Genomic DNA, 71,420 nt, shown 5'->3' with positions numbered 1-71,420 from the left:
GATAGGAAGCCCCAACTGAGTTATAACTGCTACCATGGTAATAAATTCAGTCATCCTATCCCTCCTGGATTACTGCACCAGCCTCCTTGCTGACCTCCCTGCCTCCTGTCTCTCCTCACTCCTGTCCGTACTTCACTCTGCTCCCCAGATCATTTTTCTACAAAAACGTTCAGGCCACATTTCCCCACTCCTCAAGAAACTCCAGTGGTTGTCCATCCACCTCCGCATCAAACAAAAACTCCTCATCATTGGCTTTAAAGCACTCGGTTACCTTGCCCCCTCCTACATCATGTGGCTACTCTCCTACTACAACCCAGCCCCAACCTTGCTCCTCTAATGCTAACCTCCTCACTGTACCTCTATCTCATCTAACTCTCCGCTAACCCCTTGACCAGGCCCTGCCTCTCCTATCTCTCTGCCAACTTCTCGCCCCCCTGTCCTGCCTCTGGTCTGGACTGCCCTCCCTCCTCAAATCCGACAGACAATTACTCTTCCCACCTTCAAAGTCTTATTAAAGACACATCTCTGCCAAGAGGCCTTCCCAGACTAAGCCCTCCTTTCCTCTTCTCCCATTCCCTTTTGCATTGCCCTGCCTTGCTCCCTTTGTTCTCCCCGCTTCCCAGCCCCACAACGCTTAGTACACATCTGTAATTTATTTATTTATATTAATGTCTGTCTCCCCCCTTCTAGACTGTAAGCTCATTGTGGGCAGGGAATGTGTCTGTTTATTGTTATATTGTACTCTCCCAAGCGCTTAGTTCCGTGCTTAGTAAGTGCTCGACAAATACGATTGAGTGAATGAATGAGGTGGACGTGGGGGGCTCCAGACTTGAGGAAGGGGCTGCCATGGTCCCTCACCCTCCTTGCCCCTCCTCTTCAGCAGCCCACCCTCTCCCCAGCCCCTGGCCATCTGGGGTCAGGAGCAGCGGGGCCCAGCAAGGTGGGGTAGGGGACTCCCCCTAGGCACAGTCCAACTCTAGGGAGGCCCTTGCTGAAATTCAGCACCTACTTGGGGGGTCAGGGAGCAGAATTCCTAGCCCCAGAACACTCAGACACACACACTGTCCAAACTCCCCAGACCTCCCCACTCCCCCACCACAGATACATACCCTCCAATGCATACACTCCCAGACGCAGGCCCCCCAGACATATTCCTCCCAATACACACACTCCCCAGACACAAGTTCCCAAACACACGCTCCCAGACACATGCTCCCCAGACATACGTTCCCCAGCCACACGCTCCAAGGCACATGCGCCCCAGATACACACACTCCCTGACACACACTCCCCAGATATATGCTCCCAGATACACGCTCTCCAGACACCTCCCAATACACACTCCCAGACACCTATACCCCAAACACACGCTCCCCAAACATACGCTCCACAGACACACACACATTCCCACCCCAACCCCAGATAAATGCCTCCTAGACACACACTCCACAGACACAAGTTCCACAGACGTGTGTTCCCAGAAACACATTTCACAGACACACGCTCCCCAGACACCCACTTTCCAGACCCACACTCCCCAGACTCTCCCTCCCCTGCCGAACCCACACGCAGACACACACACTCTCGAAAATCCATGCACATATCTACCTCTTACCCATTCCAACCCGTATCCACTGACACAGGCACAATCACCACCCCACCCACATGTCACTTCCCACTCAGCAATGCCTGTGGCCCAAGCCTTCCTCCCGGAATGAGAAATGGTTCTGACACAGAGTCTGCCCCACTCGTTGGCTCGGCCTCGTGGCCTGTGCCTTGGCTCAGCTTTCCACCCCTGCGGTACAGGCAGTGGGTTGGTCCCCAGTTGCCTCCATCATGGAACTGGGCAGGGACCCCCTGCACCCTATTTATTCAGTGCTCTGCACATAGTAAGCGCTCAATAAATACGATTGATGATGATGATTCAATCATATTTATTGAGCACTTACTGTATGCAGAGCATATTTATGGGAGAGGATGAGAGGATCATCTGAACCGAGATGGTGGTGGTGGAGGGGGATGGTGACACCCAGAGCAGAGAGGCTCAGATAACTGAACATAATTGCTTTTGATTCTTTACAACCAGATTCTTACTTGTTTTTTATCCATGCTTGTTGTCCTGGAGGGGGAAGAGAAATAAGAGTGGTGTAGGTTAGAAAAGGAATTTTCCTAGAATCCGTTTGGACACCAAAGCATTCAGAAAATCGACTCTCAGACAATCTATCCTAGGCTGTATATAAAGCTGGCCCTTGTAGATGGCCATTTGTAAATGTTAGTAAGCAATAGCCTATCAACAGCTTCCTTCTCCTCCATGTCAGGGTGGTAGTGATGATGTCTCTGAAGATGATGCTACTGGGGACTGGAAAAAACAGGGCTGGAAGAATGGGAGGTTGGGAGAAAGGACAAGTCAGGGGACCAATTTTCCATCCATATTCCAATTCTCCCTCTACCACCTGATTTCTTCCAGGCCTGGACTCGTGGGTCAGATGCGTGAGTGCGTTGCCTCATAAAAAGTCTCTATCACTCAGAACCATATTTGGCCCAGGAAAAACTGGACAAGTCATAGAACTTGGAAATGTCAAGGTACAAGGCCCCAGGGCTTCTTTAGCCTGCTAACCAGAAGTCCTTGTGGCAGGAAGAAACTCCTAAGTACCCATCAGTCATGGGGCTCTCTCTCTCTCTTTGTGTGTGTGTGTGTGTGTGTGTGTGTGTGTGTGTGTGTGTGTGTGTGTGTGTGTGTGTGTAAAGGGGAAGGAAGGGAAGAGGGAAAAGCCAGGTTTAAGGTTCCATATGCCCCTGTGACTTACAGTCTTGCAACTTTAGTTGCATATGCATTGGGAGCTTAACTTTCCATTCCAGGGCTCCCAGCCCCACACCCAAAGCCCTGACATTTTGGGAGCTGGGCCAGATCCGTTTTTTCTTTGGGCGGAAAGCAGGGAGGACCATCCCTGCCTTCTTTCCACAGGCTACCCCTCGGGTAGCCTACATCCATTCAGAAGGCTCAAAGCAAAAGGGACGATCCCCGGAGCAAATCTAGCCTCAGCCCTTTCCACTGGAGCAGTTTCACGATGGTGACCGACAGAAGCCTCCATGCTCCCGGCGAAGAGGCAGAGCCCTCCCTGTGACTTACCCCAGCCTGTGGGAACCGGGCATGACTGCTCCTTCAGTCTGTGAAAGGCTCTCTACCCCACAGGAAACCTCACTGTGGCTTGGGGTGTCTTTACACCAAGAGAACAACAAATAGCTGTGGTCAGAAAGCAGATTCACAAGCAGACAGAGAGCCCATGTTGGCTGTGTCCCAAGCAGCGAATTTCATTGAGACACTGAAACCACAGCTTTTCCAAGGGAAACTTCTTTCAAAGAACACACACATATGCTCACATTCTCTCTCTCTCTCTTTCTCTCATGTGTCTGCTAATTCTGTTGTATTGTACTCTCCCAAGAGCTTACCACAGTGCTCTGCACATAGTAAGTGCTCAGTTAGTACCATTGATTGATTGATCTATCCTTCTTTGAGACCAAACCTACATTTGCCAAGTGAATGATCCCAAATAATATAGGCCTCTTGCAACCTCACCAAAATTGAGGTGAAGGTAGCACTAATGGTATTTTTAAAGTGCTGACTATGTGTCCCGCTGTTGGCCCAACGGAAACAGCCTGACCTTGGGAATCAGAAGACTTTTCAAGTAGGATAATATCTGCTAGGTTATTAGTGGCATTAAAGACTTACTGAGTGTCAAATTAAGCACTGTAGTAGATACAGATATTCACATTGGACTCCGTCCCTGTCCCACAAAGGGCTCAAAATCTAAGTGAGGGGAGGAGATAGCTAAGTCCCATTGTACCCATGTGGAAACTGGCTCAGAGCAACAAAATTACTTGCCCAAAGTCACACACCAGGTGCGTGGCTGAGCTGGGTTTAGGACCAGTTGCCCTCTCAGTGCTGAATTCTTTCCATAAGGACATTCTTTTTTATAGTATCTGTTAAGTGCTTACTATCTGCCAAGCACTGTACTACGTGCTGGGGTCGAAACAAGCTAACCAGGTTGGACACAGTCTCTGTCCTACATGGGGCTCACAGTCTCAATCCCCATTTTATAGATGAGGTAACTGAGGCACGGAGAAGTGGAGTGACTTGGTCCAGTTCACACAGCAGACAAGTGGTGGAGCCAGATTTAGAACTCAGATCCTTTGATTCCCAATCAATCAATCAATCAATAGTATTTATTGAGCACTTACTGTGTGCAGAGCACTGTACTAAGCACTTGGGAAGTACAAGTTGGCAACATATAGAGACAGTCCCTACCCAACAGTGGGCTCACAGTCTGAAAGGGGGAGACAGAGAACAAAACCAAACATACTAACAAAATAAAATAAATAGAATAGATATGTACAACTAAAATAAATAAATAAATAAATAAATAAATAAATAAATAAATAGAGTAATAAATATGTACAAACATATATACATATATACAGGAGCTGTGGGGAAGGGAAGGAGTTAAGATGAGGGGGATGGAGAGGGGGACAAGGGGGAGAGGAAGGAAGGGGCTCAGTCTGGGAAGGCCTCCTGGAGGAGGTGAGCTCTCAGTAGGGCCTTGAAAGGAGGAACAGAGCTAGCTTGGCAGATGGGCAGAGGGAGGGCATTCCAGGCCTGGGGGATGACGTGGGCCAGGGGTCGATGGAGGGACAGGCGAGAACGAGGCACGGTGAGGAGATTAGCGGCAGAGAAGCGGAGGGTGCGGGCTGGGCTGGAGAAGGAGAGAAGGGAGGTGAGGTAGGAGGGGGCGAGGGGATGGACAGCCTTGAAGCCCAGGGTCAGGAGTTTCTGCCTGATGCACAGATTGATTGGTAGCCACTGGAGATTCCCAGTTCACTGCTCTATCTGTTAGGCCACCCTGCTTCTCAATACCATCTTTCTACCGGGAGTGAAGGTTTTTGAACCAAAGATCCACCTAGGCTGTCCATTCTCGATGAGAGACTCCATCATCAAGCTGGGCAAAGCACTGGGGTTTCTCTTCCACGTGGGGCTCACAATTTTAAGGGTTTTCTAGATGCAAAGAGAGTTAGAGGAGGAGGGGCAGGAGGGAGTGGCCAATTACCCAGGTAATCCTCTCAGTTCCCCACTTCCATTTGTCAGGGCAGACTAGATTTAAGAGACATTTAAAGAGAAATCCTTCACTTTCAAGGAAGGAAGAATCCTTTTAGACGTACCCATCCCCACTCTGCCACGGATGCATGCCCGTTCAAACACCGGTGCCAAATAATTCTCCTCTATAACATCCCTCCTCTTCTGCAGCAGATCTGAGACTTTCAGACTGAGGACAGACACGGGGATCTGAACAACTCTCAGGATGGCAGCAAACTGCTCCTCTCTTCTCTTTTCTGTGGCTTGATCTCAAAAGGAGGCCTCCCGGAGCCTTTCCGGGAAAAACATTTGAAGCCTCTTGACATCTAGCAAGCACCTAAACAAATGTTATCCCAAGAAGCACCAAGGCTGCAGTCAGTGCTACCATCTTAAAAGTGTTGGAAAAAAACCCAACTAATCAGATGCTTCCTTGACCAGAGTCACATTATCTCCTTTTTGTGGACTTTCAATGATAATAATAATAATGGTACTTGTTATGTGCTTACTATGTGCCAAGCACTGTTCTAAATTAATCAGGTTGGACCCAGCCCCTGTCCCACATGGGGCTCACAGTCTTATTGTACTGTGTTCGTCAGTGTTTGCAGGTAGCCATCCGGCAGTTAGCAGCAGACGGCAGGAGAAACAATTGGTTTGATTGAATGACTCATGTGCCATTGCAACTGAAGGGCTTGGGGTGATTGGGCAGACTAGCTGGGGGCTTCTGAGGGCAAATATGTCCTTAAATTTATCAGGAGGCCGGGTTTCAATTGTTCGGAAAGAACCAATCAATCAATCAATGTCATATATTCTTATAATAATATATTACTATTACTATTAATAGTACTAGTGGCATTTATTAAGCCCTTACTATGTGCCAGGCATTGTTCTAATAATAATAACAATAATAATAATAATAATAATAATGGCATTTATTAAGCGCTTACTATGTGCAAAGCACTGTTTTAAGTGCTGGGGAGGTTACAAGGTGATCAGGTTATCCCACGGGGTGGGGGGGGGCTCACAGTCTTAATCCCCATTTTTTACAGATGAGGGAACTGAGGCCCAGAGAAATTAAGTGACTTGCCCAAAGTCACACAGCTGACAATTGGCAGAGCCGGGATTTGAACCCATGATGACGATGATGATGATGATGATGGCATTTATTAAGCGCTTACTATGTGCAAAGCACTGTTCTAAGCACTGGGGAGGTTACAAGGTGATGAGGTTGTCCCACAGGGGGCTAACAGTCAATCCCCATTTTACAGATGAGGTAACTGAGGCACAGAGAAGTTAAGTGACTTGCCCAAAGTCACACAGCTGACAATTGGCAGAGCGGGGATTTGAACCCATGACCACTGACTCCAAAGCCTGTGCTCTTTCTACTGAGCCACGCTGCTTACTCCAAAGCCCGTGCTCCTCCCACTGAGCCACGCTGCTTCTATGTTTTGAGACTTCACGACCACAAAAATGACTTACTAACTAATGACTTACTTCTGAGCCGAGGACCGGATACAAGCAAATCAGTTTGGACATAGTCCCTGTCCCACTTGAGGTTCAGGGTCTCAATCCCCATTTTACCGATGAGGGAATTGAGTGAGGTCCTGAAAAGTGAAGTGGCATGCTCAAGGTCACACAGCAGAGAAGTGGCAGTCAGGATTAGAACCCATGACCTTCTGACTTCCAAGCCCATGCTCTATCCACTACGCCATGCTGTTTACTGAGCTCTTACTATGTGCAGAACACTGTACTAAGCATTTGGGAGAGTACAACACAACAGAATTAGCAGACAGTTTCCTTGCCCATAACGAGCTTACAGTACCAAGGAAAGGCACTATCCAAATGGGCTAAGGACTGAAATCCTTGGACAAGGAAGGGCAGTTTAGAGAGCTGCTTCTTCCTGGGCTTTGAGTCGGTGATTTCTGAATCGCTTGGATTTGGGGTGAAATGCCATCGCTTTGGCATTTCAACAGTTAATTTTCTTTTCCTCTTACACACCAAATTTGTATCTCAGAGTTTGGGCTTAAAGGAGCTTCATTAGTAACCGGATAATTCAACGAGAGCGCCCCAGGAGCGGTTCCGCCGTGCAGTAATTCTAGGAAGGTAACGTGAGCTGATCAAGGCTGCGGACAGATCCTCACATTTATTCACTTTGACAGCTAAATTGGTAAGCAAGGAGGAAATCAGATGAAAGCCATTTCAGAATAAATACAAAACACTAAATTTAGACATCCAGGTTGAGTCAGAAATGAGGGACAAACCAGGCAGAATGCAAACTTTAGCCCAAGACGGCAGCCCTACCTCAGTCAGATACCCACATTCCCTCCCCTCCTGCCTTCACTCCCCTCTCCTCCCTCAGCCTCCTTGCCACCCGCCAGAGTGAAGTGGGAGATCGAGGGATTGGGAAGAGGTGGCAGGGTGGTGGGAAGGACGTCAGCAGGAACAGAGACAAGTGCAAGGTGGCACACGTTGGAAGGAACAATTAAAACCACTCGGGCATGCTGATGAGTTCTGAACAAATGACTGCCTCTCCAGCAAAAGACCGAGGCTGCATTCTGGCCAGCTCACAGAATAATACTAATAATGATGGCATTTATTCAGCACTTACTATGTGCAAAGCACTGTTCTAAGCGCTGGGGGGGTTACAAGGTGATCAGGTTGTCCCACAGGAGGCTCGCAGTCTTAATCCCCATTTTACAGATGAGGGAACTGAGGTACAGAGAAGTTAAGTGACTTGCCCAAGGTCACACAGCTGACAATTGGCAGAGCCGGGGTTTGAACTCATGACCTCTGACTCCAAAGCCCGGGCTCTTTCCACTGAGCCACGCTGCTGAGGCAGCCGCTCCCTGTCCGGTCCAGCAAAAAGGCTAGGAAACCTACCACCCCCCAAAGCCGGTGTCTGACGGGCTCCTAAATCTCTTCTCAAAAAGGCCAGAGAAGCAGCATGGCCTACGGGGAGTCAGAAGGACCTGGGTTCTAATTCTGGCTCTGCCAATTGCTTGTTACGTGACCTCAGACAAGTCGCAATTTCTCTGTGTCTCAGTTTCCTCAACTGCAAAAAGCAGACTAAATACCTGTTCTCCCTCCTATTTAAGGCTGTAAATCCCTGGCAGGACAGGGACTGTGTTCGACCTAATAAACTTTTACCTACCCCAGTGCTTAGTGGTTTTTGAGGGGATTTTTATGGTGCTTGCTAAGTGCTTACTATGTGCCAGGCACTGTACTAGCAAATCAGGTTGGACACATGGGGCTCACAGTCTTAATCTCTATTTTACAGGTGAGATAACCGAGGCATAGAGCAGTTAAGTGACTTGCCCAAGGTCACACAGTAGACAATAATAATAATAATAATGATGGAATTTGTTGAGCACTTACTATGTACCAAGCACTGTTCTAAGTACTGGGGTAGATACAAGGTAATCAAGGTAATACATGGGTCTCACATTCTTAATTCCCACTTTGCAGGTAAGGGAACTGATGCACAGAGAAATAATAATTATTATTATTATTATTATGGTATTTGTTAAGTGCTTACGTTGTGCTGAGCTCTATTCTAAGCGCTGGGGTAGATACAAGGTAATCAGGTGGGGCTCACAGTCTTAATTAATCCCCATTTTACAACTGAGGTAACAGGCACAGAGAATAATAATAGTAATAATGGCATTTATTAAGTGCTTACTATGTGCAAAGCACTGTTCTAAGCGTTGGGGAGGTTACAAGGCAATCAGGTTGTCCCACGGGGGGCTCACAGTCTTAATCTCCGTTTTACAGATGAGGGAACTGAGGCACAGAGAAGTTAAGTGACTTGCCCAAAGTCACACAGCTAAGTGGCAGGGGCAGAATTAGAACTCATGACCTCTGACTCCCGAGCCCATGCTCTTTCCATTAAGCCATGCTGCTTCTCAGTGAAGCGACTTGCCCGAAGCCCCACGGCTGACAAGTGGCGGAGTCGGGATTAGAACCCACATCCTCTGACTCCCAAGCCCGTCCTCTTTCCCCTAGGCCACGCGGAGCAAGTGCTCAGCAATTACCATAGAAGGGGAGGTGGAGGCCACAACTCTAGAAGCAGCTAGGAGAGAATGTGGCGGAGAGATAGAAAATTTCCCACCCTTAGACTGCCTTGAGTTTTCCTCCTCCGTCCAGACATCGGAGAGCCCTTTCTGCCTATAAAACTCAGCCGGTGAGACCGGAGCTATTGCTTAGCCTGGTCGGTTTTCCCTCTTAACAATACTGAAGTAATCCTGCCACTAAGAGGGCTTTGAAAGTCTTGTAATCCCTTTTCCATATTCTCCAAATACTCATCGGGGTCAACATGGAAGCCGCAGAACGGTCACCAACTTTTGGGTGGGAATGCAGAAAGCACTCTGGATTTCCTCCAGCGCGTTCGGCTTGGTTTCAGGGGCACTGCAATTGCCTTCTTGCTTCCTGAACTAAATTACTCCAAGCCAGTGCTGCAGCCTGACCTTTGTGTGTCTTAATCCCTTCCCAATCTCCCCCTGCTCTCCTACCTCCGAGAAAAGGGACCTTTGAGCCCAGGAAAATACTTTTGACCTCCTATCCACTGCTACTGTCTGGGTTTTGTATTCCAGGGCCTGAAGTGTTTGGAGACAGGAGAGTGCCCCCGACTACTTAGTAGAATTTAGGAAGAAACAGCGTGGCCCAACGGAAAGAGCCTGGGTTTCGGAGTCAGAGGTCATGGGTTCAAATCCCAGCTGCGCCAACTGTCAGCTGTGTGACTTTGGGAAAGTCACTTCACTTCTCTGTGCCTCAGTTACCTCATCTGTAAAATGGGGATTAAGACTGGGAGCTCCCCGTGGGACAACCTGATCACCTGATCACTTAGAACAGTGCTTTGCACATAGTGTTTAATAAATGCCATTATTATTATTATTATTATAGAATTTAGGGGCTCCATCAGGGAGGAATGAGGGCATCACCCACAAGGCTGGTCCTTGTCTGGAGAAACTTCTGAGGGGAAGGCAACTGAAGCCATTACTTTTCAAGCAGGTAGCTATTGTGAAAGATTCCTGCTGCCTGATGCACCGTTGTTGGGTAGGGACCGTCTCTATATCAATCAATCAATCAATCGTATTTATTGAGTGCTTACTGTGTGCAGAGCACTGTACTAATTGCTTTGGAAGTACAAGTTGGCAACATATAGAGACAGTCCCTACCCAACAGTGGGCTCACAGTCTATATGTTGCTGACTTGTACTTCCCAAGCGCTTAGTATAGTGCTCTGCACACAGTAAGCGCTCAATAAATACGATTGAATGAATGAATGCAAATTTCCACAGCAGAAGCTCCAACTTGTCTGTTATTTTGAAGGTGAGGAGAGTGATGCTCTGGCTAAACAAGACGGGGCATATTTGCTTATGTTGTGTTAACCCAACAGCCGGAAGTAAGCTAGATAGTTCATAGCTAGGAACAATAATAATATTGTACTTATGAGCTTACTATGAGCCCAGCATTGTTCTAATCAGGTTGGACACAGACCCCGTCCCACCTGGGGCTCACACTCTTAATCCCCATTTCACAGATGTGGTAACTGGGGTCCCGAAAAGCTAAGTGACTCTCCCAAGGTCACACGGCAGATATGTGGCAGAGCCAGGACTAGAAACCAGGTCCTTCTGACTCGAGGGGGTGTCCAGTGTTGAAATAATTATCCCTAGCAAGAGGATTGAATTTGGGGACTGATAGGTGTTCGCAGTGAACCTGGCAGTTTGTTTAGCATTTCTACATGGTCTTGGGCAAGTCACTTAATTGCTCCGTGTCTCAGTTACCTCATCTGTAAAATAGAGATTAAGAATTGTGAGCCCCATTTGGGACATGGATTGTGTTCAATCTGATTTTCTTGTACCAAGACATGGACCTCTACAGAGTAAAAAAGGTCTCCATCTAAATATCTGCACCCAATAAGACACACTGTAAAGATACAGTATTTGACAATTGTTCCTCCCACAGAAATTGGCTTTTCCCCGCCTCTGTAATCCTTCCCAGTATTCACACACCCCATTTTGAAGTCAAGGTAGGAGCTGAGTAAAAGTAGCTGACTTTCTTCAACTCTTCCTTCCTAGCCTCATCAATCCTTTGCTCTTGTACACTTTAAAATTTCCATTGACCTCATTTGAGTGAAGTGGTAAGCCAAAGAAATAATTGCCCAATTAAAAGGCCCTGAAAAGGAGTTAACCTAGAGACGGATATTTTATAAATCAGTGTCACTAAGATGTTTCCAGCTATATTATGAATCAGTACATACAAGGTCCAGTGCATCTTTCTGAAAAGAGAACTAGTTGTCTGTGAAATCTGAATTTCTCATTTTTTGGAAAAATAGTTTTGAAACTGCAAAAAAAACCCCCAAAACTAGTTTCTCCAATTCTGGCAGGAACAAAAAAAAATACCACCACAAAAAAAAAAATAAAAAAAACCCCAAAACACAACAACAAAAACAACCCCTTTTATATAGCCTTGTAAGAATCCAATGCTGACTCAATAGCTGAATGCTAGCCAGAGTACTGCTCCAGTTCCAAGAACATCAGATGAAGTTCTGGACGGAAAGCAAGCTTGCAAGCATCCTGCAGTCACTATTCCAGAAGACTGGTGGAATAAAGTGAAAAATCTGCTTATTTTCCTGCATTTATTCATCCAGTGGGACAGAATCTCTACAGATCACATCATTATCTTAAGTACAAATAAATAGATCAGATTGCTAAAGGAAAAATCAATGCGGTTCCAAGTTAAATATTTTCTAAATGCCTAATAAAAATAGAAGACTTTTATATTAACTCCCTACTCTATTACAAACTCCCCAAGGACTCCAGCCATAAAATGACACTCGATCGGGTGAAATCTGACAGAGGAAGAGGTGCTGTCTCCTCCGCTCACCCCCTTTCTCTGAACTGTCCACAACCACAAAGGAGGCTTACTTGTACAGACCGAGCGATACAATGAAGTCAATAATCATTATCTACAAGAGTCCCAAAGAAATTTGTCTTTAATAAAAAGTGTTTCCCTTTATTTATCCTATGACTTCTGGATCTTGGCTACACAGAAGTTTATTTTCATTCATTTAACTCAATAATGAACATAGGAAGACTTAAGTTGCTAGAAAAGTGAGACGCATTTGCAGCAAGGAGATGTGGCAGGCGAGATTCACTAACAATGCTAATCGAAGGGGTGAGGGGAGTGAAAGGGTCTATCAAGATGTGGGTCTGGATGACCACTCATTCAAATTCCTGCATTATGCATATTTCCACTGTTCAAAGGGTCAGAGAATATTTACAGGGAAGCAGGCTCCTTGGAAGAAAAACTGTATTATGTCATGCAGAAGCAGCTAATCACAACCAGAGTCATATGACTTCAAAAGGTAAGGTACTCCAAAATCCAGGGGGGTTGATGAAAACTTAGTGCCTGTTTTCACTGGGCTATTCAGGCTTTGCTTCAACCCTACTCTGCACACAATTTGGCCTCTGCTATCCAATCAGATGCAAAGAATTGTTTGGGATGCAATTTGTTTGACAGATGCCTGGGTGGCAACAAATTACCAATGCTTTTGTTTGCAAAAGGAGATTTCACTTTTCTGCCTGTTAGGTATTCTTAAGCTCTAAACAGAATTCTCTCATCTCCGAACTCCTAACATGTTCTACATACAGTTTTAAAAAGTTCCACATTAACATTCCTACAGTTCAGAAGTACGCAATGCAGTTTGATTTGGAATATACAGTTTTTATAAATCCATCAGTTGCCTTTTTATACTTTCTAGAGTAAAATGTTCTGCTCCAATTGCAAGGATTTTTAAAGATTGACATTCTTTTTTGGAAGGTTGGTGGGCAGGGTGTGTTCAGAACCATTAGGAGAATGCTTAAACTATCCCCGATGGTCCCAAAAGTTTTTCTTTCTTTGATGTTGGGGGTTTTTCTATATGATAAACTCAAGGACCCTTTCCCCCCCACCTTGCCATCTTCACCCCCTTTACACACACTCAACATCCCTTTTGTGTTTTGTTTTGTTTTTTTAATAGGACGTTTGAACACTTCTTCTAAGACTTTGATTAATGTACTTCTAGAATTAAAACTCATTTGTTAGCTTTTTTTTGTCTAGCATATGTCTCGTGTTCCCAGTCTTCATGTGTAAATAGACCTAGAGGAACTCCTATTAAAGTCATGACTTTGGATGCAACCCTATTTATTCTGGACAGTGCTCAATTCCACATAGGCTTCAAACAAGGAACAGCTTTAAGAAAATTTAAAAGGCTATGTTACAAAACACTGTGACAGTGTGGCTGTGCTCTGTCGGATAGTACCTTTCAAGTCTACAAAGTACAAAAGCAAAGATTTCAGAGGTGTATAAAGCAGTTTTCTTTTGCTTTCTACAACAGTGACCAACATCATCTTCTAGATTTCCAAGCAGTTCTGGAATAAGGTGTAGTCCTTTTTTTATCTGGAGGCTTGAAGTAGGAATAAACTGGGGCTGCAGGATACTCTGCATCTGGATTCTCAGCCATCATTTTCAGCTTTGCCTCAATTGCTTTGATCTTTGCACTGACGCTGGGGAAATAAAAAGGACAACGTAAGAGTCACAATGTAGAAGTGGACGTCCTCAAGCTAAAGGGTTTACTAAAAACCCCAATACTAAATTTGCTTGTCCCTCTTTTGGGGACTATAATTAGGAGTTAAGGGCCAAATGGTATAAAATACAGGTGTGAAGTAGACTTTATGCAAAACAACGCAAGTGGAGTGATTCATGTTTGTATCCTCTTGAAGGAGAGAAAGTTTTATTGGGACAAAAGCCTGCCAGTTTGCCTAATCTGAAGAGAGAAAAAAACGTCAAAATGGGCTGTACCGAAGCAGCGTGGTCTAGTGGAAAGAGCACGGGCCCGGAGGTCCGAGGACCTGGGTTCTGGTTCCGGTCCACCACTTGTCTGCTGTTGTACCTTGGACAAGTCTCAATTTTTCTGTGCCTCAGTTCCCTCATTTGCAAGATGGGTATTCAATATCTTTTCTCCCTTCTACTTAGACTCTGAGCCCCATGTGATTATCTTATATCTTCCCCAACACTTAGTAAATTGCTTGGCATATAATAACTGCTTAATAAATACCACAATTATTATTACTTGACAGGAAAATAAGTATTTTTCCCTTTGGCGGTGGTTTGACGAGATGTTACGCTGCTCTGGAGAACCAGAGGACCATTCCGGACATGTTCCAGGTACTGCCTCCTTTCCCGCCACCTGCTCTTTACCTTCCGCTCACCCGTGCTGGGCAGCAGCGGCACAAGAGAGAGTCGAGGGCGGAGACACAAGGTTTCTGCGCGGAAGGAGGCAATGGTAAACCACTTCTGTATTTTCACCAAGAAAACTCTCTGGATACACTACCAGAACGATTGCAGATGGAGGTGGGGCGTTCTGGGAGAGATGTGTCCGTGGAGTCGCTATGTTTCGGAGACGACTCGACAGCATAAGACAAGGCAAGGAGATGACAAGGGGACCACCAACTTGTGGAGGTTTGAAGCCCATTTCCCTGCAGTTCAGGCCCAAAGCAGTGGGGCCCCTGAAGGCTAATGCTTTTGCTCCATCTCTCCCTGGGAACAGACTGGAGAGAGAGGGTACCTGATGCTTCTTCAGACTGGCAAAACAGGAATCTCATGGGGGGAAAAAAATGCAGTCACAAAGATCCACTTTGCAGGATAGGAAAGAGAAGCAGTGTCACTTAGGGGAAAGATCACGGGACTGGGAGTCAGAAGGACCTGGGTTCTAATCCCTGCTCTGCCACTTGTCTACTGTGTAATTTTGGACAAGTCACTTCACTTCTCTGCCAGTTGCCTCATCTGTAAAATGGGAATTAAGACTGAGCTTAGTACAGTACTTGTCACATAGTAAGTGCTTAAATACGAAGGAGAGAGAGGGAGAAGGAGAGAGATGCATCTGCGCAGAATCAAAGAGGAATGGGTAGGAAATAACTCTCTATTCCTGTGTCTTGACTTTAATGAGTCTAGTGTACAGAAAGCACAAAGAAAACACCATATTGTTGTGTAAATAAGTGGAATGAACTGGTAACACAAAGGGATTCTTTATTTACCTGCAGATATATGAAAGAACCAAGGTCCAAATTAAGCATGGCTGCTCTTATTTTTCCAAGGTAAATTATATCACAGGAGAGTGAGATGCCCAGAGAGCGATACAATGTGCCAAGAAATGTACTTCTCAAAGGACCAAGTTGGACAAGAGCAGGCAGGTCATCGTTCACCTTTCTGCTCCCTTCCAAAGAATTACTCTTACCTTAAGTTGGACTGAGTTGGTTCAGTGCTTGATGAAGGCTCAAGACTAATTGGCAGGATTTTATCATTCTTGTTATGGTCGTATCTCTGATGGCAGGAAAAAAGGGAGATTAGTTCACTTTGGCAGAAACTGGACTTTAACGCAAAGCATAAGGCTCAGAAGCTCACAGCCCTCTACCATACCGACAGCTGGACTTCCAGCCTAGATTATTACTGTTTCCCATTTGGAGAGCTTGCAAACCCAAGAGCTTGAGCGTGAGCCTTTGCCAAAAACCTCTAAGTTGAGAAATAAGTTGAGGGGAGGTTTCTGATTTGGGGATTAGTTCTTATTCCTGGGGTAGAAAGTTTCAGTTTGGAATTCACAGATGGTGGAATACAATCAGCGCCGACTTCTCTAATGATTTGTGATTTATCATTTTCAACTTTAATCCTTAGCACTACTTTTCCTCACCTCCCTCCACATTCATTTACGGCAGACTCACCTTCACGTCTCCTATTTCGTCTAGGTCCACTGAATCTAACTCCGAATTGGTTTGGAGAGTTTGGAAAGCAGAGAAGGTGTGCTTCACAGCAGTTCAGACTGGCTAATACTATTGCCCCGAGTTGACACACTGACGAATTCCAATCGCCAACCTTGCTTAAAATTGAAATCGGCTTGAGCATTGAAGAGCCTCATTAGGGTTGAAGTAATGGCCATTGGTTAAGGTGACAATGGATATGTCCAAAGTAATCTTTAGGTGCTTGTTTTTCAACAATTCGTTATACGGCTAAAGTTTTTACTGACGACGTTGATGGTTTTCAATCCAACTCTGCAAACACAAACTCCCTCTACCGGCTTCACGGCACTCAATCAGCTCTCCCCCTCCTACAACCCAATCCGCACCCTTTGCTCCTTTAACGCCAACCTACTCTCTGTAACTCATTCTTGTCTATGCCGCCACATTGCTCGTGTCCACGTCCACCCTCTGGCCTGGAACTCCCTCCCCGCTTCATATACTACAGTCCGCCACTCTCCCCACCTTCAAAGCTCTCCTAAAAATCACATCTCCATGAGGCCTTCCCTAAGCCCTCATTTCCCCTCCCCACCCTTTCCTCTGTATTGCCTAGGTACTCAGATCCGCAGCCCTAAAGCACTTGATACTCACCCCACCCTCAGCCCCAGAGCACTTATGTACATAAGCTTACACTCTGCCACTTCCCCTCTCTGTAATTTATTTTCTTTTCTATCTGTGGCCTGTAAGCTCACTCTGGGCAGGAATCGTGTCTACCGACTCTATTGTATTGTACTTTCACAGGGGCTTAGTACAGTGCTTTGCACACAGTAAACATTCATTCAATACTACTGACTAACCAAGAGTAAGTGCATGACAAAGCAAAAGGGATATCAAACATGCATCGGTTTAAAAGCATTCACATGAACACACATGCCATCACAGAGTCAAAGATAGTGTCCCATCCCTAAACCACCAAGATGGAGGGTCAGCGGCAGCAACCATCACGCTGTTGCACTAATAACAACATCTGTTAAGGGTATACTATGTGTCAAGAACTGGGGTAGATACAAGTTAATCAGGTCAAAGTTCCTCATCACATGGGGCTCACGGTTTAAGTAGGAGGGAGAACAGGTACTTTTTGGTGCCACTCTCTGCAGCCTAGCATTTCCTCCTTCAAAACATCTCTACTTGGATGTCCTGCAGTCACCTAAACATGTCCAAAACAAAACTCATCTTCCCACTCAAATCTTGTCCACCCTGACTATACCATCACTGTAGACAGCACCACCTCCCTTCCTGTCTTACAAGCCTATAACCTTGGCATTTTCCTTGATTCATCTCTCTTTCAACCCACATCCTCAATTTATTGCTAAAAGCTGTCAGTTCCACCTTCACCTTTCAAATGAAAGGTGCCAATGGAAGCTGACCTTCCCTGGCATGCCATCTCCAAGAGGACATAAAATTGGGATAGTACCTTCTCTTGAATAATAATGGTGGCATTTGTTATCAGTGGCATCTACTGAGTGTTTACTATGTGCAGAACACTATACTAAACATTTGGGAGAGTATAACAGAATTAGCAGACATGTTCCCAGCACCGAACGCACTTACTATGTGCCAAGCACTGGAACAGATACAAGATAATCAGGAGAGACACTACTGAGTAGTAGTTCATCCAGCCATTTCTCCCTACCCATACTCAGAGGACACTTTCATTATTAAAGTATAATAAACTATACATATCACGATATTGTAGTATTTCTATTAGCAACATAACAGTACCAGTTCCTTACTCAAAGGTTTGAAATATTCCTAAATGCAGCCTCACCGCTGACTCCTCCCTCTGGCCTGCATCTCCCTCCCCTTCCATATATGCCAGACCACCATTCTTCCCACCATCAAAGCCTTATTAAGGTGACACCACCTCCAAGAGGCTCTCCCAGATGAAGCCCTCTTTTCCCTGACTCCATCGTGGCTTAGTGGAAAGAGCATGGGCTTGGGAGTCAGAGGTCGTGGGTTCTAATCCCGGCTCCGCCACTTGTCCGCTGTGTGACCTTGGGCAAGTCACTTAACTTCTGTGGGCCTCAGTTACCTCATCTGTAAAATGAGGATTAAGATTGTGAGCCCCACTTGGGACAACCTTATCTTGTATCTACCCCAGCGCTTAGAACAGTGCTTGACACATAGTAAGTGCTTAACAAATACCACTATTATTATTATTATCTCCCATCAGCATCACCTCCACACTTGGATCTGTCCCCTTTGAGCACCTGATATTCACCCCACCTTCAGCTCCACAGTCCTTACATACATATCTGTAACATCTATATTAATGTCTGTCTCTCCCTCTAGACTATAAGCTCCTTAAGGGCGGAGAACGGGTCTACCAACTCTGTTGTACTGTACTCTCCCAAGCGCTTAATACAGTGCTCTGAAGGCACTCAGTAAATTCCGTTGATTGACTGCCTGTGATTACTTCCTCATATTTTAGTGCCTGTCTCCCCCTCTAGATTGTAAATCCCTTAAGGGCAGGGAGCCTAATTCTATTGTACGATAGATTTTAGTCCAGTGCCCTGCAAACAGTAGGCACTCGACAATGGCTACCGATTGATTGTCGAGCTCATTTTTCAGCAGAAACCTTCAATTTGTCACCAGGTTCATCCCTACGGCCGTGGGCCATTTACCTGGATGCCTCGTCGTCTGAGGAGGAGGCCATGTGAAAAACAGATAAGGGTGTGCCCAAATCTAACAGCCCGGCGGGAAACTTCCAGCTGAAACCCCGAACCCGCCAGCAAGTTTATGGCCCAGAAGCCCCCACTGAGTGAAACCATGCCCCGGGTTTGCTCCGAACAGGAGTCCTGGCTGCTTCCAGGGAAATGTGTGCCGGAACAGCTGTTACTCCTCTTCACGACCAGAGTATTCCTGTGGCACCCGTACGCTCCCGAGCGCACAGCGTCCCCAAAGCCCAGGGCCCGAGCCAAGAGTCTGCCACTGCTCACGGCTCCCGGACATCAAAAAGAGAGTCAGCCCTACACTTGTACATGCTACCTGCTCTGAGAGACTCTGGGGCAGACCCGTTTCTTTGCTTAACCTGTTTACGGATTATTTCCAATGTTTCTCGTTCAAATACTCCCTGCCAAGAGGCAGGAAGAATGTAACGAGGCTTAAAACAACATCTGGTTCCCAAAAATCCAAGTTTGGGACGGGGGGGGAAAAGAATCCTAAAAAGGAGGGCGGCTTGAATGCAGACCCAATGGCGTGGAAAATTCACCCAAAAAGAGAAGTCCAGGGACAAGTGCAGAAAGCACCAGTTTCAGGATTCGACTGTAATAAATGCTTCTTGAAATGCTTCTGGAAGTCCAATTTGGCAACCCTCCCAGCACAGCCCAGTCAAAACTAAAAGCACAGCGTGGCCTAGTGGAAAAAGCTTCAGTCTGGAAGTCAGAGCACCTGGGTTCTAATCCCGGCTCTGACACTTGCCCGCTCGATGACCTTGGGCAAGTCCCTTCATTTCTCTGTGCCTCGGTTGTAGAGGCGGGGATGGGAGACCTGCTTTCCCTCCTACTTAGAATGTGAGCTCGATGAAAGAGCGAGGCAGCGCCCAACCTGATTATCTTGGCACACAGGAAGTGCTTAACAAATACCATAACAACAATCATCCACTCCAGCGCTTAATACAGTGTTTGACATATAGTAAATAAATACCACAATTGTTATGCAAAGACTCTAGCGTGCTCATGTGGATGAGGGCAAACTATTTATGTGCCGCACCCTAATCCACACAACTTCATCAGCTTCACAACACGTTCAGAAGGGTGACTCAGGGGAATTCTCCATACAGGAGCCCATCACCTCCACCTCCCCACTAGAGATACTGGTTGATGTGATTCAGATTAAGAAGTGGAATCACTGCCCCAGGGCTACCAGAGTGACAGCCCTGAACTGACCGATCTGACCCGGGCATCCTAACACACAGGATTTCTGATTCTACTCGGTCCATCGTATTCACTGAGCGCTTACTGTATGCTGAGCACTGTACTAAGTGCTTGTTAGAGTGCAACCTAATATAGACACTTACCCTGCCCATGATGAGCTTACAGTCTGGAGGAACATTTTTTTCTGGGAACAGAGAGATTTACCTTTATTTGAGCATGAGCCCACCGAACCACCAGTTTCTTGGATAGGGCCAGCTTGCCGTTGAGACATTGGATTGCTTGTTCTGCTTCCTGCACGGGAAGGGGGGCAAATGTCGAGAAAAAGATTAGCAGATGATGTCAGCCAGGTCTGGGACCTAGAACGACAGTTTAAGAACGTGCTGCCCTCCGGTAAAATTGTCTCAGATATCTTCCTGGGCATCAGCAGCTACATCATCTACTTACCATCGGCCTTAGCGCATGCAATCAGCTCACCCCCTACTACATCACCTTGCCGATTCCTTAGTACAACCCAGTCTGCACACTACGCTCCTCTAATGCCAACTTATTCACTGTACCCCGATCTCCTTGCCGACCCCTCGCCCACTTTCTCCCTCTGGCCTGGAACGTGCTCCCCGTTGTATCCAACAGACCATCACAGACCCACTTCAAAACCCTCCTAAAAAAAAAAATCTGCTTTCTCCCCCTTCTGCATTGCCTATGTACTTGGATCTGTACCTGATATTCGACCTCATAACACTTATGCATATATCCAAAATTCATTCATTTTAATACCCGTCTCCCCTCTACACTGTGAGCTCCTTATGGTCACGGAGTGTGTCTAGCAACTCTGTTGTACCGTCTTCTCCCAGTCGCTTAGTACGGTGCTCTGTACAGAGTGAGTGCTCAGTAAATACCCTCGACTGATGAGGAGCAGTACCCACGGCCATCTCTTACTAGGCCCTACACAGCATACAGACTTGTGCAGCCTACAAAGCGTGCTTCCAAAGGAGTTGTCCGCTCTCCAGATAAGAAGCATTGGCTTCAAGTCACACAGGGGGCAAAGGAAACCCTGGCCAGGAAAGAGCAGGAGTGAGTCAAGGAACTCAGGAGCAGGGGGTGAGTCAGTTTGTGCACCTGGTTTTCAGGACAAAATGTTTTCCCGTCCTCCGTCTCCCTTAACTACCCTTCCTTTCCGAGAAATGTCGAGGTAGAGAGGACTTCCTGAACCTAGATGTTAGCAGGGCCACAGTATGCCCTAACAAACCTGCCTGTGCCTTCAGACCTTGCCAAAGTTCGCCTCTTGACCTGTGCCAGCCTGAGGGTGAGACTGACTGGAGTGGGAAGGGGAAAACTACACAGGAGTCGGGTGAGGGGGGAGAAAAAAAAATCAAGGGCTTCATGGATGTTGATCCCACCCCATCCCAGGTGGTGCATGAGCCCACTGGCACTTTCCATGAGCCCCTCCTCTATTCCATCCCAGCAGGGAGAAGCAGCAGGACCTCAGGAGACCGTCCCGACCTTCAGAAAGTTGGAAAGGCTGTGGCCGGAGCTGCGGCCAGGGTGACTGTTGGAATGAGCCGAGAGGAGCTGGGATTTCTGCTCGTTTAGCCACTGTGCCCTCCTGTCCGTTTTCTATTTATTGCTGTCTGTCCTGGTCTCTTGTCCTTTTTGTGTTGGTTTTATCTTTCCTTCTGTGTCTGTCCAGGCTCTCTGCCATTCTCCCCCCACCCCACCCTTAGGTTGCAGGCTCCTTGCGGGGCAGGACTGTTCTCCCCAGCTCTTAATAAGTACGACAACTACTACTACCACGATGACTCTTCGAGATGCCGGGGCCGGGGGGAGGGGGGAGAACGCGCTATGGGAAATTGGGCCATCAGCGCTGGTGAGGAGCAGTGCACGTCTAGAAACTCGGCTTGCTCAGCTCCTTTGAGAAGAGGGGGAATCATCGTTCTCCTTTATTCAGAACCAGGCAGTCCCCCCCACAGGACTAACATTTGGGAAAATGGGCCTAGAGAACTGCCCCCGCCCTCTGAAAGACACCTGCTCCAGCGGTACATTTGAAGACCACTCCCGCACAGAGCCGAGGCTTGAACGATGATGGTGCTGGATAGGGCTGGGGCAGGGTTTCCAGCTTTAATTCCGGCCCCATTCCTATTCTTGAAGAAAGCAAACAAAATGTACACTTTTCTTTCCCCATAAAGTCGCGTCTTTTCAAAGGACGAGCATTTTAAATGCAAAGCAGATCTCACCCATCCCCACAAGGCGCTCAGACTCTCCTGCTCCGTTTCTATTAAGGCTTGTGCCTGCACCCAGGCGCTCCGGGGGGGAAGGCACATGCTTACCAAATCAAAATAAAATTGAGTTTGTGAGCGGCTCACCGCAAGAGAGCCATCTGCATCACAGGGTACGAAGACTGAAAGAAATGCCGGCTTTTGTTGGGCAGCCACTGGAGGAATGAACAAGAGCAAATGGCCAGGATGATGAGGCTGCTCCCACTGCAAACCCTCTATGCCATTTAGCTGAGAAAGTAGGTCAGAAGTTTCCAGCCTAGGCCGAGAACCGCGTCCCCGACTATTAACGGCCTGAGAAATGATTCGCCAAGGGGGTGTACCTAGATGACATCCTTCCCCCCACAAAACAAAAAATAAAAATAAAAAGGGCCAGATACCTGTTTGGTTTCAAAGTTGACAAAGCAGTACCCTCGGGGCTGTCCCTCCAAAGCCCCCGACTTGTGGAAGAGGAAGTCGAATTGCTTCACTTTGCCAAACTTCTGAAGGAGTTTGAGGAGGTGGTACCTGGAGGAAGAGAATTTGAGACCCCTGAATGTGCCAGACCCCTTCCTCACCCCACCCTGCGCTTCAGCTGTCCGTTCTCAACTCAGTGGGGTTGGCCGGAGCTGGAGGAGGAGACCGGCCACCCATCACCCCCACCCCCTCCTCCAAAATGTCCCCATTCAATTGACAAACCCAGTTTTCTTCTCTTTGGAATGAAAAGTTGAACTGCCATGGCTATGTATCTGTTCAATACAAAACTCTAAACAAAAGAACCCCACCTCACCAACAGCTGTCTGGCCGGCAAGCATCATTTGTTTTTCTTTTGGAGAGGCCCCCAGAAATAGTGTCTATTTATTTTTAATGTCTTGGCATCAGAGTGGTATTTGTAAAGAACTAGACCACCACAAAACACCGTCCCTCCGCTCCTGCTTCACCCCAACACCCGGCTCCCCATAACAAAAGCCTGGAGGGTTTCCCTATCAGATATTAGAGCTGATCATTAGCTCCACATGTTGGACAGAGGAAACCCTTTTCAAGTCTCAGACCACAACTAGTGGCACTTTCACAACCCCTGAGGAGTTTTCTGCCCCGAAGTAAATCAACACAAAGACAATGGGGAGCCCACAGACCACAGGGCTGGGGATCCGGGCCAATCCCTCCCAATCCACCATGAGTAATGAACCCACACCGAGTCCCCTTAGCCAGGGATGCTTATGACCTGGGAGCCAGGGTAGGCAAAGAAGAGATCTTACTGCAGACAGAGAAGGGACTCCAAGCTCTTGCCCGCCTCTTAGCCCCTTGTCCCCTCCTCCCTGGATTCCTCAGGGCAGAAACTATTTGGTTTCTATAGAGTTTTTAAGTTATTCAAACAGATGTGGCCCCAACAGGTTGCTGCAGCCAATCTCAATTTCCACTTCCTCTCATGTGACGTGAGGGTGAGACAAACCAACAGCTCTCCCATTTCCTTTTCCCCCGGCCTTCCTCCTGGCACCCTCCGTGCTATTCAAACCCAGAGTCAAGGCTTTCTCTAAACAATGCTGTCCCCGTGATACTAAAAAGGTATCGGGCCACATGCTAAATCGGTTATTACTGGGAATCTGACCCCACGGGGAGCCAGTAAGTTGTTGTTACGGCCACGTTTGTGTTCACATTGTTTTCTAGGCACAACTCATCAAGGTAGGATTCTTAAGCGGGAATCTCCCCAGGGAAGGAGACAGGGATGAAATGGTTTCTGCACTTCGCTACATCTGATACTAATGCACTTCGGCGGGAACGTTACAGTGAGCGCGCTACAGGCACCAAACCCCGAAGTGGAACCAGAAGACATTAGACAGGTCCAGAACCGTGGCAGGACCGCGGCAACCTCACGTTCTGCAGATATTTACTCATCCTCCTCTCGACCTGCGCCAGGAGACGGCGCGATCGTTAACCCCCCGCCGCTCCCCCGCAGTTTTCCAAATATCCAGACTCCCATCAGGAGACCCCACCTGCTAAGGAGGGAATGGGGCAGCTGGGCTCTTGAGAGGAAGGAAAGGCTAAGTATGCAGTTCTGTTTCTCTTTCTCTCTCCTTTCTTAGCCCAGCAACCAAGACCAGAGACCATTACGGGCTCCCAGGTCAGTGGACTACGTAAGGCCCCAAAGGCGTCTTGGTTTACAGCGCGGCATCCCCACATCCCTAATGCTCATACACTCCAATAAATCAGGTTAGACCCATTTTGGAGGAAAAAACAAAACCAAACCACCAACAGATGGCTGGTTTAGAGGGATGCTTTCTCTTTCCTGTCACCCTGCTTGGGGCAGGAAGGTGAGGGCACTAGTAGTGATCCTTAGGGGTTTCCCCTTTATTCTCATCAGAAAAGGCAAGTTATTCTTTGAAACACAAGATTCCCCCGGAAGTGAGACCTCCAGAACCCAGGAACATCTGGCAGAACTAAATCTTGCTTCTTAATAATAATAATAATGGCATTTGTTAAGCGCTTACTATGTGCAAAGCACTGTTCTAAGCGCTGGGGGATACAAGGTGATCAGGTTGTCCCGCGCAGGGCTCACAGTCATCATCCCCATTTTACAGATGAGGTAACTGAGGCTCTGAGAAGTGACTTGCCCAAGGTCACACAGCAGGCATGTGGCGGAGCAAGGATTCGAACCCATGACCTCTGACTCCAAAGCCCGTGCTCTTTCCACTGAGCCACTCCAGAATCCTCTTTTTGGTTTGATCTGTAGCCTCGGTGTAGGCAGGGAACGTGTCTGTTAACTCTGTTGCACTGAACTCTCCCAAGAGCTTAATACACTGCTCTGCACATAGTAAGCTCTCAAATACTACTGATTGATTAAGTCCCAAAATTAATCCAACACCACAACGAATGGAGTTAAATCTCAACCATTTTGCTTCCTGGAGCTGGAAACTGCACACCCTGAGACTGGGCAATTGGAAGACTGATTTTTTGTTTTGGTTTTTTCTATAGTACTTGTCAAGGGCTTCCTACGTGCCAGGCACTGCACTAAGCGTTGGGCTTGATACAAGTTAATCAGGTTGGGCGCAGGGGCTCACAGTCTTAAATTCCCATTTTAGATGAGGTAACTGAGGCACACAGAAGTGAAGCGACTTGCCCAAAATCACGCAGTGGACATACGCTGCTTCTCCCTGCCATATTCCCTCCTACCTGCTGCTATGGTAAAGGTGGCTCCGTTTAATACAGCGTGCGCCATTCGGCATTGGGACTCTGGAATTGACAGCAAACGACAGACCTCTGGCACCTTCTCCAACATTACCTTTGTTCTCTGTCTCCCCCTTTTAGACTGTGAGCCCACTGTTGGGTAGGGCCTGTCTCTATATGTTGCCAACTTGTACTTCCCAAGCGCTTAGTACAGTGCTCTGCACACAGTAAGCGCTCAATACGACACAGTAAGCGCTCAATACGTAGCATCGGAAGGTTACGATCAGATGCAACCATTAGCTCTCCACCTTACTCTTCGGACAGAGCCCCGTATGGGCTGGATTCCTCAACGAAGCTGATAAGCAAAGGGAGCAGCGTGGCTCAGGGGAAAGAGCACAGGCTTTGGAGTCAGAGGTCACGGGTTCAAATCCCGGCTCCGCCAACTGTCAGCTGTGTGACTCTGGGCAAGTCACTTAATTGCTCTGTGCCTCAGTTCCCTCATCTGTAAAATGGGGATTAAGACTGTGAGCCCCCCGTGGGACAACCTGATCACCTTGTAACCTCCCCAGCACTTAGAACAGTGCTTTGCACATAGTAAGTGCTTAATAAATGCCACTATTAATTTAAAAGAAAACCACTGCATAATTTATAACAACCAAAAGAGGTATGGGTAAGAGAGAACTGAGACGCAGCCGAATATTTTTTTTTTCCAAAGGTTGAAATTTTCATAATTTTCTTGAGTTTACAAGTCTAGAATGTAAGCTGCCCCCTATCACTCTGCCTTTTAGGATCGCAACCCCACACGGACTTTCCCCTTGAAACCAAATGCTCACCAACCGCCCTGAAACCTGATGCCTCGTTCCAAAGGGCAGTGCAACTAGTTCATCTCATCTCCTCACCCTCTTCCCCCCCTCCTACCGCCACTTCAGCATCAGCCAAGCCCTCCGTTATTCACTCCCACCCCCTCTCCCTACCAGCAGTACTTATAATAATAATAACGGCAGTTATTAAGCTCTTACTATGTGCAAAGCACTGTTCTAAGCACTGGGGAGGTTACAAGGTGATCAGGTTGCCCCACGGGGGGCTCACAGTCTTAATCCCCATTTTACAGGTGAGGTAGCTGAGGCACAGAGAAGTTAAGTGACTTGCCCAAAGTCGCACAGCTGACAAGTGGCGTACTTACCTTTCGGACTGCTTCCCCTATCAATGCATTTTAGTGACTGTCTCCCCAGACGGACTGTAAACTCCATAAGGGCAGGGATTTTGTCTACTATCTCTTGTGTACTTTTTCAAGCGCTCTGACCAGTACTATGCATACAATAAATGCTCAGTAAATACCCCTGATGGATGGAAAGTGACACCATAAGCATCCCCACACTACTCCCTGTCCCATTTTGAAAGGGTCCAGCAGACTGGAGAGGGGATAGGCCTATCTTCTTTGCCTCCTCTGCTGGCCTTAGTGACAATTAGCACTGTCGGCTTAATTAAAGCTGAATTAGGACCCCCTCCAAATTCCTTTCTTGAAGCGGCCTCAACAACTAAAGAGCCAAAGGAGCTCTTGGCCAAGTCTGAATTTGAACTGTCTAAAAGCAATCCTGAGGCGTATAAGATCATCAGAACAGAAAGTTACAGAGAATGGGATTAGACAGCCAACAAAGCAAGATGGCTTGCACCTTCTTTTCGGCAAATTGCAAATCTCCAAAGTCACTGCAAAGGGTATAAAATTTGGGGGTGGAGGTTCATCTAGCCAAGTGAAGATTCACGTCAGAAACACACGCATTATGCCAGGGCGTACAGTACGAATGGTTATTAATGCATGGAGAACCGCAATGGGGACAAGACTGCAGTGGGAGCTCCATTACTATCACTCGCCTGAGGACTTTTTTTTTAGCCCAAGCAAGGTAATTTCGTATTAGAGCAGGGGGAACGTTAAAGAAAATTTAAAAGGGAACCTGTGCTAAGGACTAGTGAAAAGAGACCAAGAAAGGTAAAACAGCAGGAGCCAGCAGTGCCTTGTACTAGTGAAGAAAAAGAGATATGAACATTAGCAAGATTCAATGTGAGGGGCCACAAAAGTAAGCATATTGGCAGTAAAGTTGGGGAAGGGCTATAATAGAAGGAGGCTTTTAGGATGCAATCAAGGAGCCAGACTCTGAAAAATCTGTAAGTGGATAAGCAGTTGAACAGTCATCAGCTCTTGCTTAGTCCGTGAGCCCCGTATGGGACAGGGACTGTGTCTGAACTGATTGTCTTGTATCTACCCCTGCCCTTAGTACCTAGTAAATGCTTAATTGCTGTTGTTATTGTTAACAGCTGAAGAGTAGGTAAGCTTCACTGACAGAGAACCCATATCAGAGGAACTCCACCTCCTGTAAGCCTGCTCCTTTCGTTCTCACCAAAGCAAGGTGCCACCCATCTTCCCTTAATTTGTGAACCGACTTGTGACATTTATATTTAACATGCCCCGTTAAGCAGCAGGGTACCTCTGAAGGGCCATCAGAAATTTCAGAAAAATATAATAAATGCTCTTTCCATTCTTCAGGCTCCTAGCCCAGCGGGTACACTGTGGGGTGGAAATACTGCCTTTGGAACTCAGCACAGGACAGGATGTTACCCCAGAGCATGCGCTGTCCCTGAAAGACCTCGTCTGGTCAGGAGTCTTACATCAAAAAGTCCATTCTGGGTCTTCGCCTCAAATAAACGAGCGAAGGGACACAGGGGAACAAGTGAAGGGTTTCAAACCTACAGCTCAAAAGCCAGTCTCCCGAAACAGCAATTCCTCGGACACGGATTCCCCGGAAATCGTCCCAGCTCTCACGGGGGCCAGAGGTGCCTTGAGAGTCAACTACCTAAATATACCTTTTTTTACTGTAATCACACGATTACTCAACACAGGCCATGAGCGGGATTTAGGAGACTTGATTCCTAAGGTTGCCAGGCATCCCGTACACCCAGCCCTTATTTTATGCCAGCTCAATACGCTCAACATGCCGGCTTACAGAAGCAGCGTGGCTCAGTGGAAAGAGCATGGGCTTTGGAGTCAGAGGTCATGGGTTCAAATCCTGACTCTGCCAGTTGTCAGCTGTGTGACTTTGGGCAAGGCACTTAACATCTCTGGGCCTGAGTTACCACATCTGTAAAATGGGGATTAAAACTGAGAGCCCCCCGTGGGACAACCTGATTACCTTGTATCCCCCCAGTGCTTGGCACATAGAAAGCGCTTAATAATGCCCTGCAGTCCCCAAACTGAAATATGGCAGCCCTCCATCTACTCCACTTGAGAGCAGGAGGTCTTGGAAACGGTTTTCGTGTTCAAGGCTGATATAAGAATGCATTCATCCTTCTCCTAATCACAACAGCAATTAGAACAGAAGTCTTCCTGAGAGGCGGGCAGGGTCGGAGGAGAAAAGATGCCGAAAATGTTCATTAGTGCTAAACCAGCTTGCCACAACTGTAGTCTCCAAAGACAAAGATAGTAAGCTACCGAAGGTTTCAGGTGTTCCCCATCCACTGCAATTAGACAAAGTGAATTTTCCCCTTTGAAACAAAAAAAAAAAAGTAGGCGGTTGAACAAAATTAAGATCATCCAGGGTGTTATTTTATCATTTTGGGGGGAGGGGGAAGGCGAGGTTAGGGACAGAGAAGAGTAGGTTATGTTATTTATTAATTAAGCACTTACTATGCATGTGCCAAGCCTTATATGGATTAATTCAGGGCAGTCCCTTCCCCAGAAGAGCTCACCTTCTAGATGCAGGGAGAGTGGAGACAGATGTCGCATCCCCATGTTTCAGATTAGGAAACTAATGCACACAGAGGTTAAGTGCCTCGCCTGAGGTCGCCCAGCAGATCTGGGAATCCAACCCAAGCCTTCCCATTTCTATCCCACGCTACGGCAGACTTACTCGGTTATCTTGGGGTCCAGGTTGCCGATCCAGAGTCGATGCCCTTCCTGCAGGGAGCCCTCCGAAAGAATCGATGCATTCTCCAGGGGAAGAGTTTTGGTTCCTGCCTCCATCAATCTCTGGGAGAATGTAAATGAAATGGGGGGTTGGGGGGTTAAAAGAAAAAAAGTGTGAGAGGACGTGCTTTCTACGCGTATATGAGGCTTAGTTTGTTCTGGGGAGGGCATGTACCTGCTAATTCTGTCACATTGAACTCTCCCAAGCGCTTAGAACAGTACTCTGCCCAGAGGAAGCGCTCAATAAATACCACTGATTGAGTCGTTCTTCCCAGTCCTTCTGGGAATCGGCCCAGACCAGCTCCTGACCCCTTTCCCAGCCAAAATCCACTCTTCCTCCTCCCCTCCCCTGGCCTCCCGTCCCCCCCGCCACCAGGTGACAGGCCGAGTTCGTCCCCTCTAGATTGGAAACTCGCTGTGGGCAGGGAACTTGTCTACTAACTCTGCTAGATTCACGCTCTCATTCGATTGTATTTATATGCCGGGTAGGGACTGTCTCTATATGTTGCCAATTTGTCCTTCCCAAGCGCTTAGTACAGTGCTCTGCACAAAGTAAGCGCTCAATAAATACGATTGATGATGATGATGATCAAGCGCTTACTGTGAGCGGAGCACCGTGCTAGGCACTTGGGAAAGTACAATACAGCAATAAATAATGATACTCCCTGTCCACAACAGGTTCACAGTCTAGAGGTGGGGAGACAGACAGCAATATAGATAAATTAAATGACCTATAAGTACACAAGTGCTGTGGGGATGGGACGGGGGAAGAGCAAAGGGAGCAAGTCAGGGTGACGCAGAAGGGAGAGGGAGATGAGGAAAAGTGGGGCTTAGTCTGGGATGGCCTCTCGCAAGTGCTTAGTACAGTGTCAGGCACAGAGCATGCGCTCAGTAAATAGGATGGATTGATTGAAGAGGGTGGGGAGGGATCTTACCTCCTTCCCTTCCCCACAGCACCTGTATACATGGTATATATGTTTGTACATATTTATTACTCTATTTATTTATTTATTTATTTTACTTGTAGATATCTATTCTATTTATTTTATTTTGTTAGTATGTTTGGTTTTGTCTCCCCCTTTTAGACTGTGAGCCCACTGTTGGGTAGGGACTTTCTCTATATGTTGCCAATTTGTACTTCCCAAGCACTTAGTACAGTGCTCTGCACACAGTAAGCGCTCAGTAAATATGATTGATGATGATGATGATGATAAGTAGGTGAAGAAACAGCGTAGAAGCAGCCTGGCTTAGTGGAGAGAACCCGGGCCTGGGAGCCAGAGATCGTGGGTTCAAATCCCAGCTCCGCCACTTATCAGCTGCGTGACTTTGGGCCAGTCATTTAACTTCTCTGGGCCTCAGTGACCTCCTCTGTAAAATGGGGATTAAGACTGTGAGCCCCACGTGGGACAACCTGATCACCTTGTAACCTCCCCAGAGCTTGGCACATAGTGAGCACTTAACAAATACCATTAAAAAAAAAAAACCCAAAGAGAGTCTAAGGAGTTTCATTCATTCATTTAGTTGTATTTACTGAGTGTTTGCTGTGTGCGGAGCACTGTACTAAGCATCATCATCATCATCAATCGTATTTACTGAGCGCTTACTGTGTGCAGAGCACTGTACTAAGCACTTGGGTAGGACAAGTTGGCAACATATAGAGACAGTCCCTACCCAACAGTGGGCTCACAGTCTAAAAGGGGGAGATAGAGAACAAAACCAAACATACTAACAAAATAAAATAAATAGAACAGATATGTACAAGCAAAATAAATTAATAAAGAGTAATAAATATGTACAAACATATATACATATATACAGGCGCAGTGGGGAAGGGAAGGAGGTAAGATGGGGGGATGGAAAGAAAAGTACAATAGTACAGAGAAGCAGCGTGGATTAAATTGTTCTAAACCCGGCTCTGCCACTTATCAGTGGTGCTACTTTGGGCCAGTCTCTTAACTTTACTGTGCCTCAGTTACCTGCTCTGTAAAATGGGGGTGAAGCCTGTGAGCCCCGCGTGAGACAACCTGATGACCTTGTCTCTCCCCTAGTGCTTCTGCCCCGTGGGTAGGGACTGTCTCTAGCTGTTGCCAAATTATAATAATAATTGTGGTATTTGTTAAGCGCTCACTCTGTGCCAAGCACTGCTCTAAGCACTGGATAATAATGATGGTATTTATTTTGCACTCATTATGTGCCAAGCACTGTTCTAAGCGCTGGGGGGGATACACGGTAATAAGGTTGTCCCCTGTGGGGCTCACAGTCTTCCTAATAATAATAATGATGATGGCATTTATTAAGTGCTTACTATGTGCAAACCACTGTTCTAAGCGCTGGGGAGATTACAAAGTGATCAGGTTGTCCCATGGGGGGGCTCACAGTCTTAATCTCCATTTTACAGATGAGGTCACTGAGGCCCAGAGAAGTGAAGTGACTTGCCCAAAGTCACACAGGTGACAACTGGCGGAGCAGGGATTTGAACCCACGACCTCTGACTCCAAAGCTCGTGCTCTTTCCACTGAGCCACGCTGCTTCTCTAAGCGCTCAATAAATATGATTGAATGAATGAATCCCCATTTTACAGATGAGGGAACTGAGGCTGGGAGATGTGAAGCGACTTGCCCAAGGCCAATCAATCAATCAATCAATCAATCAGTCGTATTTATTGAGTGCTTACTGTGTGCACAGCACTGTACTAAGCGCTTGGGAAGTACAAGTTGGCAACATATAGAGACAGTCCCTACCCAACAGTGGGCTCACAGTCTAGAAGGGGGAGACAGAGAACAAAACCAAACATATTAACAAAATAAAATAAATCATCATCATCATCATCATCAATCGTATTTATTGAGCGCTTACTATATGCAGAGCACTGTACTAAGCGCTTGGGAAGTACAAGCTGGCAACACACAGAGACAGTCCCTACCCAACAGTGGGCTCACAGTCTAGAAGGGGGAGACAGAGAACAAAACCAAACATACTAACAAAATAAAATAAATCATCATCATCATCATCAATCGTATTTTTTGAGCGCTTACTGTGTGCAGAGCACTGGACTAAGCGCTTGGGAAGTACAAGCTCGCAACATATAGAGACGGTCCCTACCCAACGGTGGGCTCACAGTCTAAAAGGGGGAGACAGAGAACAAAACCAAACATACTAACAAAATAAAATAAATAGAATAGATAGGTACAAGTAAAATAAATAGAGTAATAAATATGTACAAACATATATACATATATACAAGTGGCATATGTATATACATATACAGTATATACACATATATATGTATACATATATACATATACAGTATATACATATATATGCATACATATATACATATACAGTATATACGTATACATATATATCAATCAATCAATCGTATTTATTGAGCGCTTACTATGTGCAGAGCACTGTACTAAGCGCTTGGGAAGGACAAGCTGGCAACATACAGAGACAGTCCCTACCCAACAGTGGGCTCACAGTCTAAAAGGGGGAGACAGAGAACAAAACCAAACACACTAACAAAATTAAATAAATAGAATAGATAGGTACAAGTAAAATAAATAAATAAATAAATAGAGTAATAAATATGTACAAACATATATACATATATACAAGTGGCATATATGTACATATACAGTATATACACATATATGTATACATATATACATATACAGTATATACATATATATGTATACATATATACATATACAATATATACATATACATATAAATATATAAATATAAATATGTGTGTGTGTGTGTGTGTGTGTGTGTGTGTGTGTGTGTGTGTGTGTATATATATATATATATATATATATATATATATATATATATATATATATACACACATATATAAAGGCCACCCAGCAGACAAGTGGCGGAGCAGGAATTAGAACCCACGACCTCTGACTCCCAAGCCCGGGCTCTTTCCACTGAGCTGTGCGGCTTCTCCAAGCGCTTAGTCCAGTGCTCTGCACACAGTAAGCGCTCAATAAATACGATGGAATGAATGAATGAGACAGAGGAGGAGGAGGAGGAGGAGGAAGAAGAAGAATATGCTGGGGCAGCAGCAGGCCGCCGGCCATGCGTGGGGCGACAGACACTGTGAGCACGTCTTCATTCACTCATTCATTTAATCGTATTTATTGAGCGCTTACTGTGTGCAAAGCACTGTACTAAGCGCCTAGAAAGTACAAATCGGCAATATACAAAGACAATCCCTACCCAACAACGGGCTCACAGTCTAGAAGGGGAAGACAGACAACAAAACATGTAGACAGGTGTCAAAGTCGTCAGAATAAATAGAATTATAGCTATAGACACATCATTATTGGAGAAGCAGCGTAGCTCAGTGGAAACAGCCCGGGCTCTGAAGTTAAAGGTCATGGGTTCAAATCCCGCTCCGCCAATTGTCAGCTGTGCGACTTTGGGCAAGTCACTTCACTTCTCTGTGCCTCAGTGACCTCATCTGTAAAATGGGGATGAAGACTGTGAGCCCCCCGCGGGACAGCCTGATCGCCTTGTAACCTCCCCAGCGCTTAGAACCGTGCTTTGCACATAGTAAGCGCTTAATAAATGCCATCATTATTATTATCATTAATAAAATACAGTAATAAATCCGTACGAATAGAATAGAGTAATAAATCCGTATAAATATATACAAGTGCTGTGGGGAGGGGAAGAGGGTTTTGTTGTTTGTCTCCCCCTTCTAGACTGTGAGCCCGTTGTTGGGTGGGGACCGTCTCTAGATGTTGCCAACTTGGACTTCCCAAGCGCTTAGTACAGTGCTCTGCACATAGTAAGCGCCCAATAAATACGATTAAATGAATGTGTTGCCTTAACTGTCCTTTCCAAGCGGTTAGTCCAGCGCTGCACACGCAGTCAGCGCTCAATAAATACGATAGAATGAACGAGTGAATGAATCTCTTGTACTTCCCAAGCGCTTAGTCAGCGTGGCTCATTGGAAAGAGCACAGGGTTTGGAGTCAGGAGTCCTGGGTTCGAATCCCGGCTCTGCCAATTGCCAGCTGTGTGACTCGGGGCCAGTCACTTCACTTCTCTGCGCCTCAGTTCCCTCATCTGGAAAATGGGGATTAAGACTGTGAGCGCCCCGTGGGACTTCCTGAGCGGCGTGGCTCAGTGGAAAGAGCCCGGGCTTTGGAGTCAGAGGTCACGGGTTCAAATCCCGGCTCCACCACGCGTCTGCTGTGTGACTTTGGGCAAGTCACTTCACTTCTCTGGGCCTCAGTTACCCCATCTGTAAAATGGGGATTAAGACTGTGAGCCCCACGTGGGACAACCTGATCACCTTGTAAATTCCCCAGCGCTTAGAACAGTGCTCTGCACATAGTAAGCGCTTAATAAATGCCATTTTTATTACCACCTTGTAACCTCCCCAGCGCTTAGAACAGTGCACATAGTAAGCACTTAATAAATGCCATCATCATTATTATTATTATTATTATTATTATTATTAGTCCAGTGCTCTGCACACAGTCAGCGCTCAATACGAATGAATGAATGCATGGGGACCGTCTCTCTGTTGCCGACTTGTCCTTCCCAAGCGCTTAGTCCAGCGCTCCGCACATAGTCAGCGCTCAATAAATACGACAGAATGAATGAATGAATCTGCTGCCGACTTGCACTTCCCCAGCGCTTAGTCCAGTGTTCCGCACACAGTAAGCGCTCAATACGATTGAATGAATTAATGCTGCCGACTTGTCCTTCCCAAACCCTCAGTCCAGCGCTCCGCACACAGTCGGCGCTCAATAAATACGACTGAATGAATGAACGTTGCCGACTTGTCCTTCCCAAGCGCTCAGTCCAGCGCTTCGCACACAGTCGGCGCTCAATAAATACGACTGAATGAATGAGTGAATGAATCTGTTGCCACCTCGCACTTCCCAAGCGCTTAGGGAAGCAGCGTGGCTCAGTGGAAAGAGCCCGGGCTTGGGAGTCGGAGGTCACGGGTTCGAATCCCGGCTCCGCCACCTGTCAGCTGGGTGACCTTGGGCAAGCCACTTCACTTCTCTGGGCCTCAGTTCCCTCCTCTGTAAAATGGGGATGAAGACTGTGAGCCCCAAGTGGGACAACCTGATCAGTTTGTATCTACCCCAGCACTTAGAACAGTGCTTTGCACATAGTAAGCGCCTAACAAATACCGTTATTATTATTAGTAGTAGCAGCGCAGTGCTCCGCACACAGTCAGCGCTCAATACGATTGAATGAATGACTGAATCTGTTGCCGACTCGCACTTCCCAAGCGCTTAGAGAAGCAGCGTGGCTCAGTGGAAAGAGCCCAGGCTTGGGAGTTGGAGGTCACAGGTTCAAATCCCTCAGCTGTGTGACTTTGGGCAAGTCACTTCACTTTTCTGGGCCTCAGTTCCCTCATCTGGATAAATGGGGATTCATTCATTCATTCATTTGTATTGATTGAGCGCTTACTGTGTGCAGAGCACTGTACTAAGTGCTTGGGGAGTACAAGTTGGCAACATCTAGAGACGGTCCCTATCCAACAGCGGGCTCACAGTCTAGAGGGGGGACACAGACAACAAAACGAAACATATTAACAAAATAAAATAAATAGAATATGTACAAATAAAATAGAGTAATAAATACGTAAAAACATGTATACGTATATACAGGTGCTGTGGGGAGGGGAAGGAGGGGGAGTAAGCTTAACAAACAAATACCATTATTATTATTAGTCCAGCGCTCCACACAGAGTCAGCGCTCAATCAATACGATGGAATGAATGAATCTGTTGCCGAACTGTACTCTCCCAAGCGCTCAGCCCAGCGCTCCGCACACAGTCAGCGCTCAATCAATACGATGGAATGAATGAATCTGTTGCCGAATTGTCCTCTCCCAAGCACTCAGTCCAGTGCTCTACACACAGTCAGCGCTCAATAAATATGATGGAATGACTGAATCTGTTGCCGAATTGTACTCTCCCAAGTGCTCAGCCCAGCGCTCCGCACACAGTCAGCGCTCAATAAATAAGATTGAATGAATCTGTTGCCGAATTGTACTCTTCCAAGCGCTTAGTCCAGCGCTCCGCACACAGTCCGTGCTCAATAAATACGATTGATTGAGTGAATCTGTTGCCGATGTTTCCTCCCCAAGTGCTCAGTCCAGCGCTCCGCACACAGTGCTCAATAAATATGATTGATTGAATGAATTTGTTGCCGATTTGTCCTCCCCAAGCGCTCAGTCCAGCGCTCCGCACACAGTCAGCGCTCAATCAATACGATGGAATGAATGAATGAATGAATGAATGAATGAGTGAGTGAATGTGGGGGAGGGGTGGCGGCCCTCGGGGTCGGGGAGTGGGGGTCGTTCATTCATTCATTCATATTGATTGAGCGCTTACTGTGTGCAGAGCACTGTACTAAGCACTTGGGAAGGACAAGTCGACAACATGTAGAGACGGTCCCTACCCGACAACTGGCTCACAGTCCCAGTCATTCATTCATTCAGTCGTATTTATTCATTCAATCAGTCGCACTTATTCATTCATTCATTCAATCGTATTGATTGGGCGCTTACTGTGTGCGGAGAACTGTACTAAGCGCTTGGGAAGGACAAGTGGGCAACATACAGAGATGGTCTCTACCCAACAGTGGGATCACAGTCTCAGTCATTCATTCATTCAGTCGTACTTATTCATTCATTCATTCAATCGTATTGATTGAGCGCTTACTGTGTGCAGAGGACTGTACTAAGCGCTTGGGAAGGACAAGTGGGCAACATACAGAGATGGTATCTACCCAACAGTGGGATCACAGTCTCAGTCATTCATTCATTCAGTCGCATTTATTCATTCATTCATTCAATCGTATCGATTGAGCGCTTACTGTGCACAGAGCACTGGACTAAGCGCTTGGGGAGGACAAGTGGGCAACATAGAGAGACGGTCCCTACCCGACAACGGGATCACAGCCCCAGTCATTCATTCATTCAGTCGCATTTATTCATTCATTCATTCATCCAATCGTATTGATTGAGCACTTACTGTGTGCGGAGCACTGCACTAAGCGCTTGGGAAGGACAAGTGGGCAACATACAGAGATGGTCTCTACCCAACAGTGGGATCACAGTCTCAGTCATTCATTCATTCAGTCTCATTTATTCATTCATTCAATCGTATTGATTGAGCGCTTACTGTGCGCAGAGCACTGGACTAAGCGCTTGGGAAGGACAAGTGGGCAACATACAGAGATGGTCTCTACCCAACAGTGGGATCACAGTCTCAGTCATTCATTCACTCAGTCGTACTTATTCATTCATTCATTCATTCAATCGTATTGATTGAGCGCTTCCTGTGTGCAGAACACTGGACTAAGCGCTTGGGAAGGACAAGTGGGCAACATACAGAGATGGTCTCTACCCAACAGTGGGATCACAGTCTCGGTCATTCATTCATTCAGTCGTACTTATTCATTCATTCATTCAATCGTATTGATTGAGCGCTTCCTGTGCGCGGAGCACTGGACTAAGCGCTTGGGAAGGACAAGTGGGCAACATACAGAGATGGTCTCTACCCGACAGTGGGATCACAGTCCCAGTCATTCATTCATTCAGTCGCATTTATTCATTCATTCATTCAATCGTATTGAGCGCTTACTGTGTGCAGAGCACTGCACTAAGCGCTTGGGAAGGGCAAGTGGGCAACGTAGAGAGACGGTCCCTACCCGACAGCGGGCTCACAGTCCCAGTCATTCATTCATTCAGTCGCATTTATTCATTCATTCATTCAATCGTATTGATTGAGCGCTTCCTGTGCGCGGAGCACTGGACTAAGCGCTTGGGAAGGACAAGTGGGCAACATAGAGAGACGGTCCCAACAACAGGATCACAATCCGTCATTCATTCATTCAGTCGTATTCATTCATTCATTCAGTCGTGCTTATTCATTCATTCATTCAATCGTATTGATTGAGCGCTTACTGCGTGCAGAGCACTGCGCTAAGCGCTTGGGAAGGACAAGTGGGCAACATACAGAGATGGTCTCTACCCAACAGTGGGATCACAGTCTCAGTCATTCATTCATTCAGTCGTACTTATTCATTCATTCATTCAATCGTATTGATTGAGCGCTTACTGCGTGCAGAGCACTGGACTAAGCGCTTGGGAAGGACAAGTGGGCAACATAGAGAGACGGTCCCTACCCGACAACGGGATCACAGCCCCAGTCATTCATTCATTCAGTCGCATTTATTCATTCATCCATTCAATCGTATTGATTGAGCGCTTCCTGTGTGCGGAGCACTGGACTAAGCGCTTGGGAAGGACAAATGGGCAACATAGAGAGAGGGTCCCAACAACAGGATCACAATCCATCATTCATTCATTCAGTCGTATTCATTCATTCATTCAGCCGTACTTATTCATTCATTCATTCAATCGTATTGATTGAGCGCTTACTGCGTGCAGAGCACTGCACTAAGCGCTTGGGAAGGACAAGTGGGCAACACAGAGAGACGGTCCCTACCCGACAGCGGGATCACAGTCTCAGTCATTCATTCAGTCAGTCGTATTTATTCATTCATTCAGTCAGTCGTACTTATTCATTCATTCAATCGTATTGATTGAGCGCTTACTGCGTGCGGAGGACTGTACTAAGCGCTTGGGAAGGACAAGTGGGCAACATACAGAGATGGTCTCTACCCAACAGTGGGATCACAGTCTCAGTCATTCATTCATTCAGTCGTACTTATTCATTCATTCATTCAATCGTATTGATTGAGCGCTTACTGCGTGCAGAGCACTGGACTAAGCGCTTGGGAAGGACAAGTGGGCAACATAGAGAGACGGTCCCTACCCGACAACGGGATCACAGCCCCAGTCATTCATTCATTCAGTCGCATTTATTCATTCATCCATTCAATCGTATTGATTGAGCGCTTCCTGTGTGCGGAGCACTGGACTAAGCGCTTGGGAAGGACAAGTGGGCAACATACAGAGATGGTCTCTACCCAATGGTGGGATCACAGTCTCAGTCATTCATTCATTCATTCACATTCATTCATTCATTCATTCATACTTAGTCACTCATTCATTCAATCGTATTTATTGAGCGCTTCCTGTGCGCGGAGCACTGGACTAAGCGCTTGGGAAGGACAAGTGGGCAACATACAGAGAGAGACGGTCCCAACAACAGGATCACAGTCCGTCATTCATTCATTCAGTCGTATTCATTCATTCAGTCGTACTTATTCATTCATTCATTCAATCGTATTGATTGAGCGCTTACTGCGTGCAGAGCACTGCGCTAAGCGCTCGGGAAGGACAAGGGGGCAACGTGTAGAGGCGGTGCCCCCCCGAGGGCGGGCGGGCGGGCTGGCAGTGTAGACGGGGGAGATCGGGGCCCAAACCAAACGGATTCGGCGAATAAAAGGCGGTCCGGACTCACCGTGGGTCCCGGGCGCCCGCGGCCCGGACCATCCCCCAGCCGAGCGGAGCCGAGCGGAGCCGAACCCAGCCGAACCGAGCCGAGTCCAGCCGAGCGGAGCCGAACCCACCCGAGCGACCCCGACCTCGGCCCGCGATGACGCGATCGGCGCGCGCCCGCACCGCGCAGGCGCCTCCCGGGCCCCGGCCGATGACGCACGCGCAGGCGCCCGGCCCGGAGCCCCGCCCCCCAGCGGCCGGGACGGGAAGGACCGGTGAGTGACGACCCCCACGCTCGCGGCGTCCGGCCTCACCTGGAGGACGACGACGGGACGCCCGGCGGGGCCTGGGAGGACGGGGGGGGGGACAGGGCGGGGCTCCGGGGAGGGGGCGGGGCCTGTCTCGTCCAATGAGGGCGGGGCTCCCGGGAGGGGGAGGGGCCTGTCCTGCGCAACGAGGGCGGGGCTCCTGGGAGGGCGGGGCCTGATCCGTCCAATGAGGGCGGGGCTCCTGGGAGGGGGCGGGGCCTGTCCTGCGCATCGAGGGCGTGTCTCCTGGGGGCGGGGCTGTCCCGGCCCATGAGGGCGGGGCTCCTGAGGGGGCGGGCCTGTCCCTCCCACTGAGGGTGTACCTCCTGGGGGCGGGGCCTGCCTCGTCCAATGACGGCTGGGCTCCTGGGGGCGGGGCCTGTCTCGCCAATGAGGGCGTGGATCCTGGGGGCGGGGCCTGTCCTGCGCAGCGGGGACGGGGCTCCTGGGGGCATGGCCTGTCCTGCGCAACGAGGGCGTGGCTCCTGAGGGCGGGGTCTGTCCCGCCCAATGAGGACGTGTCTCCTGGGAGGGCGGGGCCTGTCGCGGCCAATGAGGGCGGGGCTCCTGTGGGCGGGGCCTGCCTCGTCCAATGAGGGCGTGTCTCCTGGAAGGAGGGGTCTGTCCTGTCCAATGAGAGCGTGTCCCCTGGGGGCGGGGTATGTCCCGCCCAATGAGGGCGTGTCTCCTGGAGGGAGGGGCTTGTCCCGTCCAATGAGAGCGTGTTTCCTGGGGGCGGGGCCTGTTCCACCCAATGAGGGCGTGCCTCCTGGGGGCGGGGTCTGTCCCGCCCAATGAGGGCGTGTCTCCTGTGGGGCGGGGCCTGCGCGGTGAGGGCGTGTCTCCTGGAGGGAGGGGCTTGTCCCGTCCAATGAGGGCGTGTCTCCTGGAAGGCGGGGCCTGCCTGTCCAATGAGAGCGTGTCCCCTGGGGACGGGGTATGCCCCGCCCAATGAGGGCGTGTCTCCTGGAAGGAGGGGTCTGTTCTGCCCAATGAGGGCGTGTCTCCTGGAGGGAGGGGCTTGTCCCGTCCAATGAGAGAGTGTTTCCTGGGGGCGGGGCCTGTTCCACCCAATGAGGGCGTGCCTCCTGGGGGCGGGGTCTGTCCCGCCCAATGAGGGCGTGCCTCCTGGGGGGCGGGGTCTGCGCGATGAGGGCGTGTCTCCTGGAGGGAGGGGCTTGTCCCGTCCAATGAGAGCGTGTCTCCGGGGGGGCGGGGCCCGTTCCAACCCGATAAGGGCGTGGCTCCTGGGGGCGGGGCTTGTCCCACCCAATGAGAGCGTGTCTTCTGGGGGGCGGGGCCTGTTCCACCCAATGACGGCGTGCCTCCTGGGGGCGGGGGTCTGTCCCGCCCAATGAGGGCGTGTCTCCTGTGGGCGTGGCCTGCATAATGAGGGCGTGGTTCCTGGGGCGGGGCTTGTCCCGTCCAATGAGAGCGTGTCTCCTGGGGGGGCGGGGCCTGTTCCACCCAATGAGGGCGTGCCTCCTGGGGGGTGGGGCCTCTTTTCGGTGTCTCTGTTGCCCATACGGGTAGAATGTTTCATTCAGCAGTGCTATTTATTGAACGCTTACTATGTGTAGAGCACCGTCCTAAGCGTTTGGGAGAGTCCAGTCAATCATCAGTGGTATTTATCAAGCGCTAACTGTGTGCAGAACACTGGGCTACATGCTTGGGAGAGTAAAATCAATCAATGGTATTTATTGAGCGCTCACAAGAATAATAATGGTATTTGGACTATGTGCCAAGCACTGTTCTAAGCGCTGGGGTAGATACCGGTTAATCCGGTTGTCCCACGTGGGGCTCACAGTCTTTATCCCCATTTTACAGATGATGAGCTGTCTGAGGCCCAGAGAAGTTAAGTGGCTTGCCCAAGGTCACATAGCAGACAGGTGGCAGAGGTGGGATTAGAACCCATAATAATAATAATAATGGTATTTATTAAGCACTTACTCTGTGCCAAGCACTGTTCTAGGCGCTGGGGGAGATGCAAGGTGATCAGGTTGTCCCACGTGGGGCTCACAGTCTTTATCCCCATTTTACGGATGAGATATCTGAGGCCCAGAGAAGTTAAGTGGCTTGCCCAAGGTCACATAGCAGACAAGTGGCAGAGGTGGGATTAGAGCCCATAATAATACTAATAATGGTATTTGTTAAGCACTTACTCTGTGCCAAGCACTGTTCTAGGCGCTGGGGGAGATGCAAGGTGATCAGGTCGTCCCACGTGGGGCTCACAGTCTTTATCCCCATTTTACGGATGAGATATCTGAGGCCCAGAGAAGTTAAGTGGCTTGCCCAAGGTCACATAGCAGACAAGTGGCAGAGGTGGGATTAGAACCCATAATAATACTAATAATACTAATAATGGTATTTGTTAAGCACTTACTCTGTGCCAAGCACTGTTCTAGGCGCTGGGGGAGATGCAAGGTGATCAGGTTGTCCCACGTGGGGCTCACAGTCTTTATCCCCATTTTACAGATGAGATATCTGAGGCCCAGAGAAGTTAAGTGGCTTGCCCAAGGTCACATAGCAGACAAGTGGCAGAGGTGGGATTAGAACCCATAATAATACTAATAATACTAATAATGGTATTTGTTAAGCTCTTACTCTGTGCCAAGCACTGTTCTAGGCTCTGGGGGAGATGCAAGGTGATCAGGTTGTCCCACGTGGGGCTCACAGTCTTTATCCCCATTTTACAGGTGAGATATCTGAGGCCCAGAGAAATTAAGTGGCTTGCCCAAGGTCACATAGCAGACAAGTGGCAGAGGTGGGATTAGAACCCATAATAATACTAATAATGGTATTTGTTAAGCACTTACTCTGTGCCAAGCACTGTCCTAGGCGCTGGGGGTGATGCAAGGTGATCAGGTCGTCCCACGTGGGGCTCACAGTCTTCATCCCCATTTTACAGATGAGGGAACTGAGGTCCAGAGAAGTAAAGTGACTTGCCCAAGGTCACCCAGCTGACAAGTGGCGGAGCCGGGATTCGAACCCATGACCTCTGACTCCCGAGCCCGGGTTCTTGCCACTAAGCCACGCTGGGACACAGCACTGTACTAAGCGCTTGGTACCGTACAGTTGGGAAGCAGCGTGGCTCAGTGGAAAGAGCACGGGCTTGGGAACCAGAGGTTGTGGGTTCAAATCCCGGCTCCTCCGCTTGTCAGCTATGTGACTTTGGGCAAGTCACTTAACTTCTCTGTGCCTCAGTTACCTCATCTGTAAAATGGGGATGACTGTGAGCCCCACTTGGGGCAACCTGATCACCTTGTATTCTTCCTAGCGCTTAGAACAGTGCTTTGCACATAGTAAGCGCTTAACAAATGCCATCATTATTATTACAGTTCTACAGAGTTGGTAGTCACTTCCCCTGCCCACAAGGAGCTTTCAGGCCTTGCGTTAACCATTCCCTTTAGCTTGCCTTCTCCCCTCTGCAACAACTTTTGCTTAGTTCCGTGCTCGTTAGCGCGAGCAACCTAGGAGAGAGAGAGAAAACATAACTGATTAATTTTGTTTAAGCGCTTTGATACCCCAGCCCCATGGCATTTATGAACGCATCCTTAAACTCGACCGTTTCCCCTACCTGTAATTTATTTTAATGTCTGCTTTCTCCTGTGGAATGTAAGATCCTTGTGGGCGGGAATTGCGGTCATCGACTTTATTCCGTTCTACTCCCCCAAGAGCTTAGTACTTAGTGCTCTGTGCACAGTGAGCACCTACTAAGTGCTGTTGATTAATTTATTGATTTGCTACTCATCAGTCTATAGTGAGATTTGGGGTGTCCGTACACTTCACTTACGCATGCTCTCTGTGCCCGTCCCGCCTAGCACCAAAAATCAGGGGTAATGTTCCATTTTTCAAAAAAAGCAGAATAGGAAAACAGTGATATTCCATTTGTTTTTTGGGAGGTGGGGAATGTTGCCATCTACTACTCTGTAGGCCTCATAGTTTGGCTTCTCAAGTATCTTGTTGGGTGTTAAAGGTTAGCATCATAGGTTGTTAAGGAACTATTCTGGATATCTCTAAGTGTGGCTGAGCTAACGTCCCGTTGAAATGCTGGTTTTGAATTTCCTGACTTCTGTGCCGTTAAAACCTCAGCCTTCATACTGAAGCAACGCAGTTTATTTATAGAGGTTGTTTTCCGGTTCATGTGTGCTGGATCTGCTGTTTGGATTCTGCGTTTTCTGTCAAAGGTTGTTTATTTCCAGAAGAATTCCAGTCACTGCTGTGGTACTGTTCTGTATTTTGACCTGGAATGAGAGGACCAGGAAGCGAGCCCGAACTGAACAATCAGATCGAGGCACATAGTGGGTTTTTTTTTTAAAAAAAGCACATAATTAGAAGCCCATGTTTGGGCAAAGGTAAGAGTTAAACAATGACCATAGTTAGTAGAGGCACAAATATCGAAACCCAGTCCAAAGACGGATCTGTACCTACAACTCTGCCAAAGCAAGGGTATTCGCTTTGGTAGCTGTGTTTCTAATCTCTGTACGCATTCTCTCAAACTCTGCTTATTCCAGATTCAATCCTTCTGTCCATGTGTTCCTAGTAACTGTTAGGGAGAAAAATATTAGTCTTGATTAGTTTAATTTTGTATTCTTTCTAAATAAATTGAAATATCAATCCTTCTGTTCATGTGTTCCTAGTAACTATTAGGGAGAAAAACATTAGTCTTGATTAGTTTCATTTTGTGTTCTTTCTAAATACCCTGCAAATTTTTGATTAATAGTAACTTGAGCAGAACTAGTTTGGAGATTTTAATCTTTGAAAGACTCCAAAGTGGACCCAAGTTTTTGAGACAAGGACCATTGGTGAGGATTAAAGTCAGTCGTTGATTCAGAAGCTCATGGTGCAGATTTTCACATTTTTCTCCTTAATTTCACCTAAATTATCCTTTTGACGATTAATTTTTTTTTTCCTGGATTCTCCCGCCCAACCATGATGGGTCAGGTCTGAAACCGTTACATGGCATCGATTTCCTCACACGCCTGTGTTCTATCCCAGAGAAATTTTTGCGAGTGACATTACATAAATAAAACGAGTAATGTGTTAAAACAGAGAAGGGTAGCATCTTCTCGTACTCTTGCTGTGGAACTAGTCCAGTTCCTCAGTCTTGTGTATCTCACCACTTGACCCCTTGCCCGTATTTTCCCTCTGGCCCAAAACTCCCTCCCCCTTCATATCTGACAGTCCACCGCTCTTTCCACTTGGAAAGCAGCGTGGCTCAGTGGAAAGAGCCCGGGCTTTGGAGTCAGAGGCCATGGGTTCAAATCCCGGCTCCGCCAACTGTCAGCTGTGTGACTTTGGGCAAGTCACTTCACTTCTCTGTGCCTCAGTTACTTCATCTGGAAAATGGGGATTAAAACTGTGAGCCCCCCCCCCGTAGGATAACCTGATCATATTGTAACCTCTCCAGCGCTTAGAACAGTGCTTTGCATATAGTAAGTGCTTTACAAATACCATTATTATTATTATTATTATTGGAAAACCCTCCTGAAATCACATGTCCTCCAACAGGCCTTCCCCGATGAAACCCTTATTTCCCCTACTCCCACTCCCTCCCGCATCACCTATTAATTTGGATCTGTATCCTATAGGCCCTTGATATTCACCCTATTCTCAGCCCCTCAGCACTTCTGTGTATATCCGTTATTTATATGTTTATACTGATGTCTGTCTCCCCGTCCAGACTAAGCTCCTTGTGGGCAGGTAACGTGCCTACCAATTCTGTTGTATCCTCCAAAGCGCTTACAACTGTGCTCTGCACACAGATAAATATCATTGACTGATTGATTCCAGTACTGTTTCAGACCTCAGCCGATAACCTGGCTTCATACTCATAGTAAAGAAATAAAAAGTCCATTCCCTTTTAAAATAAGCTTAAAAATGGAACGGGAAAAACTGGATTTGTGCTCGCTGTGTCATTTTCCCCATTATTTTATGCCTGTGTGGGAATGTTTTTGGCATTTGTATTGTCCTCTCCCAAGTGCTTAATTCAGTGTTCTGCACACAGTAAGCGCTCAATAAATGCGATTGATTGATTTAGCTTGAACACCAATCCCCTGTATAATTTATATGTGCAATTTACAGTTGATGGTTAATAGGTTTATGTCTTTTTCCACATAAATTTAATTCCAGCCTATAAGATTCATGTTCCAAACGTGATCTTTTTTTAAAACTTTTTCTGTGACGGCAAAGGATTCTTCTTTACTGAGGCCTCTCGTTTGCCTTTCCTAGGTGATTTTTTTTGCAAGGATCGCCTTTAGCCATGGCCCTGGGACTGAGGTGTTTCCGCGGTGTCCCTTCTGGGTTCTACCATTGCCTTTCAGCTGTGGCCAAGCCACTTCCAGAAGCTCAACTGCGGGCTGTGACTCTCACCCTTACTAACTACAGGGAATGTGTGGCAAATCAACTAATCCAGACGAGACACTTCGCTACCAAGAAAGCTAAAGGTAGAGAAAAAAGCCCTTGTGTTTGCCTGCAGTTGTACTTTGTAATGCCTTCTCTTTTTGGGCAGTATGCCCAAATTGACTGTGACAGTGTGATAATGATCACTTTAACGATTGTGCCTAGCCAGCAGAAAATACTCACTGAACTGTGGAATGGTCTCCTGAATCCACTACCGATCCATCACCCAATCTGGATTATTTGGGCCCAGGTGAATTTTCAAGGCAGCTTTTGGCCGAGTAATAATAATAACAATAATAATAATAATAATAATGGCATTTGTTAAGCGCTTACTATGTGCAGAGCACTGTTCTAAGCGCTGGGGAGGATACAAGATGATCAGGTTGTCCCAAGTGGGGCTCACAGTCTTAATCCCTATTTTCCAGATGAGGTAACTGAGGCCCAGAGAAGTTGTGACTTGCCCAAAGTCACACAGCTAACAATTGGCAGAGCAGGGATTTGAACCCGAGACCTCCGACTCCAAAGCCCGTGCTCTTTCCACTAAGCCATGCTGCTTCTCTTAATGCTTCAGTAATGACCCACGGTCGCCTGTCAGAGTTAAAACCAGATCGAAATGGTCTAGGTAGTTGGTCTGTGTGTTCTACAGCAGTTCACACGCCCGGATCACAAGGCTGGGGACCGAGCCGCCATCCAGATAGATGAAAATTAAAATATTCTCAAGGTAGGGTGCAGCCCGTGTGTCACCGGTGAACTCCCGTGGCTGCTTCTGACAGACACCGTCCCGCTCCCTACCAATTCATGGTACCAGGAGCGCATCCCTGCGATTTTCTTTCCTCCCAGCAAGATGGAAAGGAGAGGAGGTCACACATGCTTCCACTCCCATAATTCTGTGAGTTAGGAGTTGGGAGAGAGGCAAGGATCTGGGGCTGGAGCCCAGAGGTCGGGAACTAAAAGCTGGCCACAGTGTAGTAGAATTTATCTCATTAGGATCCAGGAGCCAAAAAGGATCCAGGTAAATATCATTGCTTGCAATTCCAGAGACCCAAGTAGGTGAGGACTGGATCAGAGAGTTGGGCTGTACTTCTTGCTGTCAACCAACTTGAGTTGCCAGGGGAAAATGTTTTTGTTAGTTCTCGGGACAGAACCTTCTCGCCTGGAAGCAGCGTTGGTTTCGGGAAGAGAGGACTTGGACAAGAACTAGGAAAGCCCAGAAGTCAAACACTGACCTTGTCTCCAAGACCACGAGAGGCCAAGGGTAGACTGTTTTCCCGAAAGCCTCTGGATTGTCCTATAAAATGGCATTCAGTTTTCCAAGGAATTCTGACAATTTCCCTTCGAAATCTGTTTTGTCAAACCCCATACCCTTAACAGAGCCCACATTTGAGCTTGAACCAAGTAATATCAAGCCTCATCTACTAGAGAGTGAAGAGTGCTCATGACTAGTCATCTCATCATTAAGGGTGGATGTCAGCCAACAAATAAGAAAGAAGTGTACTAACTCAATTGGCACAATGTCTTTTAAGCGTCTTGAACGTATTTCGAGGTCTTGGCCTGAATATAAGTGAGCCTTTTAAAAGAAAAGCATCAGAACCACTCTTTCCCGTTTCTTAAATATCGTAATGAAAGACCCTTTTCCCTCCTTGTGCTCATCGAATGTTTGATTCCTAGCCAAAGGTAAAGGACAGGCCCAAGCCAGAGTGAATCTCAATGCTGCTTTGGTTGAAGATATAATCAATCTGGAAGAGGTAAACAGGGACCTGCAGACCGTAATGGAAGCCCTGAAGGAGGATTTCAACAAAAATCTGAACATAAGGACCTCGGCGGGTAAGTGATTTCCTTAAATACTAACGTGTCTGATCTTTTCATTCCTTGACAGTGTAGAGTAAGAACGCTTGAATTTGGGTCTGGGTCTTAAGTTTTCCTACTACTTGGGTTTTTGGTTGTGGGGGAGGAGGAGGTGTGTGTGTGTGTGTGTGTGTGTACTCATTGGGAACTAAATTGCTGCAACCTTGAAATCCCAAACTAAAGAGTTTCTTCACCCTGAGCTTGACCAGGAAGAATCCGCTTTGGCTAATAACTTCCTGAAAATGGCTTTTGTAAGTGGAAAATGTCAGAAATGTCCAGGAGAACTGTTTGCAGATGTGACGAAGAAGCAAGTTGTCAGCTAATGGTGCAGTAAGACAGGAAAAATCCAATTGCCATTAAATTGGCCTTTTGGAAATTGTCATCAGGCTGGCGTCAGGCACACCGCCTTCTCCTCAAGTGTGTAAGCCCAGTCACAACTCCGAGCAGTGGCCCTTTTTCCCTTTCGGGTTGTGATGGACCATAAAGACACTGGAAAATATTTTATTAAGCCGTTCTTAAGAAAACAAAGTGAAAGACATCTGGTTCCATTTGTAAGCACCATCGTACACACACTGAGTTTGCGACAAAACCCAACATTAAGCGGCAACCCCAGTCCAGTCAGCCTTCAGACAAGGACGTTTTTGCCTCTTCTGACAGCAGAAAGTGCCATTCAATCTCTTTTCGCTGTTGATTTTAGCCTCAGTTATTATTTTCGGTATGAAACTGATAAAGTGCTCCTTCTCCCCCGTGTTTTCCGGACCGTTAACATTCTGCAGCAGAAACCAGAGAGCGGACCGGGGGCTGGGGGGTTAGCTCAGGGAGAAATGTAATACTTTAAAATTAACCAGTGAACTCCACCCCCCTTAAACATTAAAGATGATGGACCTAGGGAGAGGCTGGGAGTGTAGTTTGTTAAACGTTCACCTCGGGGGAAACTCGGGGCCGGAAAGAGATGGAGAGAGTCCCGCTGGGGACAGATTGAATAGCGGGGTTTCACAGGGCAGCGCGCGCGGCATTTGGGTAGGTTTGGGAATGGGGAACCACCTGGGGCGCGTCGAAAACAAAGCCGAAGAGGGAATCCGTCTTGTGAGTTTCTCTAGCCGAGTAACTGGTGACAAAGAAGGAAGGTGAAATTGTTTCCTCTGCATTAGGCCTTTCACTGGCGTTTTCCCCTACCCAGCCTTTCACTTTATTGGCTACAAATGGGTAACCCTTTCAGGGAGAACAGAGCTACAGAGGTAGTTTCTGAAACTAGAGAAATTAGAGAAGCAGCGTGACTCAGTGGAAAGAGCACGGGCTTTGGAGTCAGAGGTCATGGGTTCAAATCCCGGCTCTGCCACTTGTCAGCTGTGTGACTTTGGGCAAGTCACTTCACTGCTCTGTGCCTCAGTTACCTCATCTGGAAAATGGGGATTAATACTGTGAGCCCTACGTGGGACAACCTGATCACCTTGTAACTTCCCCAGTGCTTAGAACAGTGCTTTGCACATAGTGAGCGCTTAATAAGTGCCATTATTATAAACTCCCAGGACTCTTCGAACGAAGCAATGTAACCTAGTGGATAGAGCCTGGGCCTAAGAGTCAGAAGGACCTGGGTTCTAGTCCTGACTCCGCCTCTTGTCAGCTTTGAGACCTTAGGCAAGTCGCTTAACTTCTCTGTGCCTCAGATACCTCATCTGTAAAATGGGGTTAAGACTGGGAGCCCCAGGTGGGACATGGACTGTGTCCAACTGATCAGCTTGTATCTACCCCAGTGCTTAGAGCAGTGCCTGGCACATAGTAAGTACTCAACAAATGCCATTTAAAAAAAAAAGTGGGGGCTCCTGTGGGACCAGACGTGATTTTCCTTGTCATTTCAACCGTCCACTCCTGTCCTGGGACAAACTGACCTTCTGATGAGTTATTGAATCCACCCAGTCGCCCTCGCGATTTGAGTAAGCAGTTTCTAGCAGACTCCGCCTCAAGGTGGCCTGCAGTCAAGTGCCTTAGTCCTCATTCTGAGCTCATGGTGTTTTAACTCTGAATGGTGGTAATAATAATAAGAAAAAGAAGAAGAAATGTGGTATTTGTTAAGCGCTTACTATATGCCAAGCACTGTACTAAGCGCTGGGTTGGATACAAGCAAATAGGTTGGACAGAGTCTCTGTCCCACATGGGGCTCGCAGTCTCAATCCCCGTTTTACAAATGGGGTAACTGAGGCACAGAGAAGTGAAGCGACTTGCCCAGCAGACATGTGGAGGAGGTAAAAGTAGAACCCATGACCTTCTGGTTCCCGGGCCCAAGCTCTATCCACTACCCCATGCTGCTTCTCATACACCATGATGCTTCTGGCTGGCACAGTCCCCTATAACTGCTTAAATCACCATTTTTCTGACTTGCTTTTTAAAGTATTTTTGAAGCTCTTACTATGTTTCAAGCACCGTTTTCACTGTGGGCAGGGAACATTCATTCATTCAATCGTATTTATTGAGCGCTTACTGTGTGCAGAGCACTGTGCTAAGCGCTTGGGAAGTACAAGTTGGCAACATAGAGAGGCGGTCCCTACCCAACAGTGGGCTCACAGTCTAGAAGGGGGAGACAGAGAACAAAACAAAACATATTAACAAAATAAAATAAATAGAATAAATATGTACAAATAAAATAGAGTAATAAATACGTAGAAACATATATACATATATACAGGTGCTGCGGGGAGGGGAAGGAGGTAAGGCGGGGGGATGGGGAGGGGGAGGCGGGGGAGAGGAAGGAGGGGGCTCAGTCTGGGAAGGCCTTCTGGAGGAGGTGAGCTCTCAGTAGGGCTTTGAAGGGCTGTCTACCAACATCGCTAAAATCTGCCCTTTTCCTCTCCATCCAAACTGCTACAACATTAATACAATCACTCATTCTATCCCGCCTAGATTACTACATCAGCCTCCTTGCTGACCTCCCAACATCCTGTCTCTCCCCAGTCCAGTCCATATTTCTCGCCGCTTCCTGGATCATCTGTCTATAGAAATGTTCAGGACATTCACCACCCCCTCCTCAAAAATCTCCAGTGGTTGCCTGTCCACCTCCGTATCCCACAAAAACTCCTCATCATTGGCTTTAAAGCACTCCATCACCTTTCCCCCATCCTACTTCACCTTGCTTCTCTCCTTCTACAACCCAGCCTGCATACTTCGCTCCTCTGGTGCTAGCTTTCTCACTATGCCTCAAGCTCTCCTGTCTCGCCGCCGATCCCCGCCTACATCCTGCCTCTGGCCTGGAACGCCCTCCCTCCTCAAATCCGAAAGACGGTGACTCTCCCCACCCTTCAAAATCTTATTGAAGGCACACCTCCAGACTAAGCCCCAATTTTCCTCATTTCCCACTCCTTTCCTAACTTGCTCCCTTTGCTCTTCCCCTCCCCCCAACCCCACAGCACTTAGGTATATAGCCGTAATTTTATTTATTTGTATTGATGTCTGTCTCCCCAGCTCTAAACTGTGAGCTTGTTGTGGGCAGGAATTGTCACTGTTTATTGATGTATTGTTCTTTCCCAAGTGCTTAGTGCAGTGCTCTGCACACAGTAAGTGCATAATATGATTGAATGAATGAATGAACTCTGTTATAGTGTACTCTCCCGAGGGCTTAGTACAGTGCCCTGCATGCAATAAGTACTCAGTAAAACCACTGATTGATTGATTGTTCTAAGCCTTGGGGTAGATATAAGTTAATCAGATCAGACTGTCCCAGTTCCACATGGGGCTCACAGTCTAAGTAGGAAGGAGAACAGGTATTGAATCCCCGTTGTGCAGTTGAGGAAACTGAGGCACAGAGAAGTTAAGTGACTTGCTCGAGGTCACACAGCAGACAACAAGTGGTGGAGCGGGGATTAGAACGCAGGTTCTTCAGACTTTCAGGCCTGTGCTCTTTCCACTAGGCCATGCTGCTGCTTATCTGTAAAGCGAGGATTAAATACCTTATCTCCTTGTCTTTTAGACTGTGAATCTCACAAGGGACAGAGGCTGTGTCTGATCTGCTTATATGGTATCTACCCCTGTGCTTGGCACATAAATGCTTAACAAATACCAGTTTTATTAAAAGTATTATTATTATTGATATTAATATTTATGCAGTCTGTACCCTCCTGCACCTTGAAGAGAGCTGGTTTCTCCTCCTAGTTATATTCTGCATAGGCATTGGCAATAGGCAGATATTTTCATGTTACTCTGGATTTTCTGTCTCCCAGAAAGGAATCACTCTTCAGCCTGCCTGGTACCAAAATGTGGTCTTAATGGTATAGATGAGTAATTTGAATGTGAAACTACATTTTTTTTTTTAATTACAGGGGCCCTCGATCATATAAGTGTGCCAACAGAAGATGGAAAGTTTTCTTTAAACCAACTTGCCCAGATCTCTATGAAATCCCCTCAGCTGGTTTTAGTAAATATGGCCAATTTCCCAGAGGTAAGAGGTGTTCCTGACAGGCTTTCCACAGTTGGGGAGGGGAGAAATGGGAATAGGAGAAGGGGGCTATATCGGTCAAGGAGTAAGAATTGTACTTCTCACTCAACTGAAATAGAAAGCAGGTGAGAATAAGAGAAATCAGAATGAATTGGGTAATTCAGGATTACCATCCTTGCTATTCTTAAATGTCTTTAGCTATAATAATAATAACAGTAAGAACCCCAGCATTCAAATTCCCTCAAAACCAGACTAATGGACATTTGGGGGATGCAGCCTATCCATGTCTGAAAGAGAGGAGCTAGATAGAAGCAACAGGTTTAATTTTTTTTCTTCCCTGAATTCCTGCTTCTACCTAGGCAATCAACACAGCCTGTGTCAGCAATATTTATTCAGTACCTGTGTGCCTAGAGTACTGAACTACGCAAACGCGGAACCTAAGTAAAAGATTCAGCCCTTGGGCCTGCGGCTCTACCCTAATTGACTAAATTGCAATAGCTAAAGAGCAGGAGAATAGATACAAAAAAACAGATATTTTACACAGGTGCCAAGCTGGCCGACCGAGAAGGTGAGGGAATTCATCAGGGAACGAACGCCTCCGCGGGGAGCTAACTTTGCAGGAGGGCTCGGGAGAGCAGGAGCGATGTGGGTTGGTGCCACTGAGGCCAGCTGGCTGTCACAAGCAGGGGAGTGGCACGAGCCGCCGTCAGGCAGTAGAATCGAGAGCAAGGGACGGTATGGAGGTTTTGGGTTACGAGCAAAGAGCGTGAGTCGGGGGAAAGAGGGGAAAGGGAGCAGAAACGTGAGAGGGAACTGGCCAAGGGAGAGCTTTGATGGTAATAGTCAGCCAGCAGTGCTGACTCTCCAAATCCCCAGACCTTTCCACAGGACAAGCAGGATGCCTCCTGTAAGCTTAGGATGTGAGTTCCTGGTGAAGGGCTGAGGTGATGGAGACAGAGAAATTCTCAATGGTAAAAGCCGGGGCGGCAGGCATGTTACCTAGCAATGTGGTGGAGCACCTGTCCTGGGAGAAGGAGCCGGGGGCGAGGGGAAGGGTTCAGTCCCGGGATTGCTGGGATTTTGGAGGGAGAGGTAGCCGTTCAGTACGCTGGGATCTACAGCCAGCCTCTGCATCGTGACCGCTGAGTTTATTTAATACCGTCAGCGCGGCAAAGCCAATTTAGGGAATGGTCTCCTAATTACACAGCTTGAAGACCTCATCAGTCAGATTGCCTTTCAGTGCCAGCCACTTCTGTTATTAGATGGAAAATGGCATTCAGAGTAGTGCAACCTGATTGGCCACCGAAGGGCGATAGGAGGCAGAACCTGCAGAAATTAAAGCCCTTAATTTTTTTTTCCAAAGTCAGAGTGCCTCTGTCTTTCAGCCATCTCACAGGCTCTCTCGTTTTTTCTTCCTGAAGATTCAGTGGGGAAGAAAAACTGAAAGGCGGTTTGCACAGAAGTTCATTACCGGGGATAGGGCGGGGAGGTATGAGGTACTCTTTCCCTTTGAATTCCTTTATCTCATCCAGTGTATGTGGTTCAACGACACAGCTTTAACTAAACATTTCCTTCCTGCAGCTTAGAAACCATCCATACACGACGCAACTTCATAACTCCAAAATGCTGAGCTAATCCTCCATATGTTTACTCGGTTCCTTTATGTTTTAAATTTGGTTAGCTCTCTTTCAAAACCTGCGTGTTTCAGTTTCATGGTGTGTTAACAGGGCACAGATTTACACGTATAATCTGTTGGAATGCTTCGAAGACAGAAAACCGTGTTGCATTTGTTTAACATGTGTCTCGCCTGATAAATGATACACACTGTACTTCAGGCGGTGGAATAGCCTGCAGCTAGAGTTAATGATGGGAAGATGGGAACAGAACCACAACACTGTTGGACAGAACAACTCGAGGGAAAGAAAAGCAAGGTTTGGGTGTGTTTTGTCCGTGCCCTTGCTGAAGAAGGGAATAGTAAGAAGGGCACAAAGTTATAGTAAGGTATAAAGACAACATGAAAGATAAAGGAACCCAAACGGTACAAGCTGGTTAAATCAGGAAATGATGATCTATTTAGAGGAGCCGGAAATAACTTAGGCCCCAGAAATCTTCCATAGCATAAAACAGCTAAGTTTTATTACCTCTGAACAAGTGTAATGACTCTAGGCTCACCCTTTGAAGCCTCAGATGTCCAAATGTTAGAAAGAAGAAGAAAAAAATTTTTTTCCCATTAGAGAATTAAGTCACCATCACAACCCTAAGGGACATTTTTAAAGCATTTGGGCAAACTAAACTTATATTAAGAGATGATTACTTTTTAATGAGAATTGAGATGAAATCAGACAAGAATGAAAGGAGAAATTGGTGGATTTGTGTGTGTGTGTGTGCCCCAGTTTAGAAAGCATAGTTGTGGGCGGGGAGTGTGTCTGTTTGTTGTTGTATTGTACTCTCCCAAACACTTAGTACAGTGCTTTGAACACAGTAAGTGCTCAATAAATACGATTGAATTAATGAATGAATGTGGCGGCCCTAGAAAACGGCTTTATTTCCCATTAGATATTGGCACTTTATCCTTTAATTTAAGCAGGAGATATCCACTGGGAAAATGGAGCCTCAGAGTTGTTCCAGGTAATATGAATCCTGAGGTCTTTATGATGGATTTGGATTGGCTTGGCTGCAAAGAAAACTTCTTTAGAATCCCTCCACCCCCGGTTATCTGTTGTCATTAATTTCATTCAAGAGCATTAATGAAAGTTGCCGTGTGTTAGCAGCATCCCTGTTGCTCGTCAGTATTTTGGGTCAGGTGTCACTCTGGTGCTGCATCGGATAGGCTGTGAGTCTCTTTGGAAAAAACAGCATTCCGGGGTCATCTTAATAGGGGTCCAGGAGAATGTGGCTGTGTTAGACATTTGAATGAGGGGCCAGGTCACCGGCGAACGGGCTAAAAGAAGTTTTTCACTCATCGCTCTTAGTGCATCCACGCAGTACCCGGGAACGTATCCGAGCTGGAATTTCATCACTCTGCCCGAAGAATGAGAGTTAGCACAACCCCATTAGATCAGTGAACACGTTAAATTTATTTAACTTTTCTAAATCGGCACTTTGCGATTTCCAATGTAAAATGTCAACTGGAATTTTTAATGCACAAAATCTTTCATCTGTCCGTGCACCAATTTTTATTTTCACAATCCAGTCCTCTCCCTTGGGGATTTATTGTGATTTTGATCTGCATTGCCTCAAACCGTTGAAATAGTTTCAAAGAAGCAGAGCTGTTTTCTTTATTCTTTTCCCTCCTTATTGCTTTTTTTTTTTCCTCCTGCTGTACCCCGGTACTGGAGTGGACATAGTTTGCAATTCAGTCTGATCAAAGCACTCTGCACCAATGTAACTTCCTGATCTTACTGGTAACAGAACTAAATGTTTCCATGTTCCGCCGAGATAGATTGCCAGCTATCGGCGGAGTACTTGCATCTGGTAATAATTATTTACTAATTCCAATTACCTTTTGATCTGGTTTGCAGTGTACAGCTGCAGCTATCAAGGCCATAAGAGAAAGTGGAATGAATCTGAACCCAGAAGTGGATGGGACGATAATTCGGGTGCCGATCCCCAAGTAAGTAATTTTCATGGCTCAGTTGGAATTCCCAAAGGGAGAGGAATGGAGCTGTTGGTTCTGGTGGTTCCAGGGGGTTCCTCTTATTTCCACACTCCCAGAGGCAAGACCACAGTGGAGATGGGGATGGGATTTTTTGCCCAGAGGCCTACAGTCCAAAGATCCCAGACATTTTCCTCTTCCTTATTTCCTCCTCTTCGTCCTTCTTCCTTTCCTTCTCCTCTTCCTTCTCTTCTTCCTCTTCCTTCTCCTCCTTCTCGCTCTCTTCCTCCTCTTCCTTCTCCTCCTTCTCCTTCTCTACCTACTCATGCTCTTCCCAACCATCTTGTTTCCTGGCTTCTCTCAGAGAGATGAACTTCAATACAGCTTCAGAAATCTGGACCATTTTCCCAAAAGTCTTCTGGGGTTATTTATTCTCTTTAGGGAGGAAAGTTTGCCCAAACCATGTCCTCCACCCCTCCTGCTTCAGTCTTCCGTCGTCACTCACTCTGTGAAGTTATCTAAGCACCCCTCTACCCCCCGCCCGACAAGGGATTTTTGTCTTTGGTTTCACACTTATTTAACAGCTTGGGAGCCAAATCTCGGAGACCAGGATAATATCAGTGTGGGGATTTTCTTTTTTCCTCTGGGACAAAAGATATAAGCTATTGCCCTGAACCCTGACCATTAAGAAAGAATAAATTACCGATGAATCCAGAAAAATAAGAAAAAACAAAAAGAAGTGTCCAGATCTGAAGCGCTTTGCTTCTTTGAGAGTGTAAATCTATCTCTCTGGACGAGCTGCCATGGCCCTCAGTTGACGTGGCGGCCCTCTGAGGCTGTGGGCAGAGAGCTTTGCGATCCTGACACTCCGGGTGGATGACAAAGGACCATCATTTCCGCAGGGGCAGTGGGGGTAGAGGAGGAACGGGAGAGACAGATGAAAGACTGGTTGGGGTTCTCTCTCTGGTTAGCCCTGGCTTTTGTCCAGCCAGTATCCGGAGTCACCATAATTACGAGAATGCTGTACAACTTCAAAAAAAATCACCAACGGGATATTTTTCCCGAATTTCTGTTTTGCTTCAAAGTAAGAAGTCAGTGCTGGGGACTGCAAAGTATTGTTTTATTAAAATTAGGATCTGCATCGAATTGGCTGGCTCTGAAGATGAATTACTTTAATGGGTCATCACACTTAACACCGAGGCCCAGTCCCCAAATATTTTCATTTCAGGACCTAATTGGGACGCTGGGTAGTTTTGCAGCCCTAGAAGAGTTAATGGTTTCTGGTAGCGTAAGCTGCAGACTGCGGACTAAAGCCGAGGGAGTTTAGCTGCGTTTCCAAGGGCACGGAAACCAGTTAAATGATTAAACCCTGTGGAAGGAGCAATCAAAGAGAAAGTTGACAAGCCAGTCCCTTCCACTGCTTCAAGCCTCTTCTCATTTAATCTCTCCTTCCCCTTTGGCTGGGTATTGCCTCGGGGAAACATCAGCAAGTTATACAGCGGGTGGTTTTCCAGTTAAAGAACTGAGCAGCCCTCTCTTCGTTTCGGAATGGGCCTAGGGCGGTAGAGTGGAGAAGGCAACGCAGTCTGTAAACTAGGTTTTGCTTTTGACTCACTGGATGCTTCGCCCAACTGAGGCTTAATCCTTCTACCCTTACTGAAAGAGAGGCGGCCTGCATTGCTACATTTTTTTTGTTTGTTTCCTAGAGAGAGGTGGCAAATGTCAATCTCGGTTTGAAGTTGCACAGAAGTCTAACCTGGTACAAGATTAGTCATCATATGCTGCCTTATCCATGTGACTACTTCCACATCACACCCGTATCCAACTTAATTGCCAATCGATTTAATCAATAGCAAGAGCACTTTGCATTCCATGGGTTTTGCTCATTACTAGAGAAATTGGGGGTTACTTATTTACTCCTCTGAACAAAACCCATGGAATCTCATGTTTTCCCGTTGATTTTCCCTCCCTCGGTTTTGCCTTAAGCATATTTTTTCACGGCTGCTTTTCTCCTTCCCCCATTTTTAGGGGTGGGGGTTTGCCTGTGGTGGGGGGAGATGGAGGAGGAGATGAGGAGGAGGAGTCGAGCCATTATCCTTATAATTACCCGGGAACTCGGGTTGCCGCTCAGTAGTTTGATTGTTAATGAGCACTCCATTTGTTCCTTGAATATGAATTATGGGAGATGAGAAATTCATGAAAGGTAGATCCCAAACACACGCACACACACACACACACACACACACACACACACACACACACTATTGCTAGCAAACGCCAGTACTCTATGATTTTCTTTGTGTTGCAGTGAAGGTGACAGACCTCCATCCTCCTCTTTCGGTCACCTTTGTTACCTTCCCACCCAAGACTGAACCGCTTCTGCCATCATCAGAGCTGGGGGATAATTGCTGCCATTAGGCGCCCTCTCTCATTCTCCGCCCCCCCGGGTGTTTGGGAAGGTGCTGAACCCTCTGCCTGTCTTTTTCCTCCTTACACCTAATTGCTGCCGAGGACCCAGGATGAGGAGGCTGCTAACTGTGAGGTAGCGCTCGCTGCCGTGACCGAGTCCGGACGAAGTAGTTTCCCGACTTGATTTCTCCCAGCAGGTTTCCCCATATTTCTCTTCGTTCGGTTCCTGCTCAGACTTCTCTGCCTTATTGGGAGCCTTGTCCTGCTCCGACTGGGTTGTCTCATTGTGCCTCTTGGATGATTGTTTTTGAAAGGTGTTATAGATGATATATTTTACATTCCTGGAAATATTGGTAATGGCCCCTGGTCGTCCCTATACACACCACTCACGTAAGACACACTTCCAGACGGACTCCGGGCTTTGGTCATCTTTAATGAGAAAAGTTAGTTGCGAATGACTAAAAGGCCTCGTTCCGAATAGAGAGTCCACGGATTTTATTTGAGCAGCCACAGCTGTTTTGAGTCTAAGATTCCACCCCTTTCATTACAGCACAAAAACCAGCAGTTACTACTCAGTTCTTAGTAATTCATTTTGTCTGATGACTTTTGGTATGTAGCTCATTATACAGCAAGTATCTGGTAAGCCTCCATAAATCTACAGGACACTTGCTTTCTTGTGTTTAGCCGTGTCACTCGTGATACCGAATCATTACTTGCAGTAGAAACTTCTCTCGTTTAAACTCTAGAGAGTTTCCCCCCCGGCCATGTCTCCATCGGGTGTGTAATTGCCACACACTCACAGCACACAAGATCTAGTGTTTAGACACCTGGTTGCTGATTGAAAGATACAAAGAAGACCAATCAGACCGACAGACTTGCTTCTGAAGGAATTGAAATTGAAACTTCAACAGGAGAGAAAGTTGTCACCAGTTCTCATGCAAAGCGTTGTATAAACAGGAGGCCGCATCTTTTCTCATTCAATATCTTCTCTCCATCACCTTGTGGGCTAATTTAAATGTAAAGAAAGTCATCAGCACTTTTCTAGGATACACTTGCCTTGTTAATCTGCCACTTATGGGAACACCTTGGGCCTTTGGAACTTAATCGGTGGTATTTATTGAGCGCTTACTATGTTCAGAGTACCTTCAAGGCTGTATGCTCTTTGTGAGGGGGAATGCTATCTGTTTATTCTTGTACTGTACTCTTCCAAGCGCTTAGTACAGTGTTCAGTAAATACCATTTAATCACTTGAATGGTGTTCCATGTTCCCTGGGGGTCTGGGGTCGGGGGGAGTACGATACAAGAGAATTTGCAGATACCATTCCCTGCCCAAAGTGAGCTTACTGTGTAAAGGGGAGATAGGGACAAGAGTGACTAATTACAAACCTATCCAGGCCCCAAACAGTCTGAATGCACCCGGGCAGGAGAATCTTTTTAAACTGGGAGAGCCGCTGACACTTCTGGAGGGCCATGGGTTGCGTGAATTAAGCCAACCGTTGGCCTCGAACCCTAGAAATCTAGACTACCATTTGCTTTGAGCCGAAGAAACATCAGAAAGCCTCCCCGTCCCTCAGATGAGAGAAAATGCTGGCGTTTGTGAGGCAGATGGGGAGGCAACAGAGCAGTGACCCCTCGCCAAGAAGCATAGGAAATCTGGCAGCCCTGCATAAACAAAAACATTTCCTTAAAGGCTATGCAGCCTCAACTCGTTGAGCAATGCCGTCCCTCCACCCACCCCACAAACAATAAAGCGGGCAAGCATGCAAGCGGCAGATTGTAGACCTGATCTCCCACCCCTGGGGAGGTACCCTTCCTTGAGTCCCCACAGAAAAATGGCACGATCTTCTTCCATGATACTGGCGAGTGCAATGCTGGGAGGCAACTTTCCCTAGCCGAAATGCTGGGCCCCGGAGCCCTTTGGTCCTTCTTGCCTGAGGAAGGGTTAGTATCGTAGCCAGTTCTGGCCCCAGGGACTTAAGAAGAGACACCTCTGACAGGCTGTTAACAGGAGAGGAGTCGTCCATTCACCTGGTTTGAATTTGGGTCCATGGGTAATGTCGTTTCCCTCACCACACCCCCGGTAGTTTAGAGGCCCCTTGGCCAAATATTTCCTTCTCCGGTGGTGTGTGGGGCATCCTTTCCCGCATAAGCCACGGAAGACCTCTTTCTCCCCAGAGGTGAAGGGAGGAATAAACTGCGTGCCTTTGCCCCATTGTTGCTCCTTAAACATCTACGTCAGAGCAACTTGGATGCTAAGGGGAGAGAAAGGAACCGAGTATTGTTGGACGTGTTTAATCGGCTTGGAGTGAGCACACGGATTAGTTGGAAAGTGGAGAGGCCTTTGTTCAGAATTCACTCAGAGGGACAAGTCTGAAGTCTAGGCATCCCATTTGAAACCTTCCCATCGTATCCACTCCTCCTCCACTCTGCCTCCTGGGGGGTTTTCAGCACACCCTCTCCCTCCAACCCACTTGCCTCATGCCCAAACTTCTAACAGTTCCTTTCCCTATCTCCCCCGTACCACCCCGAGGCACGCAGGCAAGAGGTTTGATTCTCATGATCCTACATTACGTAGCCATTGATTGTGGCAGCGTCTGGGCAGCAGGGTCCTGCAGCTGTCTCGGTCCCTGTCGAGAGCTAACTGCCGAAGAGCCCCAAGGGTGCCTACGAAAGCTGTGAACAAATGATAGTGAGTGTCCTCTTGCTCCAGAGCCATCCTGTACCGTCATTAGGAGGGTGACCTTCCTTCTGCGTACTGCTGAAGCGGGCTGGGCTTAAAGCTTTGAGCAGGAAGATACCGGCAGCCATCCAGGATGTAGCTGGAACACCTAAACAACGGGGTGTGTGAAAACAAAGCCTGGCACCGACCAAAGCCAAATCTGCTGAGTGCTTGAAACCTTAGCATTGTGTCACGGGGATCTCTGACCCTAGAGGAAGAGGCTGCCGTCTTTATCAGCCATCTGAGGCACGGAATCAGGGTGGACCTCCACCATGCCTCAACTACCTTTTATCGCTGCTCGGCAACCGGGAGCCACAAAGGAATTGGAGAGAGCTTGCTTGCTGGAAGCATTTGCGTTTTGCTCTGCATTCATTAACGTGTTCCCCTCAGTGTGATTTGTATTGCTTAGTTAAGGTTGATTCTGGAGTGAAATCCCAAATAAATCAGATTGGTAACCCGGCATTTTTTTGGAGTGGCTGGAGCCCATAATCTTATTGGACGGGGTATCTGTTTAGTATGTGTTTTCGCAGGGCCTCTGTGGTGCTGAGGATGGCCTTAGCTCATCTCACTTCTGCCCCTGTGTGCGAGGGTACCTAGTTCAGGCAGTTATAATTCCAGCCAGTCAATCAGTCATATCTATTGAGCGTTTACTTTGTGCAGAGCACTGCGCTAAGCGCTTGGGAGAGTGTAGTAAAACAGAGTTGGTAGATTCGTTCCCTGCTCACAGAGAGCCAGGGAAAGGTTGGTTGCCTGGGAGGGCAAGGTAACTACAAGTGGAAATGACCAAACTCGTCAAATAGTTTGAGAAGAAGAAAAGAAAAAGCAGATTACAGAATAATCTCCCGATATAGCAGGGATCACTTCCAAAATGGAAGGGGCACCTTTATCTTTCACTTGGAGATGATTTTGCAATGTTTAAATAAAAACTCCCATCTTGAAGGGAAGATCCCTGTGGGATTGACATCTTTCCAAAGATTCAGCTTCCCAAGTGCAAGGGGTGCCCCACAGAGGCAGAATGGTGTTTCTTTCTAGCCATTCCTGGCATTTCAGCAGGATTCTATTTTTTGGAGGGGTTCAGTGATTCAAGCTTAAGTTTTCGTGTTCATCTATTGCTACAGATGCTTTGGCAGTACAAAAGAGAGAGCTCTAAACACATCAGCCTGATTTTTTGTTCAATGAATTGAAAGTCATAAGAGTAACAAGATCTGATGCAAATCCCTAAACCACTGACATGGTGGTTGTGTCCCTCTCCAGCCCCAAGATTCATATTACCGACTTTGAAAAGCCTCCAGCCTGGGACTGTAAATACCAGCTCCAGTGTATGATTGTTTTTAAAAATCATATCAACGCGGTTAAGTTCACTCTCCCTTTTCCATATTCCCTTGCCTCCTCAAGAACGTCGGAATTGTAACAGTGACTCTGTAACATGTGCCTTGCTTGTAACGTTCTCTCCTGTGCTTCTTATTGATCAGAGTGACGAGGGAACACAGAGAAATGCTGGTCAAGTTAGCCAAGCAGAACACAAACAAGGCTAAGGAATCGCTGCGAAAAGTGCGGACTAATGCTATGAGCAAACTGAAGAAATCGAAGGACAAGGTGGCCGAAGACACAATTAGACTAATAGAGAAAAAGGTACAACGTTTATGTTGAGAGACGGGGCCGTTTCACGAATCGGATCGGGGATGGGGCAGTCGTTTCAAGGGTTCTTTAATAATGGCATTTATTAAGCATTTATTACGTATCAAGTGCTGTTCTAAGCCCTGCGGCAGATACAAGTTAATCAGGTTGGACACGGTCCCTGTCCTCCGTGGGGCTCACAGTCTAACTACAGAGAGATGTAGCCGGAGTGGTCTATTTTTTTAAAGATTACTTCTAGGTACAGAGATGAATGTTAGGCGCAGTCCAGTGAAATTCACTTTTAGAATCGTCACCGTTGGCTCACTCTTTGCTCGTGACCTCAGCTTTGCGATCTCGATGTTGAAAAGCTTAAGCAAAGCAGTTCTCATTGATCAGTCTTCGAAAAGGCAGAAACAAGCCTTCTCCGGTAACTTCTCGGGGAAGCCGTACAAATCCAAGGAAATTACGTGTCGGTGCCAACAGGAGGTGAACAGACTGTTTCTAAGATGCTTTTGAAAAAAAAATCCCTTGTGGGCTAAGGAGAAAAACATGGGGAATCTCAGAGAGTTTCAAGGGCTCGAGCTGGTTTCCAGCCTTAATTGCAGCATCTGTTACCACAACTCCTGTAATATGTAAAATCTGTTGTAATACAAATTGTCCAACCAAAAGATTTTTTTATGAGATAGCGTGTGACTTGACTGAACATTTAGTAGTGAGTTAGTGTTTCCCATAATATTCCAGAATGACGCCCCAAGTCAAATCTTGTCTGGGACTGCGTTTGGTCCGGGGCTAACTGTAGGTTGCGAAATAATTTCAGAATTCACCTGCATGGTAACCCTGCAGCTATCTCCAGAGATAGCCAGATGACGCTATGGCCAGCTATTATTCGGAAGGCTTTTCGTCAGAATTGAAAAGCATAAGATTGAGGATCAGGGCCAGGAATCTGCCAGTGTGGCAGCTTTTGGTCCCCTTCCCTCATTCCCCCTCGTTAGCCCCCCACATATCCTAGCACCCCTCTGCCTGGACCCCGGAGCAGGCCTGAAGCTCTGAGACAGGTGGCTGGAGGTAGGGAGAGAAGGCCTCTGACAATCCAGGAAATGTGCTGATTTTAGCATTCTCTGGGCCATCTCGAAGTGGGAGTTAGTGAAATACAGACCTCTCCCCACCCCCAAATGCTGGCCCTGTCTCCGTGGTGCTCACCCCACAGGCATTAGGTTGATGCATGGCAAAAACCGTATGGTAACCTGGAAATTTTCCTTTTGAAACTTCAACTATCCCTTTGCAAACACAGTATTTCGGGGCCAGGGTCTCACACCCGTGACCTGTTGTTCTGTTCGGAGAGGCCCCCGCGAAGGCTGGTTCTCCCATGAGACTTGCCGAAGAGACTGAAGCTTTTAGCTCCCACTTCTAACATGCCCAACTTAGGGAACATCAACGCAATCCCAAAGATTCCCTGAAATTCAGCTCTTCCGTGGAATGAGTGAATCAGTTCATTGCCCTAAATGTGTAAATGTCAATCCATCATCAGTCATTAGTATTTCTCTTCTCATTCAATCGGTGTTAATTTAGAGGAAATGGATGAGATTACAGGGAAGCCAGTTGATCCCAACTCTTTCCAAGAGAGACCTCGAGAATCTTAGCATCCCAAATCCTGCCTCCCTGTGAGACAACGACCAAGAGATCCCAGAATTTCCCGTGTCAAGTGGACCTTTCTTCTTTGGGCTGGGTTCTTTTTGAAATGTGGAATGCCCTAAATCAAACCCAAAGCTTTTGTGGGAGCACTTGGAAGTGCTTGGACCCTTCTTTCCATGGGGAAAACCAGCTAGCAGCGGTCTCTGCTGAGATCATCTCCACTTTGTTCAGGGGCACAAGAATGACTGGCACAGTGGCTGTTAGATTATTATTATTATTATCATAAATAATATCAATTGTGGTATTTGCTAAGCACTTACTTTGTGCCAAGCACTATAGTAAGCACTGGGGTAGATATAAGATAATCAGGTCCCACATGGGGCTCACAATTTATAACTAGGAGGAAGAACAGGAATTGAATCCTGACTTTGCAGATGAGGAACCTGAGGCACAGAGAAGTTAAGTAACTTGCCCAAGGTCACGAGGTGGAGCCGGGATTAGAACGCAGGGGCCTCTGACTCCCAAGCCCGGGCTCTTTCCACTAGGCCACCCTGCTTTTCAGTAATCAGCGCCTTGCTGATGCTTCCCCGAATGAACCTTCAGGGCTTGAAAAAATGGGTAAACCTCCCTCTCCTCACTCAGTCATCATTCATTCATTCATTCATTCAGTCGTATTTATTGAGCGCTTACTGTGTGCAGAGCACTGTACTAAGCGCTTGGGAAGTACAAGTTGGCAACATCTAGAGACGGTCCCTACCCAACAGTGGGCTCACAGTCTAGAAGGGGGAGACAGACAACAAAACAAAACATATTAACGAAATAAAATAAATAGAATAAATATGTACAAGTTAGAGTAATAAATATGTACAAACATATGTACATATATACAGGCATATACATATATACAGGTATATATACAGATATATATACATATATATATATGTATATATATATATACATATATTGAAGGTAGTCCTCTGCCAGGAGCAGCAGCTTGGAGAAAGGCAGAGGCAGCCATGAGTCTTTGGTAAAAGAAAAATGCATCTGAAAGCCCACCTAAACCAGTCACCCCCAAGAGCCTTGGCTGACAGTAAACCCAGGTAGGAGACTAGCAAGGTCAACCCCAGGCAGCAGCCTCTCTCCAAACGTCTCTGTGACTTTGTCTTTCTGCATTCCTTTTCAAGCAGCTTATAAGGAGGCATTTGGTGATCCAGCTCTATGTGAGTTTCTGCCTCAGTTGTTCACTCCTGCCATCAGATGCTGCTCTCGGAGGTTTGCGGAGGCCGGGAGTTGCTTCATAATCGGCTTTTCTGGCCATTAGAAAAACCGTGCCCAAAATGGTTATTCTCAGTCTAGAATATCATTCCCCCTGGGGTTCAGTGTTCTGGAAAGTGGACATGCTTTGGCATGGTGCTGTTTGTGTTTAGCCCTTAAGAAGGGGTTAAAAGTTTGCTCTCTAGTTTGTAAGAATGTGGGGCCCCAGTTCTAGGGCTTTGTTTCCGAACAGCTCCCGGCCCTAGCGGCAAGAGGCTGTGCTGAGTGAAGAGAAAGGTCCCCCCTCCCCTCCAGCTGTGACATCTGCTGGCCTCCTGTTTCACCTTCACTCTCTCCTGCTGAAATGGGCCCGTTAAACATAAAAGTACTTGGCAGAGTAAGACGTCATCCTCAGCCAAAATCCTGTCACCATGAAGCTTTCAAAGCACTGGAGCAATTCGGGAATCAATGAAGCCCAGTGCCAGCGGGAAGAGAGGGGGGATTAGCCGGCCATTGGCCGGCAGGCTGGGCGGGGTGGCAGGAGTGGACGGGACACTCCAGGATATTTGGGGGGTGTCTTCCACCACGTCCTCTCCTCCTCCCCGCAGTGGCCCCATCTGCCCTCGGCCACCACTGCTCGTGCCAACCACGGAGCTGCAGGCATTTTGAAAGCGGGGCAGAAGGATCCTCTGATCTTGGCACAGCCTGCCAATCGGTTGGCCCTGGAACGAAGCCATTCGATCCTGAAAGGAAATGGAAGCCGGGGAGGGGGAAGATGGCGAGGGGAAAAAGTAGTCCTTCTGCCCCTGAACGTAATATGTGGTAGATGGAAACATTTAAAAGCCTGTTTCCTGCCTTGTAGCAAGGCTTTCTCCAGAGGTCAGAGGGTCCCCCAAGTCCCAGGTCCTGTGGTCCTAGCGGAAGTTGGGGAACGGTTCTCTGGGATGGAACCAGGAAAAGCAACATAGCCCGGTGGATAGAGTACGGGCCTGGGAGTTGGAAGGACCTGGGTTCTAATCCTGACTCCACCACTTGTCTGCTGTGTGACTTTGGGCAAGTCACGTCACTTCTCTGTGCCATGGTTACCTCATCTGTAAGATGGGGATTAAGACTGTGAGCCCCATGTGGGACATGGACTATGTCCAACCTGATTAGTTTGCATCTACTCCAGCATTTAGTCCAGTGCCTGGCACATAGTAAGGGCTTAATAAACACCAGGGTAAAAAAGTGTCCTCTGACTTCTCTTAAGAAAATAACGAAGGACCCTCCCCACCATCACTCCCCCCAATGCCAAGCCCTGGGCTCAGCAGATTTCTCCGTGTGCCTGTGTTTCTGCCCAGAACTCCTGGATACCCTGAACCCTGCTAGTACGGACAGGTTTTCCTACCTGAGAAATGTGCCGGCGAGAGCCAACAAACCTCCCAGCCTGAAACCAATCGTTCCAAGTTGCTCAAACAGTCGGTGCGTTTTCAGTTCCAGATTCCTGGCGAAGGTCCCACAGCCTCTAAACTAAGTTGTCAAACAGCTGATGGTGAAACGAGCTGCCAAACTGCTCTGTCAGCAGCGTGCCCTGGCCTTGGCAGCTCTCCCCCACAATGCCACCCGAGGGCTGCGTCACCCAGGGTAGGGGCGGGACCAGCCCTTCTGTGAAACTTTCAAGCTCCCTCTGTGATTTCTCGTAGCTGGGGCACGTGTTCGCTCGCTCTCCTGTCTTTGTTATCACTGGCACCAGGGAAGCGGAGGGCTAGATGTGGTTTTGGGGGCATGAATGAAACATGTTCCGGTGATGGTGTGACCTTTGCGCACACTGCATGACATGAAGTAATAATAATAGTACTTGTTAAGCACTTACTTTGTGCCAAGCACTGCTCTAAGCACTGAGGTAGATACAAGTTAAAGTTGGACACAGCCCCTGTCCCACACGGGGCCCACCCTCTGAATCCCCATTTGACAGATGAGGTAACTGAGGCCCAGCGAACTCGTGACTTGCCCCAAGTCACATGGCGGACATGTGGTGGAGCCGGGATTAGAACCCAGGTCCTTCTGACTCCTAGGCCTGTTCTCTGTCCTCTAAGCCACATCTTGCAATGCTCAGTGTCTCATTGTGGGAGTCCTCTGTTTTTCTACCCATCTCGCTCTTTGTCACTTCAGATCGGACAAATGGCAGATGATAAGGTGGCTGAGATGGACAAGCAGCTGTCAGTGAAGACCAAGGAACTCCTAGGGTAAAAGAGGCCTGAAGAAATCAGCCAGAGTTCACCGGGACCCCCTGACTCCGCCCCTCCCCAGAGAGGGTCTGTCCATACATTGCGGATCTCTCCATTTCCCTCCCCTCTTGTGCGTTCTGTGTCGATGAGATGACATCCCCTCGTTTGAGTTTTATTCAAGCAAAGGAACCGTCACCTGTCTCCCCAGGCCAACTGAACTGACAACTGAACCCAACGCAGCGTTTCTCACTGCGTCACCTGCCGTGTTGGGTTTATTCAGCTTCTAGCCCACTGGCAAGAATAGCCTTGGGTAAGTATCTGCAGCTGAGCACATGCCGGCGGCAGGCTTCTTGCTCAGATCCATTCCGTTTGACTCACCCAGGACGCTCCCCGGAGAACAGGCACGTTGGATGGCGATAAAGATTGTCTCCCAACAGCCTTTCTACACCGCTGCAGGGAGTCTTCTCAGGGCTTGGCATGTGGCGTTCGATTACAGGAATCTTCCTTTTCAAGCAAGGGCACGTCACGTTCCTGATGGCTTCAGAGACCGACTTCTGCTTCAGTCGATATGGAGTTTTAAGCCACAATGCGTATTCAGCGGCTTGGGAAAGGGATGGGAGCCGGCAAGGTGAACCCCTAAATTTCAGGTGTCCCGGGGATCTGGCCTTCCCACAGTTTGTACTGAAAGCACAGAGTCAAAATAAAGTGAGAAGAATGAAATAGCAAAGGAAGGTGAGCCTTCCCTCCGTCATTTACCTTCCCCTCCAATCCTTCCAGCCTTTGCTAAGGATCCTTTCTCAAGCCCAACTGACAGACCAGACCAGGATAAACCTTTTGGAGAGAGAGTTCTCTGAGCTTGATCCACGGTTGAGGGGGGAGCATAATTATCCAATCAATCCAGCGCTTAGAACAGTGCTTTGCACATAGTAAGCGCTTAATAAATGCCATTATTATTATTATTATTAATCAACCAACAGTATTTATTGAGCGCTTCCTGTGTCTGGAGCTCTGTACTAAGCACTTGGGAGAGTACAGTATAATAGAGTAGGGTGACATGATCCTTGCCTACAGGGAGTTGTTATCCCAGGATCAGCAGGCTCTGTTCAGGTCAGAAAGAGCAGATCCCTTTCAACAATCAGTCAATCAATCAATTGTATTTATTGAGCGCTTACTGTGTGCAGAGCACTGTACTAAGCGCTTGGGAAGTACAAGCTGGCAACATATAGAGACAGTCCCTACCCAACAGTGGGCTCACAGTCTACGGGCACAGTCACTGCCCGTATCAGAAGGGGAACCATGCTGACCACTAGAACCTGGCGCATTGTGGGCGGGGATCATCTTTATTGCTGTTTTGTTCTTTTCAAGTGCTTAGTACAGTGCTCTGCACACAGTAAGCACTCAATAAATATGATTGAATGAATGAATGAATGAAAATCAAAGAAAATCCTAATCAGAACTCCGGGGAGAGGAGGCGGAGTTTGAGGGAAGCAACGGGGTCGGCCTGCTGCCATGGAAGGGGCCCAGACTCATACCCCCACTGGTCCGCCAGCCGGGCCAGAAGCCGCGCTTCCTGTCGGCCGAGGGCCGGGATTGAAGCCGCCACTTTGGCTCCTCTTCCAACGCCCCCCTCACCGCCCCTTCTGGCTCCAAGGGCACATCCTGGTTGGGCCCCTTCTGGCTCCAAGAGTACCCTGGGCACAGCTCCCAGAGCCCTGAGGTAATAATAATAACAACGATGGCATTTATTAAGTGCTTACTATGTGCAAAGCACCGTTCTAAGCACTGGGGAGGTGACAAGGTGATCAGGTTGTCCCACGTGGGGCTCACAGTCTTAATCCCCATTTTACAGATGAGGTAACAGGCACAGAGAAGTTAAGTGACTTGCCCAAAGTCACACAGCTGACAAGTGGCAGAGCCGGGATTTGAACCCATGGCCTCTGACTCTCAATCCCGGGCCCTTTCCACTGAGCCACGCTGCTTCTCTAGAGAGAGAGAGTAGAGAGTAGAGTAGGATGGGAGATGGGGCTTCTAGACTGTGAGCCCGTTGTTGGGTAGGGACCATCTCTATATGTCGCCAACTTGTCCTACCCAAGCGCTTAGTACAGTGCTCTGCACACAGTAAGCGCTCAATAAATACGATTGAATGAATGGTGACTTAATAAGCAGCAAGGGCTCGGGGTGGGGCCTGAAGCTCACTCGCCCCCTCCACCAGTCAGCCGAAAGAGCTGCTACCGCTGCCACCGCCACCGTGGAAATTCAGTTTTCCTAGCCGAACAGCCATCCTGGCCGTTTTCCACCGGAGTCCCCCTTTACTTTCAGCACTGCCTATGACAGAACGTTAATCATTTCTCTTGGGGCGACGACTCCACTCTCACATCTGGTGTCACCTTGCCCGAACTGCTGGAGGCCAGGGATCGTCTTTCTCCCGAGCTGGGGTCCTACGCCTCTCATGGAGGTACGGTGATGGATCCAATCTCCAAAACAGCTCCGTGGAGCCGGAGTTGCCTTCTCTGCTCTCCAGCTACTCGGGGCAGGGGCAGGGTGATGGGAGCTGGAGGTTTAACCGTCCCTTGGGCCAGCCCCTCTCCCCAGCCGGGGAGGGGAGAAGAAAGCAGATCAAAGGAGCACACTTGGACCCTGAATCTGGAAAGCCCTCTCGAGAAAGCTTTGTTACTGTCTCTCCTTAGCAGCAGACAGTCCCCACCAACAGCAAATCTGCTTCCCAACAATGCAAGGTTTTCTAATAAACAGAGGAAATGATAAATTACGTAGTAACTCCACTCCAAAGGCATTTGGTTCTTAACAGCAGAGTCCTCTGTAGTCTTTAAATAAACAAAATCTTATTTTGTGAACAGGCGGGGGGAAAAGAATGAGAGATTTTCTATACTTGGGTTCCACATGTCAACAATTTCTCTCCTGTGTGTATTTTGGCTAAAGCCAAATATCATGATAAATGAATAAAGGAAAATCTCAAGCCCAAGGCAGTCAGTCAGCTCAGCAAATTGCTTTCAGCTGATTGCTTTATTTCATTTGACATTTATCAAACAGTTTTTTGGTTGCTGTGGGTATGAACCACAGCAGCGGCAAAAGATAAAAGGATAGTTTACCTGCCTGGATTTGCTGAGTAATGCAGTAGCAATTAGCTGTATTTTCTATTTTAAAGAGAAAAGCAACTTTAAGGCACTCTCACAGATGAAAGTGGATTTTTTCCATCTTTAACCATCACTCCAATAGCTTTTCCATTGTGGCAAATATGGATCTTTATTGCCATATCAAGTCTTCAGTTGTTTTGGGGGTTTTTTTGTGGTATTCATTCAGCGCTTACTATGTACCAAACACTGTACCAAGCACTGGAGCAGATACAAGATAATCAGGTCCCACATGGACTCACAGTCCAAGTGGGAGGGAAAGC

The 71,420-nt window shown here is 47.4% G+C and overlaps 2 protein-coding genes across 2 annotated transcripts; one reads left to right on the top strand and one right to left on the bottom strand.

The window, feature by feature from the left end:
* Window positions 1–12,092: 12,092 nt before the first annotated feature.
* RBM18 (RNA binding motif protein 18) lies at window positions 12,093–39,718 on the bottom strand. The gene is made up of 6 exons (XM_038745245.1): window positions 39,617–39,718; window positions 29,145–29,263; window positions 22,479–22,605; window positions 20,033–20,119; window positions 15,401–15,486; window positions 12,093–13,670 (listed from the first exon to the last, which is right to left on the bottom strand). The coding sequence occupies exons 2-6, from the start codon at window positions 29,255–29,257 to the stop codon at window positions 13,511–13,513; spliced, it is 573 nt and encodes a 190-aa protein (XP_038601173.1). The 5' UTR covers window positions 29,258–29,263; window positions 39,617–39,718; the 3' UTR covers window positions 12,093–13,510.
* A 121-nt stretch (window positions 39,719–39,839) lies between these two features.
* On the top strand, window positions 39,840–68,728 carry MRRF (mitochondrial ribosome recycling factor). Its single transcript, XM_038745914.1, has 7 exons — window positions 39,840–39,869; window positions 46,134–46,348; window positions 47,973–48,128; window positions 52,460–52,578; window positions 56,097–56,188; window positions 62,771–62,930; window positions 67,953–68,728. Exons 2-7 carry the CDS (start codon window positions 46,165–46,167, stop codon window positions 68,028–68,030), a joined length of 789 nt encoding a protein of 262 aa, XP_038601842.1. The 5' UTR covers window positions 39,840–39,869; window positions 46,134–46,164; the 3' UTR covers window positions 68,031–68,728.
* The last annotated feature ends 2,692 nt before the right edge of the window (window positions 68,729–71,420 follow it).

This window comes from Tachyglossus aculeatus, chromosome 4, assembly GCF_015852505.1.
Source record: "Tachyglossus aculeatus isolate mTacAcu1 chromosome 4, mTacAcu1.pri, whole genome shotgun sequence".
NCBI classification, from domain to species: Eukaryota; Metazoa; Chordata; class Mammalia; order Monotremata; family Tachyglossidae; genus Tachyglossus; species Tachyglossus aculeatus.
The sequence above is the reverse complement of the archived record's forward strand: the minus strand, read 5'-3'. Positions and strand labels throughout refer to the sequence as shown.

Bases quoted from the DNA above. Each gene is read 5' to 3' on its own strand.
- MRRF (XM_038745914.1), top strand. From the start codon at position 46,165: ATGGCCCTGGGACTGAGGTGTTTCCGCGGTGTCCCTTCTGGGTTCTAC. The intron at 56,189-62,770 runs GTAAGTAATTTT...CTTATTGATCAG, and splicing joins ATTCGGGTGCCGATCCCCAA to AGTGACGAGGGAACACAGAG. The intron at 62,931-67,952 runs GTACAACGTTTA...TTGTCACTTCAG, and splicing joins TTAGACTAATAGAGAAAAAG to ATCGGACAAATGGCAGATGA.
- RBM18 (XM_038745245.1), bottom strand. From the start codon at position 29,257: ATGGAGGCAGGAACCAAAACTCTTCCCCTGGAGAATGCATCGATTCTT. The intron at 20,120-22,478 runs GTATCTGGCCCT...CTTCCCGTGCAG, and splicing joins TCAACTTTGAAACCAAACAG to GAAGCAGAACAAGCAATCCA. The intron at 13,671-15,400 runs GTAAGAGTAATT...TTATTTCCCCAG, and splicing joins CCAACTCAGTCCAACTTAAG to CGTCAGTGCAAAGATCAAAG.